Here is a 72,089-nt window from a genome sequence, read left to right as displayed (position 1 = left end):
AAGGTGGCTTCTGAATATGATTTTTGCTGCTGCAAAGAACAAGTGTAAAAGTGTGTCCATTTAAGGGAACATGCTGATACGGAGAATAAACCATTGCTTGTAAGAGTTATTCTGCATTTGACCTCCACAGGAATTATGCAGCCATCAGGTTTTCCAGACATGTCTGCCATTTCAGAGATGTGCAATGGGTTCTTCCTCTAGTAAGAAGTGTCACAATACCAGGTTAAAGTCCAACAGGTTTATTTGGTAGCAAAAGCCACTAGCTTTTGGAGCGCTGCTCCTTCATCAGGTGTGTGGGAATTCTGTTCACAAACTGGGCATGTAAAGACACAAACTCAACTTATAAAATAGCGGTTGGAATGTGAGTCTTTACAGGTAATCAAGTCTTAAAGGTACAGACAATCTGAGTGGAGACAGCGTTAAGCACAGGTTAAAGAGATGTGTATTGTCTCCAGACAGGACAGTTAGTGAGATTTTGCAAGCCCAGACAAGTCACGGAGATTACAGTTAGTGTGACATGAACCCAAGATCCCGGTTGAGGCCTTCCTTATGTGTGCAGAACTTGGCCATCAGTCTCTGCTCAGCGACTGTGCATTGTTGTGTGTCGTGAAGGCCGCCTTGGAGAACACTTACCCGAAGATCAGGGGCTGAATGCTCATGACTGCTTAAGTGTTCCTCAACAGGAGAACATTCTTGCCTGGTGATTGTCCAGCGGTGTTCATTCATCCGTTGTCATAGCATCCGCATGGTCTCTGCAACGTACCATGCCTCAGAACATCCTTTCCTGCAGCGTATCAGGTAGACAACGTTGACCAAGTTGGAAGACTATGTACCATGTACGTGGTGGATGGTGTTCTCACATGAGATGATGGCATCTGTGTCGACGATCCGGCACATCTTGCAGAGGTTGCTGTGGCAGGGTTGTGTGGTGTCGTGGTCACTGTTCTCCTGAAGGCTGGGTACTTTGTTGCGGACAAAGGTCTGTTTGAGGTTGTACGGTTGTTTGAAGGCAAGAAGTGGAGGTGTGGGGATGGCCTTGGCAAGATGCTCGTCTTCATCAATGACATGTTGAAGGCCCTGGAGAAGATGTTGGAGCTTCTCTGCTCCGGGGAAGTACTGGACGACGAAGGGTACTCTGTCCACTGTGTCCCGTGTTTGTCTTCTGAGGTGGTTGGTGTGATTTTTTTGCTGTGGCATGTCAGAACTATCGATGAGTTGAGTGCCATATCCTGTTCTTATGAAGGCATCTTTCAGCAACCTCACGATGCTCCACTTCTCCAGCTTCCACCCTAAACACGTTAAAGAAGCTATCCCCTACTGACAAACCCTCCATATACACAGGATCTGCACAGATGAGGAGGACAACAGACAGCTCCAGACGTTGAAAGACACCCTCATAAGGTGATGGCTTGGCAATGCTATCTTAATGTGGCATCTGAACGTGATTTCTGTGGTGCAAAGACCAAATGTAAAAGTGTGTTCCTCCAATGTCAAATATCGTTGGTACAGAGAATAAAACATTGTTAAGTCTGCATTTAACCTTAGGAATTCTGTAGGCACTGGTTTTCCAGTCATGTCTGCCATATTGCCATTTGTGTTATTTCGCAAAGGTCCCAAAGTGGAGGCCTGGGAAGGTCTGATGACAATCATGTCCAGTGCTGGAACTTCTTACAAAGTCAATATCATGTGGTTCCCTTCAAATGCTAGCGGCATGTGTTCCTCAAGCAGCAGGAGGTTTATCTGAGTTAGTAAATGCCTAGATAAGCAGTGGTGCTTGTGGCATCTTTTTTCACTCATTTCTATATATGGGCTGCATCTACCGTATCCCCTTGGTTATGCCACACTTTTTCATTGATTTAGCAATTCTTTGGGAGAATCTGTGACTTGCAAGGTTTCTGCGCAGGCCTGCTGTTCCTCCCCAGTGACAAGGCCTTCTGCTCATTCGAAAAAGAACTGGGAAAAAGGCAATGTCCCTTGCATCCTGTATTCACACTCCTCATTCTGTCCGTGAACAGATTGGAGACATCACTGAATCTTCTCATAACTGTTCTTCTCTCCAAGCCAATTTCAAGCCCACAGTGTATACACTGCATCCAGAAGCAATAATTTGCAGATGAATTACAATCTGGAGATCCATAGTCGGCTTCGATGATGAGCATTTGGCCCTTGAAATTAGAACTCAGCTGACAATAATTTGCTATGTCTAGAGCAAATAATTAGTCAACATCCCTAAGTTCACCCCAAAATGCAAACTCGGAAATCTTATGTGCTATGGGTTAACTCCGTATCATTATTTTCAAACTTGTTTTTCAAACTGTGCCATCAGTCAAAATCCAAGGGCATCCAAAAGCTTCAAACGCATACCAAATTCATCACATCTGTCCCAAAATCATTGACACCTAATTCACATCCCTCCTGTTAATTTCTAGTCTCCACTCTTGGTAGCGTTAGTGCTCACACTGACATTTCTATTTGTTGCACTCTTGTGCCCATTAATGTTAATGCACCATGCTCTTTTTTGAACTGAGCCTCATTTTATTGAGGCTAGCTTTAACATCCATGATACCTCCCCAAATTCATTGCACCCTGAACCACCCAATGGGATCAGACAATATTTACTCATCGCCAAGATTACTGAACTACCAGCTTAACAAATTCAAAAGCATCACCATTCTGGTTAAGGTGTGCAGTCCAAACCACAAACCAGTGCCCAAGACATGTAAGCTATGGACAGCCCATTAAATACATCCGTAGTGTGTGGTATAATCACAACATAGTCCATTAAGCAGGCAATGAGCAGTACTGCCTCATATGCAAACAATCTCTTCTTACAATCACTTGACCAGACTCCATCGCAAACCTGTCCTCTGGCTCTACCAGACCATGTCCAGCCAACTTCACATGTTTGCAACTTAAGTCCTTGCCCACTCCGCAGTCCTGACTCTATCTTCATCTCCAGCCTGATACCTGTGTCCTTTCTCTCACCCCTGCCTATGTTTTACCCTTCTCACATTGGACTGGTAAACGAAATGTAGAATCAGTTTTTGAAGATGCATACCAAATTCCCTCGTCTGGCTTCTGTTTGTGCTTAACCTAATTCCAGTGTTTTTCTACTTCATACGATTTGGATGAACTGTACACTTTGGACACTTCTGTGAAAGAATGAATGATTTCAAGCTGTTGTCTTTTTTGCAGACAGTTTATCGCCATACATGTTGGTCGTACACCATCGTCATCCTCCCATGTTTTCCCCAAGTTCTCTCCCATGTCAGAGAGATGTGATAGGTGATGGCTTAGCAACATTGTCCTAACATGCCTTCTGAACATAATTTCTGCTGTTGCATCAAAATCCAAGTGTAAAAGTATGCCCCTTCACTGTCGTCGATACAGAGAGTAAACCATTGCTTCTAGGAGTTAAGTTTGCATTTAACCTCCACAGGAATTCTGTAGGCATTAGGTTTACCAGACACGTCTGCATAAAATTGCTTTTTGTGTTATTGTGCAGGTCCCAGCTGGAGGCCTGGTAAGACCAGATGACCTTCAAGTCCTGTGTTGGAACTTCTTACAAAGCCATTGACATGTGTTTTCCTTCAAATCTTGGTGGCATGTTTTTTTTCAATGAGCAGGAGGTTTATCTAAGTTAGTAAATATCTAGTCCAAGCAATGGTGCTTCTGGCATCTTCTTTCATTCATTTCCGTATACGGGTTGCATCTTCCTTTGTCATACCACACTTCTTCATTGATTTAACAATTCTTCATGAGAATCTGAAACTTCCTAGGGTTCTGTACAGGCCTGCAGTTCCTCCTGGATCTGTGCCAGTGACAGGGCCTTCTGTTCGTTCAGAATACAGTTTGGGAAAATTACAGTATTCCTTGCATCCTGTATTCGCACTCCTCCTTCTGTCCGCAAACAAATAAATTACAGGCATCACTGAATTTTCCTCAAAAATGCTTTTCTCTCCAAGCCAGTGTCAAGCCAACGGTGTGCCCAGTGTAGACATGGCATCCCAAGGCAACGCTTTGCAGCTGAACTACAATCTAGACATCCGTAGTCAGTCAGAACAATGAGCATTTAGCCCTTGAAACTAGTCTTCAGCAAATAATTAATCTCATTTGCCTAAGCGCTTCCAAAATGGTGACCTGAAAATCCTCTTATGTGCCTTGAGACCGCTTCCATATCATTATTTTCAAGCTTCCTTTTCAAACTGCATTATGACTCAGTAAAGGGCAAAACATCTTGCTGCTATTTTTTCTTAAGTGTAACAGCTTCAAACACACACCAAATTCATCATATCTACCTGAACAGTTACTGCCACCTAATTCTCAATCCTCCTGTTAATTTCCAGCCTCCACCCCTTACCTTGGCACTGTCATTGCTCCTACTGACATTTCTATGTGTTTTTCCCCTATCGGTTCACATTAATGTTGATGCACCATGCCCTTTGTTTTCCTGAGCCTCCTTTTACTGAGGCCAGCTTTAATTTCCAAGGAGCCTCCTGCATTTCCCGCACTCCGATTTATCCAGTGGGATCATACAATACCCTAGTCTTCAAAGACTAATCAACTGCTGATTTAAGAAATTCAGATGCCTCGCCATTGTTGTGAAGGTACGCTGTCCAAGACATATTAGCCATGGACAGCTCTCTAAATACACCCATAAAGTGTGGTAGAATTGCCACATAGTCCATTAAACAAGCAATCAGCAGCACTGCCTTATTTGCAAACAAGCAGTTCTTACAAACTCTTGTCCAGACTCTATTGCAACCTTACCATCTGGCCCTGGTGCCCCACCAGACCATGTCCAAGCAACAACACATGCTTGCAACTTCAGTTCTTGCCCAACTCCCCAGTCAAGCAGAGAGCCGACGGACCCACCTTCCACCCTCCCCCCCAATCTCAAGCAGAGATCCTTTGGAAGCTCGGCACTTACCTCCTCACTAACTGGAGCACTCGAATCAGGCTTTTGTGGAGCATGTCTGTTTCACGCCAATTCTGGGTGGATGAACATGAAGGTAAGTGGGGAGGTGCTGGCAAGGTTCAGTGTTCAGCCCATTAAGTCAATTTAAATGCATGCAAACGCATGTAAATGGCTGTCGCATCTATTTCTGGCACGGTCCTGATCGCGGCCATTTTTGGGCCTTGGTAAAGAGGGAACTGGTGTGGAAGCAAGGATGGATTGCGCTATTCGTCTCATGCCTGACTTTACCAAGTTTCCGTGCCCAAAAACGGGCACAACTTGATGGTAAAATCGGGCCCAAGTTTCTCTCTTGAGCAAATAATTAATCAATATCCCTAAGATCATCCTAAAATGGTGACATGGAAATCCTCTTATGTGCCCTGAGACCACTGTCATATCATTATTTTCAAGCTTGTTTCTCAAACTGCACCATCACTCAATGAAGGGCAAAGATGTTGTTATTTCCGAGTGTATCCAACAGCTTCAAACACAAAAAATTCATCATATCTGCCCAGTCACTGCCACCTAATTCATATCCCTCCTGTTAATTTCCAGTATCCACCCATTACCCTTGGCACCATTATTGCTCACACTGACATTTCTATTTGTTGCGCCCTTGTCCCCATTCATGTTAATGCACCATGCCATTTCTTGACCTGAGCCCCATTTTATTGAGGTTAGCTTTAATTTCCAAGATACCTCCCCGAATTCACTTTACTCTGAACCACCCAATGAGATCAAACAATATCTACTCCTCGCCAAGGTTACTCAACTAGCAATTTAACAAATTCAAAAGCCTCGCCATTCTGGTTAAGGTGCACTGTCCAAACAACACACCAGTGCCCAAGACATGTAAGCCATGGCAGCCCATTAAATATACCCACAGAGTGTGGTATAATTGCTGCATAGTCCATTAAAAGACAATAAGCAGCATCGCCTCATTTGCAAACAATCTTTCTTACAACCCCTTGACCAGACTCCATCGCAAACTTGCCCTGGCCCTGGTGGCCCTACCAGACCATGGCCAGCTAACTTCACATGTTTGCAACTTAAGTCCTTGCCCCACTCCCCAGTCCTGACTCTATCTACCATCTCCCGCCTTATACTTGTGTCCTTCCTCTCATCCCTGCCAATGTTTCACCCTTCTCACACTGGATTGGTAAATGAAACGTAGAATCAGTTTTCAAAGATGCAGTACCAAATTCCATTGTCTGACTTCTGTTTGTGCTTAACATAATTGCATTGTGTGTTGCTACTTTGTACAATTTGGATGAACTGCACTGGATATTCCTGTGAAAGAACGAATGATTCCAAGCTGTTGTCTTTTTTGCAGACTATGTAGTTTATCTCCTTGCATGTTGGTTGTACACCATCTTCGTCCTCCCATGTTTTCTACAAGTTCTCTTCCATGTCTGAGAAATGTGACAGGTGATGGCTTAGCAACATTGTCCTAATGTGCCTTCTGAACATGATTTCTGCTGGTGCATCAAAGACCAAGTTTAAGTGTGTCCCTTCAATGTCAAATGTCATTGATAGAGAATAAACAATTGCTCGTAAGGGCTAAGTCTGCATTTAACCTCGATAGGAATTCTGTAGGCATCAGGTTTTCTAGGCATGTCTACCATATTGTGTTATTCCACAAAGGTCCCCAGCGGAGGCCTGGAAAGACCTGATGACAATCAAGTCCTGTGCTGGAACTTCTTACAAAGCCACTTGGCATGTGCTTCCCTTCAAATCCTGGCAGCGTGTGTTCTTCAAGGAGCAGGAGGTCTGAGTTAGTAAATGCCTAAACAAGCAACGATGCTTGTGGCATTCTTCTTTCACTCATTTCCATATATGCACTGCATCTTCTATATCCATTTGGCCATGCCACACTTCTTTACTGATTTAGCAATTCTTAGTGAGAATCTGCAACTTGCTATTGCTCTGCTCAGACCTACTACTCAGGGGCATGTTCTTCTTGGATCTGTGCCAATTGGTGACAGGCCCTTCTCATTTGAAATTCGGCGGGGAAACAGGCAGTGTTCCACGCAGCCCGCATTTACATTCCTCTTCCGTCCATGAACAAATTAATTGGTGACATCGCTGAAACATGCAGCAGAGCCAACCCTTTGCAGGTGAACTATAATCTAGAGATCTGTAGCGGGCTCCAACAATGAACATTTGGCCCTTGAAACTAGAACTCAGCTGACACTAGCTCTTCACATCTTGAGCAAAAAATTAATTGGTTTCCCTAAGATCACCCCAAAATGGTGACCCTGAAATCCTCTTACATGCCCAAGACCACTCCCATTTCATTATTTTCATGCTTCCGCTTCAGATAGCATTGTCACTCAGTGAAACGCAAAAGATTTGCTGCTAACTTTTCCAAGTGAAACTAACAGCTTCAAACAGACATCAGATTCATCACACGTGCCCAAAAAGTCACTGCCACCTAATTCACATCCCTCCTGTTAATTTTCAGTCTCCACCTATTCCACTTGGCATCATCATTGTTCTCACTGATCTATTTTTTGCCCCCTGCCCCCTCTCCTTAATGCTGACACCATGCCCTTTCTTAAACTGGGCCTCTTTTTATTGAGGCTAGTTGTAATTTCCAAGATACCTCCCCAAATTCACGGCACTCTGAACCACCCAATGAGATTAGACAATACCCTACTCCTTGCCAAGACTTCTCAACTGCAGATTTAACAAATTCAAATGCCAATTGAGGTGTGCTGCCCAAAAGATGTAAGCCATGGACAGCCCACTATATACACCCATAAGGTGTGGTACAATTGCTATCACAGTCTATTGAACAGGCAATAAGCAGCATTGCCTCATATGCAAACAAACTTTTCTTACATCTCCTTATCCAAACACCCTCTCCGGCCCTGGTGCCCCTGCCAGATCATGTCTGGCCGATATCACGATTGCAACGTAAGTCCTTGCTCCACTCCCCAGTCCTGACTTTATTTACCATTTCCAACCTACCATCTGTTCCCTTCCTCCCACTCCTGTCTTTGTTCACCCTTCTCACATTGATTCAGTTTTTGAAGATGCAGTACCAAATTTCCTTGTCTGGTTTCTGTCCATGCTTAGCATCATTACATTGTGTGTTGCTACTTCATACGATCTGTACTCATTGTACATTTTGGATACTTCTGCTAAAAAATGATTCCAAGCTGTTGTCTTACTTGCAGACTATGTAGTTCATTGCCTTGCATGTTGGTCGTACACCATCTTCATCAGCCCATGTTTTCCAGAAATTCTCTTCTGTGTCAGAGAAAAGGGACAAGTGATGGCTTGGCAACACTGTTGTAATGTAGTTTCTAAAAATGATTTCTGCTGGTGTGTCAAAGACCAAAGTATAAAAGTGCAAGGTCAAATATCATCAATACAGAGAATAAACAATTGCTTGGAAGAGTTAAGTCTGCATTTAACCTCCACAGGAATTCTGTAGGCATCAGGTTTTCCAGACATGTCTACCACATCGCCATTTGTTATTCTGCAAAGGTTCCAAGTGGAGGCTTGGAGAGACCTGATGATAATCAATTCCTGTGCTGGACTTCTTACAAAGCCACTGGCGTATGTGGTTCCCTTCAAATCCTGGCAACATCTGTTCTTCAAGGAGCTGGAGGTTTATCAGAATCAGTAAACGCATAGACAAGCCAATGGTGCCTATGGCATCTTCTTTTGCTTATTTCCATATATGCGTTGTAGCTTCTACATCCACTTAGTCGTGCTGCACATCATTGATTTAGCAATTCTTCAGGAGAATCTGCAAATTGCTCAGGCCTGCTGCTCAGGTGAATGTTCCTCCTGGATCAGTGCCGATTGGTGACAGGCCTTTCTTTTCATTCAAAATTCAGATGGAAAACAGCGTTCCATGCATCCTGCATTCACATTCCTCCTCCAGTCTGTGCCTGTGGCATCATCTTTCACTCATTTCCATATGGGTTGCATATTCGAAATCCCTTTGGTCATGCCAGGTGTCTTCATTGCTTTAGCAAATTTTCAGGACTATCTGTGATTTTCTAGGACTCTGCGCAGGCCTGCTGTTCCTCCTGGATCCATATCAATCAGTTAAAGGGCTTTTTGCTCATTTGAATTACAACTGGGAAAAAGGCAATGATCCGTGCATTCTTCATCACACTCCTTCTGTCCATGAACAAATAAATTGGAGACAACACAAACTTCCTCATGACTGCTCTTTTCTCCAAGCCAGTGTCAAGCCAACAGCGTGGCCATAGTGTAGCAGTGTAAACATGGCATCCTGAGGCAACCTTTGCCATTGAACTACAATCTGGAGGTCCAGAGTCAGCTTTGACAATCAGCATTTGGCCTTTGAAACTAGAACTCAACTGACAAGTTCTCATGTCTTGAGCAAATTATCAATTGGATATCCTGAAGATCACCCCAAAATGGTGACTGAAATACTCTTATGTGCCTTGAGACAACACCACATTATTATTTTCAAGCTTGTTTTTTAGACTACGCCATCACTTAGTAAAGGACAAAAATCTTGCTGCCATTCTTTTCAAGCATATCCAACAGCTTCAAACACACGCCAAATTCATTACATCTGCGCAAACAGTCACTGCTCCTAATTCACATCCCTCTTATTAATTTCCTGTCACCACACATTACCCTTGGCACCATCACTGCTCAAACTGACATTTCTATTTGTGCCCCCTCCCGGTTCCCAATAATGTTGATACATCATGCTCTTTCTTGAGCTGAGCCTCCTTTTGTTGAGGCGAGCTTTAATTTCCAGGAAACCTCAGTGCATTCCCTGCACTCTGATCCACCAAATGAGACCATGCAATACCCTACTCCCAGCCAAGACTACTTAACTGCTGATTTGGTGAGGGTGCACTGCCCAAACCACTTGCAGACAATCTATTTTTACAACACCTGGTCCAGACTCCTGCAAACTTCCCCTCTTGCACTGGTGCCCCTGCAAGACCATGTCTAGCCAACATCACTTTTGCAAATTAAGTCCTTGACCCGCTCCATCGACCACTTCCATGCTGCTATCTGTGCCCTTCCTCCCACTCTTGCCTCTGTTTCTCCCTTCTCACATTGGACTGGTAAATGAAACACGGATTCAGTTTTTCAATCAAATTCCCTTGTCTGACTTCTGTTCGTCCTTAACATCATTCCATTGGGTGTTGCGACTTCATATGATCGGGATTCATTGCACACTATGGATACTTCTGTTATGGAATGAATGATTCCAAGCTGTTGTCATACATGCAGGCTAAGTAGTTTGCCGCCTTGCATGTTGGTCCGACATCATCTTCATCCTACCATGTTTTTCGGAAAATCTCTTGTTTCAGAAATTGGGACAGATAATGGCCTGGCCTAAAAGTGGCTTCTGAACATTGCTTCTGTTGGTGTGTCAAAGACCGAGTGTAAAAGTCATCAATATAGAGAATAAACCATTTGCTTGTCAGAATTAAATTTGCATTTGGCCTCCATAGGAATTCTATTGGCATCAGGTTTTCCAGATATGTCTGCCATATTGCCATTTGTGTTATTCTTCAAAGGCTCCAAGTAGAGGCTGGAAAGACTTAATGACAATCAAGTCCTGTGCTGGAACTTCTTACAAACCCACTGGTATGTGGTTTCCTTCAAATCCTGGCAGCATGTGTTCTTCAATGAGCAGGAGGTTTACTTGAGTTAGCAAATGCCTAGACATGCAATGGTGCTTGTGGCATCTTCTTTCACTCATTTTTATATATAGGCTGCATCTCCTATATATAAAGTATGGTCGCACCACACTTCATTGACTTTCTAGGGCAGTGCTCAGGTGAATGTTCCTCCTGGATCGGTGCTAATTGGTGACAGGCATTTCTTCTCATTCGAAATACAGCTGTGAAAATGAGTGTTCCTTGCATTTTACATTCACACTCCTGTCTATTAACAAATAGATCAGAGACACGAGTGAAACTTCTTCATGACTGCTCTTCTCTCCAAACCAGTGTCAAGCCAACAGTCTGCCCACAGTGTAGATGCGACATCCCGAGATAACCATTTGCAAGTGAACTACAATCTGGAAGTCCATGATCAGCTCCAACAATGAGCATTTGGCACCATCATTGCTCAGACTGAAATTTCTATTTGTTGCCTCCTCCCAGTCCCCATTAGTGTTGATGCACCATGCCTTTTCCTGACCCAAGTCTCCTTTTATTGAAGTCAGCTTTAATTTCTAAGATACCTCCCCCATCCCTTGCATCTGAACCACCCAAAGAGATCATACAATACCCTACACTTACAGCTAATGAAGTGCTTTCTCGCTTGTGGAGGTAGGGATTTCATTTTTTTAAAATACATTTTACATAGATAAAAAGCCTAAACTTAGGACTCCTCCTGAAAAATTCATACCTTGCATGATCGCCTGATTTGATTGGTGATGCCAAATGTGTAGTAGTAGATGAGTTTAACATTAGCATAAGAGACAGTGTATGACTGTCAAAGGAGAATGTTTTCTTCCTTTAAATATTTACAATAAAGTCAGGATTGGATTTAAACCTCCCTATCACAAGTTCCGCTGCTGAATGTATGTTTTTACAAATATTACAATTATGCTGAAGAGAACTGTGAGTATAGTGGTGGCCCAGCAGGGTTGGCACCAGTCTTAAGGGTTACATAGAGAGCAGCTTATAAGATTTTAAACACAACCCATAAACTCGCAATCGATGGATCGTATCACAAACCCCCTCACCCCAAATGACTGCAGATTTTTACACTCTGCAATCGTTAAAGCATGGTTATTACTGTAAAAGCAGTCATAAATATTTGATCATGCACAAGAATCTCAAAAATTGGTAGTGTTTTCCCTATTGGCAGAAACACTTAAATATCCACGGTTACTCTTTGAAAAGAAAAATTCTAACAGACATTGGTCCTCCGCTCAAATTACAAACTGATGACTAAAGAGAAAAATGATTCCACTCCTAAAATTGGTGGAAGATAGACATGAATCGAAGATCTGATGAAAAATGCAGGAAGCAACTCGAACAGGTCCCTAGGTGGGGGATAAAATTGCATGCATCAAGTATGACTTTTCCAAATAAAAACATGATTTTTCAACTAAAATTTCATAAACCCGACGAAGTTATGTGGAAATCTTCACTGGCAAGGGACTCGGGCAAAATAGCACTTAAATTCCAAACAATATCAGTGCTAATAACAGCAAGGAAGAGGTATCCTTTTCTGAAAAAATGCACTCTATTTAGATTGACATAAAAAAGGATTGTCTTTGTGTTAGTCCGGCAATTAAAAATTGCAGATTCAGTTTATCATTCAAAGAATCCACAGAAGATCAATATACACATTGTAAGGGACTTCCAAGAAACTACTGTCAACTCAGCTACAATTGATACTAGCTCTAAGGGTTAAATTAACACTGCAAAACAAGTAAAGCTCAATATGTACTTTTTTTTCCATTTCTGATCATTGTATGAGCCATGCATAGCGTGCTTGAAAGTTAACATTAACATTTTGTATTAACACAGGGTTGTGATATGCAAAATTAAAAATAATTTTCTTTAAAATGTGGATCTTTACAAAAAATCTATCACGAGCAACATTTGCATAGAATAATTACACAAGTAAATTATACAATATTTTAAGCAGTAGCCACATATACTGACATTTATGACTAAATTAAATGGAAATGTGGCACATATACTCAGATCAATGTACCTAATTCATAGATCACACAACATTGTTCCTAACTTTTTCACAGGAGATTTGCAACTCCCTTAAACATTTAAGAATATTTAACAAACAATGTAATAGATTAAGAGCTGCAGTAAACTGTTTTCCCCATAAATATAAAACTTCAGGTCTTATCTTGCTCGCATGAGAAGTAAACAGTTAACACTCTGCACTCTCTCTCGCTCTGACAGTGTGTGACCTAGCTAATTAATGAGCTATACTCAAATGGGCCTCCAACCCCATGGAAGACTTGAACCGGGCCAACACAAAGCCGTGCAATCCTTAGAACTGGGCCTTTAAACCTAAAAACCAAAAAACAACTCTTGTCTCCCATGTTATGACTTACCTCAGTAGCATTTGCACAGAACAATGTGTGCATTCCCCCCGTCAAATAGCTCAATATGCTGAAATCAGGCAGCCGCGATCTGAGCCTTTGGTTAGCGAGGCACCGCGCTTTTCTCCCATGAAGACACTCCGAGGGTTTGCCCTCTCGGTGGAACCTCCAAAAAGACTGTTGAGGATTACCCCAAATAGTGCTCAAATCTTTCTAGTTTTTTTAATTAGCCTGTTAGCAAGGTTGAACACACACAGTGAACAGTGAATTTCACTATGGTGTTCGGTCGTTCCATACAGATACTTAGCAGTTATAGTTAATTACAGCAAATGAGAAATGAGTAATTTGCATATATGGTCCATTACTTATAACATAGGTTTTTGCCCTTTTTCATCCAATAGAAAACCATCACCTTCGTTAATTATGTCAACATTCCTTCTTATTTGGTAATAGTCAGGGTAACTTGTTTTGTTTTCATCCCACGTCCCAGCGTGGAATGCAGTGTTTATGAAACTGATGCAAGGTTAGTCTTTTATCTTGAGTACGTAAGCGCTGGCCTCACTGAAGGTCTAGGAGGCTAATAATCAATTTCTATTACTTAATAGAGTTGTTTGTCATAACTTAATTTCAACACCAATGAGCATTTGGCCCCTGAAACTAGAATTCAGTTGATACTAGCTCTCCATATCTTGAGCAAGTAATTAATCAGAGATCCTCAAGATCACCCAAAATGGTCATTATTACATGCATCGAGACCATTTCCCGTATCATTATTTTCAAACATCCTTTTCAAATTATCACTCAGTAAAGGGTAAAGATCTTGCTGCTAACCTTTTCAAGCGTAACCAACAGTTTCAAACACATACCACCTTCATCACATCTGCCCAGTCAGTGCCGCCTAATTCATATCCCTCCTGTTAATTTCCAGTCTCCACTCATTACCTTTGGTACCATCATTGCTCAAATTGACATTTCTATTTGTTGCTCTCCAGTTCCCATTAATGTTAATGCACCATGCACTTTCTTGACCTGAATTTCCTTTTATTGAGGCCAGTTTTCATTTCCAAGATACCCCCCCGCTATTCCCTGCATCCGAACTCCCCAATTAGATCATATGATACCCTACACCCATCCAGTGATTCCTCAATGGCTGCTTTAACAAATTCAAATGCCTTGCCATTCTGGTGAAGGCGTGCTTCCCAAAACACACATCACTGCCCAAGGCATATAAGCCATGGACAGCCTCTAAATACGTCCATACAGCATAGTACTACAAAGTCTATTGAGCAGGCAATCAGCAGCATGGCCCCATTTGCAGACAATCTACTCTTACAACACCTTGTCCAGACTCCATTGTAACCTTCCCCTCTGGCATTGATGCCCCTGCCAGACTATGGCTAGTCAACATCACATGTTTACAACTTAAGAGCTTGCCCACTCCATCTACCAAATCCATGCTGCTAGCAATGCTTTTCCTCCCACTCCTGTCTGTTTCATCCTTCTCACATTGGGCTGGTGAACGAAATGTACATTCAGTTTTTGAAGGTGCAGTACCAAATTCCCTTGATCAGCTTCTGTTTGTGCTTAACATCATTCCTTTGTGTGTTGTTACTTCATATAATACGGACTCATTGCACACTTTGGATACTTCTGTGAAAGAATGAATGGTTCCAAGCTGTTGTCTTACTTGCAGACTATGTATTTCGTCGCTTTGCATGTTGGCTGTACACCATCTTCATCCTCCCATGTTTTCCATAAGTTCTCTTCTATGTCAGAGAAATGGAACAGGTGATGGCTTGGCAACACTGTCCTAATGTAGCTTCAGAACATGAGTTCTGCTGGTGCGTCAAAGACCAAGTGTAAAAGTGTATCCTTTTAACGTCAAATGTTGATACAGAGAATAAACCACTGCTTCTTGCTTGATAGAGCACACGCAGCACGGTTTCATTAAAGGGAAGTCGTGTCTGACAAATTTACTGGAGTTCTATGAGGATGTGGATAGAGGAGAGCCGGTAGATGTGGTCTTTCTGGATTTTCAGAAGGCGTTTGACAAAGTACCTCACAAGAGGTTATTGCAGAAGGTCGAGGGACATGGAGTTGGGGGTAGGGTGTTAGCGTGGATAGAGGATTGGTTGTCAAATAGGAGGCAGAGAGTGGGGGTCAACGGGTGCTATTCGGATTGGCGGATGGTGACTAGTGGAGTGCCCCAGGGGTCGGTGCTGGGGCCTCAGCTTTTTACCATTTATATAGATGATCTGGAGGAGGGAACCGAGTGTAGGGTGTCGAAATTTGCTGATGACACCAAGATTGGGGGAACGGCAGATTGTGCGGAGTGTGTGGAGAGTCTGCAGAAGGATCTAGATAGGCTGGGCGAATGGGCCAGGAAATGGCAAATGGAATTTAATGTTGGCAAGTGTGAGGTGGTCCACTTTGGTAGGAATAATGGTAGGGAGGACTATTACTTACGGGGCGAGAAACTGCAGCAGGCGATGGTGCAGAGGAACCTCGGGGTCCTTGTGCATGAGTCGCAAAAACCCAGCTTGCAGGTGCAGCAGGTGGTCAGGAAGGCGAATGGGATGCTGGCCTTCATAGCGAGGGGGATTGAATATAAAAGTAGGGAGGTCTTGCTGCAGCTGTATAGGGCATTGGTGAGGCCGCAGCTGGAGTACTGTGTGCAGTTTTGGGCACTGCACCTGCGCAAAGATATTTTGGCCTTGGAGGGAGTGCAGAGGAGGTTTACTAGGCTGATACTGGAGTTGAGGGGGTTGAGCTGTGAGGAGAGGCTGAATAAACTAGGCTTGTACTCATTAGAGTTTAGAAGAATGAGGGGAGATCTCATTGAGACGTATAAGATGATGAATGGGATGGATAGGATAGAGGTGGAGAGACTCTTCCTGCTCAAAAAAGACAGTAGGACTAGGGGGCACAGCCTCAAGATAAAGGGGGGGGGGGGCGGTTTAGAACGGAGTTGAGGAGGAACTTCTTCACTCAAAGGGTGGTGAATCTCTGGAATTCTCTGCCCGTTGAAGTGGTGGAGGCTGCCTCGCTAAATATTTTTAAGACGCAGGTTGATGGGTTTTTGATAAGAGAGGGGATTAAGGGTTATGGGGAGAGGGCGGGAAAGTGGAACTGAGCCATGACAGATCAGCCATGATCTTATTGAATGGCGGGGCAGGCTCGAAGGGCTAGATGGCCTACTCCTGCTCCTATTTCTTATGTTCTTATTTAATCTCCACAGGAATTCCATGGCCATCAGATTTTCCAGACATGTCTGCCATATCAGTGATGTGAAATGGGTTCTTCATCTGGCTCAGTTAAGTCCTCACCATCTTCAGATCCATCTGATTCAACACCCTCCTCATCCATTTAACATCCTGCTCCTCGATTTCTCCCCCAGGTCGACACCTCTCACATTTGTAGCACAAGATTGCACAGGGTACAGCAAAACAATGATGATGTGAGACACTTTCTGCGGCGAGCACCGCAGAGCCATTCGTGACCAGTCCAAATATCAAGAATGCACTTGAGAATTGTATCAACATGAAAAATTTATCAGAGTTCCCCAAGTACCGAGCACAAATATGCAGGATTTGCTTTCTGAGATCAAAAGTAAGCCGGCATTTCCGAAAGTAAAATCCATTTCAATTATTGAACTGCTGTATAATCTGTGATTGCTGCAAGCCCAACACCTGTCAGTCTGCCTTGCATCATTTATGTGGAATTAAACATATTGATGAGCGATTTGTGTGTTGCCAAAGGTCCCAAGTGGAGGCCTGGAAAATCTGCTGACAATAAGGTCTTGTGCTGGAACCTCTGATGAGGCCACTGGCAGGGGTACCCTCCAATTTCTGGTGACATGAATTTTTCAAGGAGCAGGAGGTTTATCTGAGTTACTAAATGCCTGGACAAGCAATGATGCCTGTGGCATCATGTTTCACTCATTTCCATATATTGGCTGCATCTTCTATTTCCCCTCGGTCACATCACACTTCTTTATTGATTTAGCAATTCTTCAGGAAAATCTGTGATTTCCTAGCGATCGGCACAGGCCTGCTGTTCGTCCTGGATCTCTGTCAATCAGTGATAGTGCCTTTTGCTCATTCAAAATACAGCAGGGCAGTGTTCCTTGCATCTTATATTCACACTCCTCTTCCTGTCTATGAACAAACAGATTGGAGACATCACTGAATCTTCCTCATAATTGCTCTTCTTTCCAAGCTAATGTCAAGCCAATGGTCTGCCCACACTGTGGACCTGGCATCCCGAGGCAGCCCTTTGCTGGTGAACTATAATCTGGAGGTCCATAGCTGGCTCCCACAATGAGCATTTAGCATTGAAACTAGAACTCAGCTGACACTAGTTCTCCATTTCTTCAGCAAATAATTAATTGAACATCCCTAAGATCATCCCAAAATGGCGACCCAGAAATCCTCTTATGTGCCTTGAGATTACTCCCAAATCATTATTTTCAAACGTGTTTTTCAAACTGTGTCACTCAGTAAAGGGCAAGGATGTTGCTGCTTACCTTTCCAAGTGAAACCAAGTTTCAAACACACACCAAATTCATTACATCTGCCCAGTCACTGCCACTTAACTCCACCCATTACACTTGGTACCATCATTGCTCATTGGCGTTTTTATTTGTTGCCAAAGAATTTCCAAGATATCTCTCCAAATTCACTGTATCCCCATCCACCCGATGTGATTGTACAATACCACACTCTCAGCCAAGACTACTCAATTGTCAATCTAACAAATTCAAATGCCTTGCCATTCTAGTGAAGGTGCACTGCCCAAAACATGTAAGCTATGGACAGCCCTCTAAATATACCCATAGTGTGGTACAACTGTCGCACAGTCTATTAAACAGGCAGTTGGCTGTATGGCCTCATTTGCAAACAATTTCTTGAATATGCCCCTTGATGGTCTTTCACCTTCCCTGGACAATTTTAAAAGTTTTCTCATAGAAGTGTTTTACCATTCTCCTCTGGCCCTTACCTGATATCACTCATGCTGCCTGCCTTAGATTACTCCCTCTGTTGCCATCCTTTCATCACCTCCAATCCTGGATCTGTGCCACTCCACACCATATGGATCTTACAACCCCTTGTCCAGACACCGCCACAACCTTCCCCTCTGGCCCTACTGCTGCTCCCAGACCAAGTCTAGCCAACATCATCACGTTTGTAGCTTGGATTCTTGTCCCACTCCCCAGTCCCGACTTCATCTACCAAATCCATCCTAGTACCTGTGCCCTTCTTCCCATTCCTCTGCTTCATTCTTCTCCAGGGATATGATGGAAATTAACGAGCAGGTAATTTTTTTGTATTGGTGTGGCTGTTGTCTTTGGAATGCTTCATGCATCCTCACCGTCTTCCTGATCTAATAGTTGACTCTGATTAATAGACGGCATACCATGCACACCTTCTTTGCGTAACTGAGGAATGAGGTTCTGGTGAAAAACTACAGGTACAAGCACGTTTTCTCTTGAAAATCATATCTCTTGGAATATTTAGTTGATGAACAAAACCATCTGAGGGTGTCTTGCTCCTCTGTTGTCATATCAGACAAAGCTTCTTGGATGCATCTCATAATGCCTCATGTCATGCATCATTTTCTGCTTCATCCTGCTTGTGGACCAAAATTCATAATTTTGTTATCGATTGCTTCTTCCCTCTCAATATTTATGTCATCTGCTCATAAATATCGTGAAACATCAGCAGTATTTTTTCTGATTGGGTAATCTGGTTATTGTTACGTAACTATTTTGTTATCACGTATGTAACATACTTCCAAAACTCATCCCTGTATTTTTCTCAGTGGGCATTAGCATTTGAGTGGCACACTTGACGGTAGCTTCCATACAATAATTACCAGTAGTTTGTGGTCAGTTTTCAGAAGAAGAATTCATCAAATAGGCAAATATGGAACATCATGATAACGGATAGATTGTATGACCCAGGCTCAATTGTCAATAATTGAATTATGTTTGTGCTGGTTGATTTTCCTTCTTGGATAATGTACACTCCCAATCCATTTTGACATGCATTAAACACTAAGATCATCTCCTTTAGACCATAAGATGCAGAAGAACAAGACATTCAGCCCATCGAGCTAGCTGGGCCATTCAATTGGATCATGAATGATCTGATATGGTAATCCTTAATTTCAATTATCTGCCTTATCCCCCTAAGCTTTGGTTCTCTTCCTGATTAAAATTCTGTCCCTCTCCATTTTGAACATGCTTAACAACCCAGCCTCACCTCAGCGAGGTGCTAAGAAGTTGAAACATCTGAAGAGTCTTTGCAATTGTTTTCATTGTTGGGGACTAGGCATGCCTGGTATTTATATCTTGGGGCTTAGTTTGGGACAGATCCAATAACTTGAATATGTAGAACAAATAAAATTAATCAGCTAAATTCATGTCCTTCACAACGAACTACTGGGTGCAAGCACATGACAGATCAGGCCTTTGCTCATCACGTCACCCAATTCTCTCTTTAGATTCTCCTGTATGCGAACACTCCAGTTTTTCTCCAGCATGTGAGCATTGCATTTCCTGGAATCAATTAATCCACATCACATCTTGAAGGTGTAGTACAGTACCATGTTTGGCGTCAAATCTGCCTCAGTGTCATTATTCTTAACCTCTTCTGTTGCAAGTTGTATCTTGATGATTTTGTCTTTGGTTACAGCGTTGAGTTCCAAGCATGCTTTTGTTTCTACTGTTGAGCCACATGTGTCCGCCAGGTAAAATACTTGTGATTTCCATGCAGACTTGTGTATCTGCATTTCAACGTCAACATACCCATGGGATGAATGGGTGACCCATTGTACACAATTATTTTGTCTGCCATAATGTGTATCATTTACTTCCAGTGATCCAGATACATGTCCTTTGGAATCCTGGCTGATAAGATATTCATGGTCACTCCAGTGTTGACCCTGCTCTGAGTATGTGTGTAGTTTTTCTTTGGGCATATTATGTTGACCGTAACAAGAACTTCTAACTATTAGACTTCATCCACACATTGTGCATTTGATACAAATCTGGAAAGCCTGTTCACTCTCTAGTTGAAGGTCTTCCTGATATGCATCTTCATCTGGTCTGTATTACTGCCAATCTCTTATGTGTGCTTGCACTTATGTGGCTCGCTGGTGCACTGCTGCATTTGCCAATGTGCTCCAAATACTTTTTGTTTGCTTGCATATTTCCTCTGGTGGCACCTTTGCAACCAAATTTCCTGCATTGGCAAGTCCAATGTCCTTTTATCCTGTGTTACAATCCCAGCTAATGTTACTGCCTGATAGTGGAAGGTGGCTACTGGTGTGCTGATGAACTTTTATAAAACCAGAAAAGATTAACTCTAATACATGACTCCTTCACCCTAGCAATACCTTGAGATATAGACAGATTTGAGGACAACACAAACAAAATCTATCTCAATGAGAGCACAGTCCATGTAAATCAATAGGCAGATTATGTCCACAGCTTGAAACCAGGTGGCCGATGCAATCCAAAGCACCATCTATGATTTTTCATCAATTCCCCCTAGAAATTTGCCATTCTGAGCCAAGTGGTTTAAATGGACTTCTGACTTTTACATGAAGGTTTCCAATCTTCGTGTATGAAAAACATGCTTTGGAATTGACTCCCAAATAATGAGTTTCCAGGGATGTCTGCAGCAAAGAATCATCTCCAGGATTTCAACCACCTCTTCAGGTATTCGCCTACCACAGATCGTCATGTCCAGTCAAGCTCCCACACAATGTCTCAGATATCCAGCCACACTAATAGAATACCATTGCTTCATTCGCTTTATCACACTGACAACCAGCTCTTGGGTCAGCCTGACTTCTGAATTCCCTCAAGCTGATTTAAATCTGCTTCCAGGTTATCTTCTCTTGGGTTTTCTTCCAGGTTACCTAGTTCCATCTGGCTCAAGGACTTTTGATAGCAGTATGGCCTCTGGTTGCTATGAGAGAATCTATTTTTCTCTAAATATTCTTTAGCATTGTAAAACACTCATTACGTTGCAGGCATCTGAACTAACCTACAGACCCCATATGTCCCACATGACCTCCTTGCTTTGTGTCCTGGCTGCTGCGTCAATACTGGTATTTGCACCAAATGTGTGGTGTTGTCTAATTACTCCGTAATTTCTGCAATGTCTCTGTCGTGACCTTTGTTTTTCTCCAAAAGGTCTTCAATTGGTGTCAAAACTATAATCAGATCCACTATTTGTTCAGGCAGCTCAACTTCAGAGGTATCACCATCCTTGTCTTCATCACAGCATCTTCTCACAAACAATGATTCTTGAGGTCTATGAGCCATCAGCTCTAAACAGTGAGTTCTGAAGTTCAGCTTTATGCAAAATTGATCCTTCAACATATTCCACAACTTGGCAGAATACTTCTAATCGACTTTGGACAGGATTGACATGTTGAGTCTGCGCAAACTCTCATTTTTAATGCACAAGTCAACTCATTTTATTCACCACTTCGTTGTCCAGTTTAATTACGGATAAAATAATAACCATAGTTCTATTCTTTGCTTAAAAGTCCAAATTCCAATAAGACATCTGTGGCCTTCCAGATAATGCTGGGGAATTTGGTGGTCATCTTCCCTGGTGACTTACTGATTCAACACTGATTCAGCTACCCAAAATCAGGTGTTCATTGCTCTGTGAAAGTCTTTGCAGGGGATTCTGTCTCCCGGGTTCTTTAACACATACACAAAATCTTATATGTGGCGTTTGCTGTGATCTTCAAATCCTTATCATTTGTTTAAAGGAGTATCACCGCTGCTTTGTGTTGTATTTCAATGTTTGCTTCAACCAAGATCACCAATCTCACACTAGATAAGTAAAGTAAATCTGGGTTCAACTGATTTGAAGATGTAGTCTAGGGTTGCTCAGCAGACAGATATATTGGAGATGAATGTACAGAATAGGAGAAGTAGTCCATTTAGCCGCTTGGGCATGTCCCGCCATCATGGCTGTTAATTTGTGTTGAGTTCTACATTCCCCATCAATCCTTGATAAACTCTGAATTCCTTACCTAACAAGAATCATATCTACCTCCAGCTTAAAAATATTCAGCAATCCTGCTCCCACCAGTTGCACAGCCTTCACAGAACAATGTTCTCTTCTTCTTTGTCCTATAAGGGTATCCTCAAAATTTTAAAACACAGCTTCCCAATTCTGGATTCTCACCCACTAGAGATAGAACATAGAACACTACAGCACAAACAGGCCCTTCAGCCCACGAGTTGCGCCGATCACATCAACACCTACCAATCCATAGACCTATCTGTAGCCCCCAATCCCATTAAATCCCATATACTCATCCAGAAGTCTTTTAAAAGACCCCAGCGAGTTCGACTCCACCACCACTGACGCAGCCGATTCCATTCACTCACCGCCCTCTGAGTGAAAAACTTACCCCTAACATCACTTCTGTACTTGCCTCCCCGCACCTTAAATCTGTGTCCTCTCATAGCGACCATTTCAACCCGGGGAAATAGCCTCTGAGAATCCACCCTATCTATTCCTCTCAACATTTTATAAACTTCTATGAAGTTGCCTCTCAACCTTCGTCCTTCCAGGGAGAAGAGTCCCAGCTCACTCAACCTAACTTCATAAGGCATGCCTCCCAGTCCAGGCAACATCCTTGTAAATCTCCTCTGTACCCTTTCAATAACTTCTACGTCCTTCCTATAGTGAGGCGACCAGAACTGCGCCCTCTTAACGTACACATTGAAGTATATAAAACGTCAGCAGTATTGATAATCAAAACAGCCCTCACTCTTCTAAACACTGATGGAAACAAGCCCAGTCTTTCCAACCTATCCTCATCAGAAAATTTATTGCAGGTATCAATCTAGTAAACCTCCCCTTCTGATGTCTTCAAAGCACTTAAAAAGCTTTCCTTACATAGGGACCAAACTGCAATATGTTTTTGCGACGTATTCAAAGCTGTTATGCTCTATTGACAAGGTTGAGTATGCATGATGGTAAAAAGGTGAAAAATCCAAGGCAGCAGAGGGTATAGACACACCTCAAATATTTTCCAGTTTGCCTGGCTCAGGGCTGATCCAAGAATTTTAACAGTGGAACCGATGAAGTTAATCTACCCCACATTCAGTAGCATTTCTTGTTGTTGAAGACAAGTCCTTCACGATGAGCCATTTGAAAGTGAAGTTTCGTGGGGGTACAAAGAAAGATTTAGGCATTTTGGGGTGAAGCACAATTGGATTGTACCATTATTTCTCAGCACACATATGACAGATAGTACACTATCATCTCTAGTATCAAATCTGTCTGGGCACATATGATGTAGGTCATGCATTGACTTAATAGTTGACTTCTTCTGTTGCGATTGAAACTTTAATAATTGTGTGTATGGTCACAATATTGAGTTCTGTTTGCACTTATAGCTGTGCTATTGCTGGTCCACTCATATCCACCCAATAGAATTCTTCTGATTTTCATGCAAGGTTGCAGTATCTGTATTTCATTGTCAATACACTTATGGAATGAATGGATGACCCATTCTGTGCAGTTAATTTGTCTGCCATAGCCCGTCTCACTGACTTCCAATGATCTAGGCCCATGTTCTTCGGAATCCTTACTGGCAAGATATTCATGCTCACTTGTGTTGGCTTTGGTTGTGAGCGCCTGCTGCTTTTCATTAGACGTATGCTGTTAGTAGTAACAAGTTTCTAGTCTGATCAGTTTGTAGTTGAAGATCTTTCCGCTTTGCATCTTCACCTGGTCTATTTTGCTGCTAGTATCGTGTAGATGATTACACAAAGGTGGATTTTTGTTGCACGCTGCTGTTGCTACAGGTATGTAGCAAGTACTTTCTCTTTGGATCTATTTTCCCTCTGGTGGAATCCTGCTAATCTACCTAACCTGCACATCTTTGGACTGTGGGAGAAAACCAGAGCACCCAGAGGAAACCCACACAGGCACAGGGAAAACATGCAAACTCTACACACATCCTCCAGCATCTTCCACACTTTAGCAGGATCCTTCTGATCATCCTCACAAAAGCCTTAAGGGTTGACTCTGTAAAATCCTCGTTTCCAATGGATATCTTTTTTTTCCTACCACTCCTTAATTGGTTGAATTAAAGATAAATCAATAAGGACAGTTCCATTCTTTGTTTGGAAAGTCAAGATTCTGAGAAGACATTTGTGGTTTTCAAATTCATGCTAGGGAATTTAGAAATCATCTTTCTGGTATTTCTTGTCCTTTAAAAACACTGTTGATTTGTCAAGAATTTGGAGTTTCTCTACACCATGGACAGATTCTGCATCACGACAGTTGCATGTTTTTCTTCTTCTCGTCTTCTTTTGCACGTTAGAGCTAGGGCATTTTTCCTGTTGTATTTGCTCTCAATTGTGCAGGAATTGAATATATACAAGTTACAATGGCCCTGCAGGTTATACTGTTTGAGTAAACATTGACTGCACAATTCACCACTGATCCGACTACTCCCAAAATCCTCATTTGTAAAAGTTTTTGTAGGGTTCTGTCTCCCAGCATCTTAAATGCGTACACAAAATCTTGTCTGTGCCATTTCCTAAAATCTTCTGATCTTCACATCATTGTTCCTATGTTGCATTTTTATGTTTGCTTCAAGGACTCTTACCAATCTCATACTGAATCAGTGTACTAAGTTTATTTAATTTGAAGATGCAGTACAGGACTGTCTTCACCTGCACCTCCACCAGCAGATACATGCACCTTGATGCAGCTTCTTCTTCAACATTCCATGTGGATATAAATGGAAGAGTGGCATATGTTGATGGGCCACCTTATTGAGGAATTGTCATACTGATATAGAACCATAAAAACAGTAGTGCAGGAGGCCATTTGGCCCATCAAGTTTGCACCAACTCTGAGCATCCTACCCAAGCCCATGTCATATCAGCGAGGTACAAAAAAGTAGTGAGGCGGGAAGATCTTTAAGATTCAAATCCATTAAAATGAATGCAAATCAGGATCTTGTCCATTATGGGTGTGAAAACGGTTACATTGCCAGCGAGGGGGTGGTGGAAATCAGAGATCACTGGCAAGATTTGCGATTTTCAGTTTCCACCGGATTTTCAAACTCCTTGGCGATATCGCGAATGAAGAGCGTGGGCTTAAGATCCTGCCCTTTGTCTGTGCCATTTCCTGTGATCTTCAAACCTTCACTGATTAACAGGAATCACTGCTGCTTTGTGTTGTATTTTTATGTTTGTTTTCATGCATTCGCACTCTGGACAAGTAAACTCAAGATATTATACAGGATTGCTCAACAGGCAGATTTAGTAAAATGATTTGTCAGCTATTAGTAACAGGAAAGTACGACTGGAACTCCTTCACACCACCTGTTGCTGACTAAACCAACAGTAATTCAGTGTTTGCTGCTCACATGATTTACCTCTTCAATACTTACTTAGTGACATCTCCTCTCTTAAAATATTAGAACAATTGTCACCTCATCACCACATTCTGTAAGAGAACACAGTCTTCTCGAATGGATCACAATGAAGGATACTGGTGAAGTTGAGACTCCAAGGTCACTGTACATCTTTGAGACTGAAACTAATGAGCAAACAAGAAAGGGTCCTTATTTGACCTGCAGTGATAGAAAAACAGAAAAGGTCATTAACACCAGCAATCCATTAACCAGCATCATCAGGCATAATACTGCTAGTACACTGTGCCAACCCTTCATTGAGAACAATGGATGCCAAATTCCTGTGATGGAAACACACTCTCCATGTAAACACCATAATCATTTTGAGAAAATTAAAAAAGCAATTCAACACAAAAAAATTCTGTTTACTTCTATGTCCATCATTAATTGTCTTTAAACTGAGAAAAAGTTAACCTTGAAGGACTTTTAAACTGGAGGGATTCACAAGAATGACCATAATGTAACAAAGACTGAAATGAAGAACTACAGTTAAGCTTTCCTTCATCAGCAATATCCAAAGACTCTTCCCACTCTTAATTACCTGTCACAGGCGACGTTAAATGAAGAATAAAAACGAAAAATGTTGGATAAACCTCAGAAGTCTGGCAGCGCCTGTGGAAAGATAAGCTGCATTAACGTTTCGAGTCTATAAGTAACTTTACTGGGAAGTCTCCATGTAAATGCTGTTGCTGCTGTTTCTGGGCTGGGGCTAGTTAAAGGGACAACAACTTCCCATGTGTGTGCTGGCATCTGTCCCACTTCCCAGAATCTTCTACTGATCCTTCACACACACACCAAGCTCCTCACACCATTGGGCGCAAGAACAGAGATCTACCTGGCAACAGGGAGCATGCAGAGCTCTGACTGGATGAGCAGCAGGGGGTGGGGAGATGGAGAACAGGTTGCATGCACGGAATGGAGGCGTGCAGAGCTAGATGCAGTGCATGCCATTGTGGGTGGACCACTTATTGGAGCATCAGGCTATAGGGCCAGAGACTGTCTCAGTGTGGACTTTTGCACCTATTGTCCACTTTTTGGTGTGCTATACTGATTGATTCGTGAGGAGATTGAGTGTGAGTTGAATATTTGAAAATTGGGAGTAAAGCTAAATACTTGCAGCACACTAGCTTGCTGGAGTTGCGCTGTGATCACTTGCCAATCAGAGCTTTGTGGGCAGCTCAGGCAGATACAGATTTTAAAAAAATTAATTATTGATCTTGCAGAGAAAACTCCTTTCAGTTCCTCTCATTAAATCCTATTATATCTATTTCCTTTCTGAAGTTCATTCTTGTGATGATGGCTAACAAATCCAACATTTATTGCCCACCCCGTTGGCATTGAGCTGCCTTCAAGGATACCTACAGTCCATCTGATGAAGGTGATTCACAGTATTAAGTAAAGCAGCCTCGAAATTTGATCCTGCAACAGTGAAGGCACAAAGATATATTTCCATGTTAGAGTAGTGAAAGATTTGGACTTGGGCTTGTAGAATGCAGCTGATGATGTGCCAACGCACCTGCTGCCCTTGTATGACAGTTGGTGTTTGGGTGTCCTGTCAAAGAGAACATGCCAAGATAGGAGCCATAACTCTTTTGGGCTGGATCCTCTCAAATTTTAAAGTACATGCCATAGACTTTACTGAAGAGCGATAGTTCTTGCATAGAAGGTGACATTTGTCTCATCTAAGATGCTAGTGAGGATGCATGCAGGATACGTCAAAATACGGCCTGAGAGTTAACTTCAATACAGGAAACTAGTTAGTCAAACACTCATTTTCTTTCCTCTTCATTCCAGGTAAGAAAAGGGGAGGACACCATCTTCCAACTACCCAGCCCTCAGAACAGCTCTTAGGAGGAAGCAGTAGGTTTGCTGAAAGAATCAACAATGTCTTCATCTGCACCCTCCACTAGCACAGACACACAAACCTTGATACTGCTTCCTCTTCAGCATTGCATGCAGATGTAAATGAGTGGTATGTGTTGATAGGCTGCCTGATTGAGCAGTTGTCAAACTGACACAGGACCATAGAAACAATACAATGGAGAAGGCCATTTCGCCCATTGAGTCTGCACCGATTTTGCACATCTCACCCAGGCACATGACATGCTGGCAAGGTACGAAGAAGAGGTGAGAAGATCTGGTGATGGGGGTGCATCACTACATTATATTCAAATTTATTAAAATGAATGCAAATCAGGTTCTCACCCATTATAGACATCAACGTGATTAATTTGCCGGCAAGGGGATGGCAGAAATCAGAGATTGCCAGCAAGGTTTGCGACTTTCAGATTTTGCCAGATCTTGAAACTCAATGACGATATTGCGAAGAGAACATGGGCCCAGAATCCTTCCCTTTGTCTGCCACATTTCGTGTGATCTTCAAATTTTCATTAAGAGGAATCACTGCTGCTTTCCATGTTGTATTTTTATGTTTGCTTCATACAAGCTTACCAATCTCACACTAGACAAGTAAACACGCTTTATTTGAAACGTAGTACAGGATTGCTCACCCAGATTTATTAAAATGATTCATCAGCTCTTATTAATAGGAAAGCTATTCCTTCACATCACATGTTGCTGAATGAACCAACAGCAATTCTGAACAACATTCTGAAGGGTCATCCAGACTCGAAATGTTACTTTGATTCTCTGTCCACAGATGCTGTCAGAGCTGCTGAGATTTTCCAGCATTTTCTGTTTGTGTTTGAACAACATTTGCTATTCGCATGGTTTACAAACTTGATATTTACTTATTAGCATATTCTTTCTTAAAGTGATATTAGAACAATTGTCACCTCGTCACCATATTCTGCAAGAGGACACGGTCTTCTCGAAAGAAACCCAGTGAAGGTTATAGATGAAAATGAAACTCCATGGTCACCATACATCAACGAGACTGAAATCAATAAGTAAATGAGGGAGAGTTCATATTCGACCTACACCAGAGATAGAAAGAAAAGGTCATTAACACTAGCAACATATCAGCAACATCAGGCACAACATTACTTGCCAAGCCTTCAGTGTGAATGATGCCAAATTCCCCGGATGGAGGCACACTGTCCATGTAAACAGCACCATAAATAGTAATTTTGTGAAAACAAGTCATCAAAACTTTTCCAGAAGTTCACTTTAATCATAACAATTGATTTTGGTTTTAGTTTAAATGAAATTAAGTTAACATTTGCAAAGGGTACTTTGAGACAAAAATCTACTTAACTAAAGGAGAATGACAGTTTTATTATTCCAGTATGATTTTATGCATGATGTATGAGTACATGTCCAACGTGTACCTTCATGGCTTCATCAGTCAGTTGTTCAGCAACACTATCAGTCCATAGCACAAAGTGGATCTGAGACATACATGAGATTAGAAGCTCCTGTGTCTGTGTGAAAGTCAGTATGTTGAAGTTTTAGCAATCACAAGACATGTTGTGTCTCCAGGATAGCCTACCAAGCCCTGCAAAAGTAAGACCCTCAGTTTCAAAAGTGACGAAGTAGCACTACAATATTTATACAAATAAAACACCTTCAAGATGCCTCATTGTCAAAACAACACTTGCGTCAAATCCACGTAATATACTAAGATGCTCAGTCAGATGACCAGAAGCTTGGAAGAGAGGTAGGTGTTGAGGAATTTAAACTGGAAGAATGAATCATAATCGAGGAGGAAAAAGAAAACAAGCTAAATACACTAAAAAAAGTTTAATTATTCCAGCAGACTAATAATTTTCTTTAAACTGAAAAAAGTTAATATAAGGAGTTTTAAGTCTCTTCCTACCCTTAATTATTTGCCACAGGCAACACCGGAAAAAGAATAAAAACGGAAAATGTTGGATAAGTTCACCACATCCGACAGCGCTTGTGCAGAGAGAAGCTGAGTTAATGTTTCGAGTCTATAAGCACCTTTACCGTGAAGCCTCCATGTCGATGCTGTTGCTGGGCTGGGGAGCAGCGAAAATGACGGAGACTTCCCGCGTGCGCGCTGACACCTGTCCCATTTCCCAGACTCTTCCACTAATGCTTCGCGCGTGCTCCCGAGCTTCTCACGCCATTGGTCGGAAAGAGGGAGACGCTCCTGGCAACAGGGCTCTGATTGGATGAGCGTGGGTGGAGGACCGGCTGCCCCGCTAAAAATTTTGGCGCGGGTATCGAGAAGCGGCAAAATGCCACGCGCGCCAACAGCCAAGGCAGAAAAATGCAAAGTAAACGAACATGCACCTCATTCAATTGGTGTGCAACAATTTATCAGTCCACAGGGCTAGATCTGTGAAGTATATTGGATGCGAATCTCCTCTATCTGTTTAAAACAGTGATTATGTTCAAATCTTAGCAACCACAAGAACTGTTTCGAATGCATGTCTCCAGGGTAGTCTAGCAAGTTCTGTAGGACTAAGACCCTCAGTTTCAAAAATGACAAAGGGACTGCACAAATAAACACTTTTAAGATATCTCATTGTCAAAACAAAATTTGAGTCACAACCACAAACGATACTAAGTCAGATAACCAAAACCTTGTATAAAAGATGTAAGTTTATCGAACTTTAAGCTAGAGAAATAAACAACAATCAAGGAGAAAACATGATAAACTATTAACACTTTTTAAAAAGTTCAGCTCAGCTGCTTCTTAAATTTTCTTTAAATTAATCTTTGAGGAATTTTAAGATGGAGGAATTAGCGCGATTCACGATAAGAATCGTAAAGTAACCAAGGCTGTGAAATGAAGAACTGGAAAGAACTTCCTTTAGTCAGCAACATTCAAAAAGACTCTTCCTACACATGTACACGCAAACATAAAATGCTGGAAAAACTCAGGTCTGACAGCATCTAAGGGGAGAATAGAGCCAAGATTCTTCCACCCTCGATTACTTGCTACAGGCGACACGAAACAAATAAACACGCAAAATGTTAGATAAATTCACATCTGGTAGCGCCTGTACAGAGAAAAACTGAGTTAATGTTTCGAGTCTATAAGCGTCTTTACTGTGAAGTCTCCATATCGATGCTGTTTCTAGGTTGGGGAGCAGTTACAGAGACGACAGCTTCCCGCGTGCGCGCTGACACCTGTCCGTCGCCCACTCGGCCACAGATCCTTCGCGCGTGCGCCCGAGCTCCTCACGCCATTGGGTGGAAAGAGGGAGATCCGACCGGCAACAGGGAGCGTGCGGATCTCTGATTGGATGAACGGGGGAAGGATCGGGCAGAACAGGCTGCGTTCGCAGAAGGGAGGCGGGGAGGACTAGTTACAGCGCGTTTCGGAGGGCCGGGAAAAAAATGAGCATATTAATCCGGAGGGCGGGGCTTTCTGTCGAGGGGGGCGGGGTCAAATGCTGCGCGTGCCGATGAGATGGGGAACGTGGGAGGGGGAGTAAAACGGTGAGTGTATTAAGTGAGGGCGGGGCGGGGCGTCTCTGTACATGGGACAACTTGTGCTGTAATGGGGTGAGTCCGTAGTGGGGAGGGAATAAAACTGGGAAATCCGGTGGCTTCGTCTGGATTAGCCACAGGAGCGGAGAGCATCGGTAAGAAGGAAAAGTTCAAAAATTAGTGTTGGATTGGAAGGAGTAAATATACTTCCTTCATCTCTGCATGCACACAATCCCCAAATAATCCAATTCACAAAACGTTTTACTCTATTAAAAAAAACTTTTGTTGCCTTAATATTAAATCTAAATGTTCCGGTACCTTTGTTCCTGTCCAGCCACTATTTAACCAACTGATAAACCCCTAAATGGGTGTATTTAATATTCTTGTGCAATTATAAATGTGAAAACCATCTCCATGATTTACTGAATGTACGTCATCTAACAAATATAGTAATGGAATTATTCTTAGTTAACAATAAATTAAATCATTGTTTTGGCAACTTCAATATTCCATCTATGAATATTTTATTTGGAGGTTCCATTTGTTGAACAAATATATTGTAAAAACAGAAAATGCAGTAAAAATTCTGTCTGTTTGGCAACATTTGTGGAGAATGAAATTGGCTTAACTCAAGTCTGAAAGATTCTTAGCAGCATTTTCAATGGGGTGCAAGTGACATCCACCCCCCCTAGACTGGCTAACTCTAAGGGTCAGGAACAAGAGGGGGCTGCTGAGCGGAGGAAGGAGGGCGGGGAGCGGAGGAAGGAGGGCGGGGAGCGGAGGAAGGAGGGCGGGGAGCGGAGGAAGGAGGGCGGGGAGCGGAGGAAGGAGGGCGGGGAGCGGAGGCAGGAGGGCGGGGAGCGGAGGCAGGAGGGCGGGGAGCGGAGGCAGGAGGGCGGGGAGCGGAGGCAGGAGGGCGGGGAGCGGAGGCAGGAGGGCGGGGAGCGGAGGCAGGAGGGCGGGGAGCGGAGGAAGGAGGGCGGGGAGCGGAGGAAGGAGGGCGGGGAGCGGAGGAAGGAGGGCGGGGAGCGGAGGAAGGAGGGCGGGGAGCGGAGGAAGGAGGGCAGGGAGCGGAGGCCTCAGTCTCTCAATCTGCATAACAGGTTTGAGGTTCTTGCTTCCAGTCTGGATGAGAACGAGGGAGGTGAGTTTGGTGAGCAAACTGCACACAGTAGTGATGCAGACGCAGGACATAGGCAAACAGAAGGTGAAAAGGAACGTAGTCGTAATTGGGGATAGTGGGGTTAAGGGTATTGACACTGTCCTTTGTCACAATGACAAAGTGCACAGAAGGGTGTGTTGTCTGCCTGGTGCTCGGGTCTGGGATGTTGCAGAGGAACCTGGAGTGGGAGGGTGAGAATCCGGTCGTTGTGGTACATGTGGGTGCCAACGACGTAGGCAAAATGCAAACTGAGGATCTGGGGAGGGAGTATGAAAAGCTGGGAATGGAATTAAAAAGTAGAACCGACAAGGTGGTTATCTCTGGGCTACTGCCTGAACCGAGTGCAGACGGGCGTAAGGTTGATAAGATTAAGGAAGTGAATGGGTGGCTCAGGGATTGGTGTGGGAGGAATGGGTTTGAATTTATGGGGAATTGGCATCAGTATTGGGGTAGGTGGGACCTGTTCAGGTGGGATGGGGTTGGTCTGAACCGTGCTGGGACCAGAGTCCTGGCAAATCGTGTAAATAGGACTGTAGACAGGGCTTTAAACTAATTGGGGGGGGGAAGGTGCGAGGGTAGGTGACATTATGGGGTCTAAAGTTAAGGAGAGGGTACAGGTAAGGGAAGAGGCCGAGGATGTCCCAATAATAAAGGGAGTAGGGGGCGTGAGTATGGTTGGTGGCGTTCTGGCAAATAGGGTCCAGGTGAAGGCTGGGATGAAGGCACTTTATCTGAATGCACGAAGCATTCAGAATAAAGTGGATGAGCTGGTGGCGCAGATCAGCACAAATGGATATGATCTGGTGACCATTACAGAGACGTGGCTGCAAGGTGACAGGGACTGGGAGCTGAATGTCCAGGGGTATCAAGTGTTTAGGAAGGATAGGCGGGAGGAAAAAGGGGGGGGGGGTGTAGCTCTGCTGATTAAGGATAGCATCAGGGTGGTAAGCAAGGGATGATATAGGAACCAAAGAGCAGAAAGTGGAATCGTTGTGGGTGGAGATTAGGAACAGCAAGGGGAGGAAGACGCTGATGGGTGTCGTCTATAGGCTCCCGAATAATGATCTGGAGATGGGGCGGGCTGTTAATGCGCAAATAACGTGCAGGAATGGAACGGCGATAATTATGGGGGATTTCAATCTACATATTGATTGGTCGACCCATGTTGGACGCGGTGGGCTCGAGGAGGAGTTCTTGGAATGCTGCAGGGATAGTTTCCTTGAACAGTGTGTGTTGGAGCCGACGAGGGAGCGAGCTATCTTGGATCTGGTGTTATGTAACGAGGCGGGTAGAATTAGGGACCTTGTGGTGAAGGATCCTCTTGGGGAGAGTGATCATTGTATGGTGGAGTTTCTGGTGCAGATGGAGGAGGAGAAAGTGGGTACCCGGACACGCGTCCTTTGTTTGAACAGAGGGGAGTACGGTAGGATGAGAGAAGAATTGGCGAATGTTGACTGGGGGAGCGCGTTGGAAGGTAGGTCTGCTGAGGAGCAGTGGAGGATCTTTAAGGAGATCTTTCTTGGTGCTCAGCAGAAATTTATTCCGATGGTTAAAAAGGACCATAGGAAGAGAGGTAATAAGCCGTGGATAACGAAGGAGGTGAAGGAAAGTGTTAAATTAAAAGCGGAGGCATTCGAGTAGCTAAGAGTATGGGCGAGAAGAGGATTGGGAGAGGTTTAAATGTCAACAAAGATTGACAAAGAAGTTGATAAAGAAGGGTAGGAGAAACTATGAAGCTGGGCTAGCGCTTAATATAAAAAAGGATAGCAAGAGTTTTTATAAATATATAAAAAGGAAGAGGCTGCCTAGGGTGAATGTTGGACCCTTAGAGGATGAGAGGGGGGACTTAGTGGTAGGGATGGGGAAATGGCTGAGGTCTTGAATAACTTGTTTGTTTCGGTCTTCACGGAGGAGGACGTGAATAATTTGCCGGGTGTTAGCGATGGAAAGGTGGTAGGACTGGAGGGTCTCAATGACATTATTGTTACTAGAGAGGCGGTGCTCGACAGACTGGAGGGACTGATTGTGGACAATTCCCCAGGACCGGATGGAATGCATCTGAGGGTTCTGAAAGAAATGGCGGAGATGATGGTGGATGCCTTGGTGGTTATTTTCCAAACGTCGCTGGATTCCAGGGAAGTGCCAGAAGATTGGAAAACGGCTAATGTTACACCCGTTGTTTAAGAAGGGTGGCAGGCAAAAGGCAGGGAATTATAGGCCGGTTAGTTTAACGTCTGTTGTAGGTAAAATGTTAGAATCCGTCATCAAGGAGGAAATAGCAAGGCATCTTGAGGGGAATTGCTTGATAGAGCAGACGCAGCACGGTTTTGTTAAGGGGAAGTTGTGTCTGACAAATTTATTGGAGTTCTATGAGGATGTGTCTAGGGCGGTGGATAGAGGAGAGCCAATGGATGTGGTCTTTCTTGATTTTCAGAAGGCGTTTGACAAGGTACCTCACAAGAAGTTATTGCAGAAGGTAAGGGGACATGGAGTTGGGGGTAGGGTGTTAGCGTGGATAGAGGATTGGTTGTCAAATAGGAGGCAGAGAGTGGGGGTTAATGGGTGCTATTCGAATTGGCGGTTGGTGACTAGTGGAGTGCCCCAGGGGTCGGTGCTGGGGCCTCAGCTTTTTACCATTTATATAGATGATCTGGAGGAGGGAACCGAGTGTATGGTGTCGAAATTTGCTGATGACACCAAGATTGGTGGAACGGCAAATTGTGCGGAGGGTGTGGAGAGTCTGCAGAAGGATCTAGATAGGCTGGGCAAATGGGCCAGGAACTGGCAAATGGAATTTAATGTTGGCAAGTGCAAGGTGGTCCACTTTGGTAGGAATAATGGTAGGAAGGACTATTTCTTACGTGGCGAAAAACTGCAGCAGGCGACGGTGCAGAGGGACCTCGGGGTCCTTGTGCATGAGTCGCAAAAACCCAGCCTGCAACTGCAGCAGGTGGTCAGGAAGGCTTATGGGATGCTCGCCTTCATAGCGAGGGGGATTGAATATAAAAGTAGGGAGGTCTTGCTGCAGCTGTATAGGGCATTGGTGAAGCCGCAGCTGGAGTACTGTGTGCAGTTTTGGTTGCCGCACTTACGCAAGGATATTTTGGCCTTGGAGGGAGTGCAGAGGAGGTTTACTAGGCTGATACCGGAGTTGAGGGGGTTGAGCTATGAGGAGAGGCTGAATAAACTAGGCTTGTACTCGTTAGAGTTTAGAAGAATGAGGGGAGATCTCATTGAGATATATAAGATGATGAATGGGATGGATAGGATAGAGGTGGAGAGACTCTTCCCGCTCAGAAAGGACAGTAGGACTAGGGGGCACAGTCTCAAGATAAAGGGGGGGGTGGTTTAGAACGGAGTTGAGGAGGAACTTCTTCACTCAAAGGGTGGTGAATCTCTGGAATTCTCTGCCCGCTGAGGTGGTGGAGGCTGCCTCACTAAATATTTTTAAGACGCGGGTTGATGGGTTTTTGATAAGCGAGGAGATTAAGGGTTATGGGGAGAGGGCGGGAAAGTGGAACTGAGCCACGACAGATCAGCCATGATCTTATTGAATGGCAGGGCAGGCTTGAAGGGCTAGATGGCCTACTCCTGCTCCTATTTCTTATGTTCTTATTTTCTGTTTTCATTTCCAATTCCCAGCATCCTCAGTATTTTGCTTTTATGTTTCATTGTATCCTGATTGCTTTTAAACAATAAAACTGTTTTTACACGTTCACAAATAATTCTACAGATTTCTACAATATTCAATGAGGATACAGTGATATATATGCACAAGCTGGCACAACACCAGGATACACCATTTAGAACCTGGTATTTATCAGGGTGGGTGGGGATAGCAGAGAGATCTGCTCAAAATATTGTAAAATTGTGGGTGGACCATTTAGGTCACCTCACTACAAGAAGGATGTGGAGGCTACTGAAAGGGTGCAGAGGAGATTTACAAGGATGTTGCCTGGATTGGGTGGCATGCCTTATGAGGATAGGTTGAGGGAGCTAGGTCTTTTCTCCCTGGAGAGACGAAAGATGAGGTGACCTGATAGAGGTTTATAAGATGATGAGAGGTATAGATCGGGTGGATTCTCAGAGGCTATTTCCCAGGGCTGAAATGGTCGCTACAAGAGGACACAGGTTTAAGGTGCTGGGGAGTAGGTACAGAGGAGATGTCAGGGGTAAGTTTTTCATTGAGGGTGGTGAGTGAGTGGAATCGGCTGCCGTCGGTGGTGGTGGAGGCGGCGAACTCGCTGGGGTCTTTTAAGAGACTTCTGGATGAGCCCATGGGATTTAATGGGATTGAGGGTTATAGACAGGCCTGGTAGGTAGGGGTATGATCAGCATAACTTGTGGGCCAAAGGGCCTGTTTGTGCTGTGGTGGTCTATGTTCATGTTATGGTCACTTAACCCCAAGAGACTTCCAGGAACTGCAAATGGAGACACTTCCTGCACACATGCTTGCCCTGGGCGCTGGATATGTTCCCAGCCTCCCACACAGAGCACGAAGAGCATACCATGGCATGGACTGCAATGATTCAAAAAGGCAGCTCACTACCACTTTCTCAAGGGCAACTAGGGATAGGCAATAAATGCTGACCAGACAGCAATGCCTGTGTCCCATGAATGAATAAAAAATAGATCATATCCAATTCTCTAGGGCCCTTCTTTTCTTCTCATTACTACCGAATATAACCTTTAAAAACAATAAACTACAAAAAAAGCCTCTGAATCTTTAAGTCATAAAAATATTAAATGCTTACCCAACTTTATCAATTACTTAGAATCAGCTCTTTCCCTTATGTGCTCTACTACTGCAACGGGGCAAAACCAGTTTCTGAAGATTTAAAAGTTAGAAAGTGAACAGAAAACAAAAAGCACCTCTCTCCCCTCTGCACTGAATTCTGACTCAGCTCCCAATCCCTGACAGCCCCATACTCACTCTGGCTACGTCTTCAGACAATTTTCTCCTACAGTTTGTGCGCAAAGCTCATTAGGACATGGTATTCTCGAACGGATCACAGTGAAAGATATTGGTGAAGTTGAAACTCCAAGGTCATCATATATCATTGAGACTGAAATCAGTGAGTAAATCAGAACAAGTTCATATTTGACCTGTAGCAGAGATAGAAAACAGAAAAGTTAATTAACACCTGCAACACATCAGCAACATCAGACAGAACATCATACACTGTGCCAGCTCTTCACAGAGTGAATGTTGCCAAATTCCCAAGATAGAGGCACACTGTTCATGTAAACAACACCACAAATATTAATTTGAGAAAAGAAAAGCTATCAATACTTTGTTCATTTCCTTTATATTGAAAAAAGTTAATCTTTGCAAATGGTACACTGAAGTAAAAAGCCATTTTTTAAAACAAAGAGAAATTATATATTTTTTATTATTTCAGTATGATTTAATGCTTCTGTTGCATGAATGAGTATGTGTATCCAACATGCATGGATGGCATGGTACCACAATAGTTAGCACTGCTACTTCACAGTTCCAGGACCCGGGTTCAATTCTAGCCTCGAACCAGTATGGACTGTGTGAAGTTTGCACGTTCTCCTCGTATCTGTCCAAAGATGTGCAGGTTATGCTCATTGGTCATGCAAATTTGCCCCTTAGTGTCAGGGAGACTATAAGGGTAAATTCATGGGGTTACAGTGATAAGATAGGAATGTTGTCAGTGCAGGCTTGATGAGCCAAATGTCTTCCTTCTGCACTGTAAAGATTCTATTCTGTGATACACCTTCTAGGTTTCAGTCAGTCAGTTGAAGTACAGCACTCAATATACTGGATGAGAAGCTCCAGTATCTGTCTAAAATTGTCAGTATGTTGAACTTTAAGGTACCAAAAGACATATAATATGGAATGCCTGACTCCAGGATAGCCAACTGAGCGCTGCATGTAAGACCCTTATAATTTCAAAAATGACAAAGTAGCACCACAATATCTATACATATAAAATACCTTCAAGGTGCCTCATTAGTGAAACAAAAGTTGCATCAGATGTTAAGCCAGAGGATCAGAAGCTTGGACGAAAGAGACAGCTGTTGAGTATAAGCTGGAAGAATGAACCACAATCAAGAAGAAAAAACAAGATAAATACTCTAAAAAAGTTGTTTAATTATAACAGCTGGTATTTAATTTTCTTACCGAAAAAAGTTAATATTTGAGGAGTTTTAAAACTCTTCCTAGCGTCGTTTACTTGCTATGGACGACACTGAATAAGGAATAAAAACGGAGACTGTTGGATAAATTCACGCCTGGCAGCGCCTGTCCAGAGAGAAGCTCAGTTAATGTTTCGTTTCTATAAGCGCCTTTACTATGAAGTCTCCATGTCGATGCTGTTTCTGGGCTGGGGAGCAGTTAAAGGGACGACGACAGCTTCCCGCCTGCGTGCTGACACCCATCCCATTTCCCACTCTTCCACTGACGCTTCGCGCGTGCGCCCGAGTTCCTCACGCCATTGGGCGGAAAGAGGGAGATCCGCCTGGCAAGAGGGAGGGTGCGGTGATCTGATTGGATGGATGAACGGGGGAGAGACAACAGGCTGCGCGCGGTGAACTGTTGGCATGGGCACGGGAGGCTGTGCAAGTAGAACGGTGCGGAGTGGACTGGAGGAGGGCGGGGCTAGATCTTGTTGACCGTGAGGGCGGGGCTACTTGTCGATTGCGATGTGGGGCGGGGGCCGGGGCCAGAGGCTGCGCGTGCGCCGAAAGGATAGGGCGGGGTCAGCACATTAGCAGTGAGGGCAGGGCAGGGCCGGATTGGAGGCGGGGGGGGTCAGGCTGCGCGCGCCGGAAGGGCAGGGCTGGGCGGGGTCGGGCTGCGCGCGCCGGAAGGGCAGGGCGGGGTCAGCGCATTAGCAGTGAGGCGGCTGGAGGTGCAGTGTTGGTGTGTTATAATGGGGAGCCTCTGTTAGCAGTGGGGGAGGGAATAAAACTGGGGGATTCCGGAGGCTTCACTGCGCAGAACAGTTTAGCCCCTGGGGCGGAGAGCACCGGTAAGAAGTTGGAATGGAAAGAGTTCACCTGGGGGCGTTAATATCCCGGCCCCATCTCTCCATGGGCGCATTGTGCCCGCCCCCCCCCACCCACCCGCACAATTATTTTGTTCACATTTCTAAACTGGTCTAAATTCTCGAGTTAACTTTCTGTTGCTTCAGTGGTGGAAGGAGATTAAAATCTATGATGTTACCCGCATTCAGAATTCTAATGTACAACTGGGTGTTGGGTACATTTGCTATTACGAATTATACGTCTTTATTTAGCCACATTGGCCTGTCGCTTTCTCATGGGGCGCGTTATCTTTGGCATTAAGTAAAAGCTAAAGTAATCCAATTCACCAAACGTTTTCCTCTACTTTAAAAAAAAACTTCCGTTGTTTTAGTTTGAATCTAAATCTTATCATACCATTGCTGTTGTCTGCCAAGCTGGTGTTTAACCAACTGATACAGCCATGGGTGCATGGGATGGTGGTGGTGGTGGCGGCGGCGGGGGGATCAAAATATAGCATTATTTTAATAAGTTAATTAAATCAAATCATGGCATGTTTTGGCAATTTTATTACTTCAATGAATCGTTTTACTTGCAACTTTTATTTGTTCAACACACAAATTTCATTGGAAAAACTGAAAATGCTGGAAAAAGTCAGCATATCTGGCAATATCTGTGGAGTCAGAAATTCTAAATTTGAGTCTGACTCTTCAGAGTATTTTCTAAATGAAATTTTGTTTCCGATTTCCAATAGCTTCAGTGCTCTGCTTTTATATTTCATTGCATACTCATTTTATTTTTTTAATACATTAACTAAACCCTGTAGATTTCTACAATGCCCAATCAAGATACAGTGAAGTCTATTTAAAATATTTTAAAATCTGACAAACTAAGTAAACTATTACAATACACTTGCTGGCTGCCTTGCTGGAGTTCAGGTATGATCACTTCCAATCAGAGATTTGTGCACTGTGCTGGGGTATCTTAAAGATAGAATAATAAAATTAAACATCCTACAGAGAAAATTCATCTTGGTTTCTCTCATTATATACTGTTTTATCTATTGCATTTTTGAAGTAAATTGTCAGGATGTGGGCGTTATCAAGTGCAGCATTTATCGCTCACCCCTTGTTGACATTGAGCAGCCTTCATGGATAGCTGTAGTCCATGTCATGAAGGTGATTCACGATGCTGTTAAGTAGCGCGGTCTAGAAATTTGATCCAGCAATAGAATCAATACTATTTCTAAGTTGGAGTAGTGAAAGACTTTGATGTGAGCCTGTAGAAATGTAGTTGATGGGATTCCCATGCACCTGCTTCCCTGGTGTGGACAAAGGATGTCATGGGTTTGGTTGTCTTGTCAAAGTTGTCTTGGTGAGTTACTATGGTAATATTTTGTGGATAATAATAGAGCAGGTATAGTGTTGATGATGGGGGCTGTCGATGAGCTGCTGAGCAAACAGGCTGATTTGACCTGAATGGTGTTGAAATTATTGTGTTGTGCAGCCGTATCCAGGCAAGTGGAAATTATTCCATCACGTTTGCTACAGCTGGTCCCTGGATGAGTTCCCCAAATTTGTTAATTTTCCAAATGACACCCTGATTTTGTTATGCTCCCACATGAGGATGAATACTCCCCTTATTCAACCTACTCATTCTCTCAAGTAGTCACAAGTTAATTTGAAAAAGATCCCTTCCTGTGTGTTTCCATTTTATGGAAATGCTGGCATTGGACTGGGGTAAACACAGTAAGAAATCTCACAACACCAAGTTAAAGTCCAACAGTTTTATTTGGTAGCACAAGCCACTAGCGATCTCGAATTCCAACCATTTTGTAAATTGAGTTTGTCTTTATATGTCCTGTTGTGAACAGAACTCCCACTCACCTGATGAAGGAGCAATGCTCCGAAAGCTAGTGGCTTGTGCTACCAAATAAACCTGTTGGACTTTAACCTGTTGTTGTGAGACTTCTTACTGTGATTACATTTTCCCAGACTGATTGTATTTGCTTTTAAGAAGGAGCCAATTTAACCAGATTTTCCTGAGTCAAAGAAAACTAAGTTTATTAGTCACTAAATTCCCAAGGCAAGAAAAAAAATTCAACACTCACACTGACCAGAGGTGAGTGGATAAGGGTCTAGATAAAAGGAAAAAAAAATACAAGTCTTTCTTCTGTGAGCATAGATGATAGTACATTGTGATTGGATCATTCCAGTAGGGCTGACTTCTGCAGTTTAGGAGTTAGTTTAGAGTCACTGGGTTCTGCAGGGTGGCTGAAAAAATATTTGATTTTCTTTAGATGATGGCTTCTGCTGAGCTTTCCTCCAGCAAGAGGAACGTCCTCTTGTCTTTTTGCAGGGATAACTCAGTGTTGTTTCTGTATCACTCTCAATGACAATCTAGTCCACACATCCAGTCAGCAACTAGCTTTTTAATCCATTTTCCTGTGTTTTCCTAGAAGGGGGAAAAAACATGTCTTTCGACCCAAAGTCCATTTTCTTTCAGCTCAACAGGAGATGGGTTTTGGATGTCTGCTAAGATGTGGCAATCAGTCTCCATTGTGCAACCACAGGAGATTTAAGTTCGCATTTCATCTGTTTCTCTCAAGTGTGTCTATCTGAGGTAGGCCTAGACACCTTTTTGATGCAACATTCAATGTTCCCTTGGGATTAGCTGACCAAACATAATCCACATAGGAAATTTCCAGAAAGTGGTTACATTACATTCTCAGCCATCTTTTGCTCATTGTCTTGTATTTCTTTTAAAAACACATCTTCCTTGAAACGTTCAATATACCAAGAAGTAATTTGGAGCTGTAATCTACTATGGTGACACACTCCTTGTGCCGCAAGACTTTGTTTGACCTGCTCTTGTAACTGTATCATTTATGTGACTGGTTTGATTAACGGGAGCTCCCAGGAATATTGTTATGGGAATTGGATGATAATAGCATTGAATGTCGAAGATAGCTATTGTTTGGCAATTGCGTGTTAATTACCATTTGTACATACCACACATTGCTGAAGTGAAAGTCCTTAATATTTGACTGACTGTGGCATTAAGTAACTTGAGCAAAACTGAAATTGGGGGCGGGGGGGATATGTTGTGGTGGTGGTGGTGGTGCGAGGGAACTTCACTGATTGAGGTCATACCTGGTACAAAATAGTACATTCAGCTTTGGGTTGGAGAGTGGCAAGGAGCACCAGATTCAATTCTGACCTCAGATGACTCTGTGTGGAATTTATTTGTTCTCCCTGTGTCCATGTGGGTTTCCTCCAGGTGCTTCAGTTTCTCCCGATAGTCCAAAGATTTGTGGGTTACGTTAATTTGGCTGTGCCCCTTAATGTCAGGAGGTCTTATATTGTAAATACATGTGGTTACAGGGATGGGGCCTGGGTGAGATAGGCTGAATGGCCTCCCTCCACACTAGGGATTCTATGATAACATTTGTGCCACACAAGTGCTAGGCAATCACCAACTCCCAACAAGAGAACATCTAACCATTGCCCCATGACGTTGTGGCATTACAATAGCTGAGTCCCTCACTATCAACACTGTGTGGGGGGGGGGGGGTTATCATTGACAATTAACTGAACTGGACCAGCCATTTCAGTACTGTAGTTGCAACAGCAGATTGGAGTTAGGAATTCTATGGCGAGTAACTTTCCTGAAGCCAGAAAACCTGTGCACTATCTAAAGGGTACAAGTAGCCTGAATAAATACAGTTTCCAAGAACACGCAAGGAACTAAAAACCCAGAACAAAACAGCACACTATAGTATACATAGTCATAGAGCCTGCATATACTATAGCAGCAGTAAATGCCAGATACAAAATGTGCTGCTGGGTCTCATCAAAATTCCTCAGATGGATAGTACCTTCCCAACTCACCACTGCAACCATCTTGAAGGACAAGGGCAGCAGATTTATAGGAACATCACCACCTGAAAGTTTCCTTCCAAGCGACACATCATTCTGACCTGGAAATATATTGCTATTCTTTCACTGTCACTGGGTCAAAATCGTGGCACTCCCTCCCTAATATAAGAACATAAGAAATAGGAGCAGGAGTAGGCCATCTGGCCCTTCGAGCCTGCCCCGCCATTCAATAAGATCATGGCTGATCTGTCGTGGGTCAGTTCCACTTTCCGGCCCTCTCCCCATAACCCTTAATCCCCTCTCTTATCAAAAACCCATCAACCCGCTTCTTGAAAATATTTAGCGAGGCAGCCTCCACCACTTCAATGGGTAGAGAATTCCAGAGATTCACCACCCTTTGAGTGAAGAAGTTCCTCCTCAACTCCGTTCTAAAACGCCCCCCCCTTTATCTTGAGGCTGTGCCCCCTAGTCCTACTGTCTTTTTTCAGTGGGAAGAGTCTCTCCACCTCTATCCTATCCATCCCATTCATCATCTTATACGTCTCAATGAGATCTCCCCTCATTCTTCTAAACTCTAACGAGTACAAGCCTAGTTTATTCAGCCTCTCCTCATAGTTCAACCCCCTCAACTCCAGTATCAGCCTAGTAAACCTCCTCTGCACTCCCTCCAAGGCCAAAATATCTTTGCGCAGGTGCGGCGCCCAAAACTGCACACACTACTCCAGCTGCGGCCTCACCAATGCCCTATACAGCTGCAGCAAGACCTCCCTACTTTTATATTCAATCCCCTTCGCTATGAAGGCCAGCATCCCATTTGCCTTCCTGACCACCTGCTGCACCTGCAAGCTGGGTTTTTGCGACTCATGCACAAGGACCCCGAGGTCCCTCTGCACCGTCGCCTGCTGCAGTTTTTCGCCCCGTAAGTAATAGTCCTTCCTACCATTCTTCCTACCAAAGTGGACCACCTCACACTTGCCAACATTAAATTCCATTTGCCATTTCCTGGCCCATTCGCCCAGCCTATCTAGATCATATCAATATGGAAATACCTACACCTACTACAGTGGTTCAAGAAGAGAGCTCACCACCACTTTCTCAAGGGCAAAGAGGGATGCTGACCAGCCAGGAGCACAGTAAGAAGTCTCGCAACAACAGGTTAAAGTCCAACAAGTTTATTTGATAGTAAACCCACTAGCTTTCGGGGTTTGCCCCTTTGTCAAGTGAGTGGAAAGTTCTGGTCACAAACAGCATATAAAGGCACACGCAGTCCACATCATGACAGCCAGGGACACCCAGACTCCATGAATGAATTTAAAAAAGTATTATTAAATGTATCTTAACTTTTACATGTATTCTTTACATGTAGTTAAGTAGGGATACGTTATGATGACCTATGAAAATTGTAAGTCTACACAGAATTTTTGAAAAACTGAACCAGGCTGACATTTAAACAATGAAATGGTTGTGTTTCAATCATTGACTTCAAAGGTTCAATTTTGAAACAGCATATAATCTATGTTGATACTCCACATGTCGACTTGTGGGGAAATTTCACAGTAATTTCATTGTAGTGTTAACGTAAGCCTTACTTGTGACTAATAAATAAACTTTTACTTTTTGCTAGCCAGAGAAGAGCAGGAAAGTTCTCCCTTTTGAGCTGGCCAACATTTATCCCGTAAACACCCAAAACAGCTTAACTGGCCATTCATTACATTTGCTCTTTGTAAGAACTTGCTTTCTGTAGAAATTTGTGCAGAAATGCAATATCATGTTTTCCTGAATTAAAAAAGAAAAATCAGTTGGCTGACTCGGGTTGCGGGAACTCCTGAAGAAGTGAAAATTGTGATACAAATGCAAGTTTGTTCTTTCTATTTCGCTACGTTAATTTATATAACATAGCTCACAATACCTAGATTATGGACTCCTTAAGAATAACAATGGTAATAAACCACTGCGTGTCATATGTATGATGTAGTTTATCCTTGCTTGTAATTGTTTATCCTGATGTTTGGTCTGTACATGAGCTCAATCAAAAATGCAATTGTGTTAATATTTTGAGTTTAAGGTAGGCTGTCAGATGTCTAAAGATTCCTGTTTCAGTAACTTTTTTCAAATCTTTGCTTTACAGGCCTTATGTGTTCAACTTTTATTCCACCTGTTCATAACTTACACCTTGACCTGAGTATAACCCATGTGGAATGTTGTCCAGAAAACATATTAGTACATTTCTGGGGTCGGTACAACAACGTGTGTGAATTGGACTATCACATATTGCACAATGAAGTGCAGAATGCAGCAAAGATTAGTGCCAACATTGCAATTGGTGAGTTTTGTTTTGCAAAGGACGTTTACAGTGCAGGATGGCATCGAGGAAGGGTGATAAGGAAAGATAAAGAATCATACAAAGTATTTCTCATAGATGTTGGTATAACATTGACAGTTGATACAAGGCACATTGCTACTGCCAAGGAGAATTTATTTCAATTGCCACCAAAAGTAGTATGTGGCATATTTGCCAATATAGTGCCAGTGAAAGGAACATGGTCCCCAGCAGCAGTTAAATATTTTTCATCACTGGTAACTTTTAAAATCAAAGGTTACATTGAAGACATCTTAATGGAACAAATTATGTTGGTGGATGTCCCAAATATTAACCAAAAGCTCTTTGAACTTGGTTTAGCAAAAATCCTTGATGGCAGTACTTTCCATTTTGTACTGGAAATTTCAGAAGATTTACTTGGAAGTCCTAGTAATGAAAATCCTAAAACCTGGTACATAAATAAATGCTGCAGGAAGCCTGTGCTTGATAAAACAATTATATTATCTCCTAGTTTCCAACGTATTCTGGATGTTTTGAGTCCCAGTTTGCAAACCGGTGTTACAGAGACAGTGAAAATAACATCTGCTTCAGGTCTTCATAACTTCTACTGCCAATTGAAAAGGCTGGCTTCAGAGCTTGAAGCAATGTCCAGAGATTTGCATTGTTACTATGAAAATGAAGGAAAAGAATTAAATGATGAACCCGTTGACAATTTTGGTGCACTTTGTGCTGCAAAAGGTAAAGATGGAAAATGGTACCGGGGAGTTGTAAAGAAACTTTTAACCTCTGGCCAGATAGAAATTTGGTTCATGGATTATGGAAGGACTGAAATTGTATTTCCTGATCATATCAAAAAATTGAAGCCAAACTTTTTTATGATGCCGCTGATGTCATTTCCTTGTGCACTAACTGGCTTATCAAACCAAACAGAACAATGGATAAGATTGCAAACTCAAATTATTAAGGAATCTTTGTTTGAAGAAACATTGACTATTTGTATTGATTCCTACTCCTGTGAAGAGCACTTGTACTATGTTACACTTTACAAGCAGAAGAATATTATGCATCAGATGACTGGAATGTTGGCAGAAGTAAATCCAGAGGAAAATAAGGATATCAGTGGACAATTTGGAAAATTTCCAGAAACTAAGATGACAGCGACTGGGAAATGTAATTCAATGCATCATAGATTAGGATCTGTTGGGATGAAAATAAATGCTTCCTATATTGGATTTGTTGAATATGTAATTAACCCATCTGACTTTTGGATTCGAACATCGGAACACAATGACGAATTTGAATGCTTAACGATCAACATTACAAACCACTATAGCAATATTGGCGTAAATGAAGAACTCCTTCAGGAACCAGTACCTGGTCTGTTTTGCTGTGCTAGGTACAGCAAAGACCTACATTACTACAGAGCAATTATTACTGAAGTACTTGACAATCAACTGAGAGTGTTCTTTGTTGATTTTGGAAATGCTGAAATTGTAGAATTTAATGCTGTGAAATGCCTGCTTCCTGAGTATACAAATTTACCTGCTTTGGCTATGAATTGTTCTCTTGCTCATATTTTTCCAATTGAAGAAGTGTGGACTAAAGATGCCACTATTTTTTTTAAGAAAATGGTATTCAATAAACAACTTTTTATTGAAGTAGTCTCAAGACAGGGCAGCAAATATATGATTGATATGAAAGATATGGAATGTAGAGAGCAGTCAACTATTGGTGTACTAATGCTTCAAGCTGGATATGCTGATTTTTGGAATGTACAGTCAGACAGTACATTGCTTCAACATGGATGTATGCTGAAATCTTTGGGAGCTAGGGCAACCAAATCAACCACAAGCGAGACAAGGCTATGCACAGATAAAAACTCGGTGTTGAAAAATTCATGTGGCATTCTGGCGTCAAACATCCTGGTACCTACTGCTTTATTTCCAGCTGGTACAATGAGTAATAACTTTTCATGTGTACATCTTACCATGCCAACTTGGAGTAAAGAATCCAAAATAGCATCACCGTATAGACAACAAGTGTTTAAACTTGGGTCTGTTCTAAATGTGAGAGTATCTCATATAAATTCTCCAGCAGAATTTTGGTGCCAACTTCAAAGTAATGCAGATCAACTTCAATTACTTATGAGGAATTTGCAGCTTTATTACAGTATTCCAAGAGATGCTTTTCAACTTGGACATATTGGGTGTGTTGCAAGGCACCCTGAAGATGGTCAGTGGTATAGAGGATCAGTTATTCAAAGGAATTTTATAAAGGAAGAGGTTACTATATTGTTTGTTGATTATGGTATGCAGCAAAAAATAGCTTTGAAAAATCTTTGTGCTATCAATCCAGACTTTCTTCAACTCGAAGGACAGGCATTTAGATGCACTCTTAACAGCATAATTCAATCTGTAAACCAGGATCCTTCTGTTTGGGATAAAGTTTCCTGTAATACATTTAAGCAATTCATTGACAATAGCTTAATTTCTGGTGAGTGTCTGAAATGCACAATATTTGCTGTGGCTCTGATGAATAGAAAGGGTTTGTGTAATGTGGTAGACCTTCATACACCAATAATGAATGTATGCCAGTTACTTTTGGATATGGGGCTAGCTACTTGCGTTGAATCACCATGTTCATTTAGTCCCTCGGTTCAATTATACACACCTTATTACAGTGCCCATGGTATAAAAATTGGAAGTGAAGAAAAGGTGTATGTAACTCATGTGTCTAGTCTGTCAAAATTTTATTGTCAACTTGATAAACACACTTTAATTTTGGATACAGTTAGGACTGAAGTGGACGTTGTTAGCAAACAAATGCAAGGACAAAGATTAGATCTTGACAAAACCAGCATGTGTTTAGCCAGATATTTTGAAGATGGTCAGTGGTACCGTGCTATAGCACGTTCTGTGTATTCACCTGAACATTTCAAAGTGTTTTTCATAGACTATGGAAACACGGAGATAGTTGATAAAAATGACGTGGTTCCAATTCCTGAAGATGCAAAGGAGCTGATTTTGATACCGATGCAAGCAGTGAAGTGCTCTTTGTCTCTTAGTCTTCCAAAACCATCAGATGAATGTATTGCCTTATTCAAACAAGCTGTAATGGGAAAACCTCTAACAGCCTTTGTGGTAGACAAGAAGTCTGATGGTCATTTGATTCTTGAGCTTTATGATGAAAATGTGAAAATCAGTGCTCAAATAACACAACAAGATGTGCACCATTATCAAAGAGACGTATTGTGCCTTGATGAAACAACACAGCAAAGTAGCAATTCTCTCCATCCAGCAAAAAACGTTTCTTCCGCAGAACAAATGGTAAGTGGGCAACCTGGTTACTTAGCACAGTTGATCAAAGAAACAAACAAACTGATTCGTTCCTATATTGGACATAAAACTAAAGACCAGAACTACAACCTTAAAAAGGAAAATACACCATGCAAGAGAGGAAAACATTACAAAAATAAATGCTCAAAGCATTGCCAGAATGAAATTATCCCTAAATTTACTGCACACTTAGCAAAACTGAAAACAACATGTAACAAAGAAATTGGGTGAAACAGACCAGGCAGGCAAGGCAACAGTCCAACAAGGGAAGACTAAGATGGCATCACATTATGTGATTAACCCCAAGGAGCCATTGCCATCTACTATACTTTGTCACCTTGTGCAAAACATGCCTGCAACACAAAAGGCAATGGATCGCTTTGAAATGATTGGTAGATCTAGAAAACACTGTCAGAGCAAACGCCTTCTTCAAAATCTGATAGATTTGCCTCAAGCTAAGCTGGTCACCAGATTAAAGTTTGAAAAATATATTGGATGTGGAAATAGTTCTTCAGACTACTTCATAGAACTGGTACTTAATGAGCACAGAACCCCAGATCTTGTAAAAAAGGCAAGTGGTGCAACATTTGCTGAAACTAATCTTAAGGATTTTCAGAGTAAACAAGGAAGTGATGATATAGATGTGTCTGTAGAAAATGATGCTTTACATTCTGCTATTGTAAAGGAAATCAAATTAAACCCGTTGTGCATAAAGTTAATTGATTTTACCAACGTGTCAGATTTGACTACTTCTGAAACTGGTCTGCTTAAAAAATTCTTGAAGCCACAATTGCAGGGTACACAATCTGATGAATTGTGTTCTCAAGTTGTTTCACTTTTTACAAATGAACTAACTAGGGAATATATAATTTGTGAGTTTGTGCAACAGTCTAGTCGGTTTTGGAAGGTACATCTCAGTCATTGTACTCCATCCTCAGCTGACAAATTCTTAAGTGAGATGGCAGCCAGCATGTCAAGCAACCAGAAGGCAATCAGTAAAGCTTCAGAAAAAGAAATCTTTATTTCTGAGCTAGCTCTATCTTTACAGGACTTGAGAAATGCACCTGAGAAAATTAGCATTGTGGATCAACACAAATGTACAAAAATTATGTCTTATGTGCAACAGTATAAAGACAACAAAGAATATGTATTTCAGACAGGCAAAAAATTACTTGAGAAGCTTATGTGTTTGAGAAGAATTGCTTGGCTCATTAAAGCTGTCACTTTAAATGTGTCAAATAATGACAACCTCGATATTAAACTTAATGCAAGTACTGAGGAGTTGTTTCCTTTAACCGTGGCTGTTGATGAAGATGTAAAAAGAAAAAATGTGTCATCTTCAGATGCAATTAAAAGAAGAAAATGTCAGTCTCAACAGTTTTCAAAACAGGACAAATCCATAATCCATAATTATTTGGAAGATAAAAGGGAATTTTATAGTACTGACATTTTATTACAGTGGCTTAAAGTATCAATTGACAGCATTTCGAACTTTATTGAACAAGTCCTTATTTGTCCAAGGAATACCACTGAAAATGTTCAGCTGCTATTAAAACAATATCTAATATCGTCTCCCGTGTTTGTATTAAATGATCAGAAATTTATTGAATTGCTTCAAGAATTGGATTCTGGATTTTGGGAGGTTGCGATTAGCCAAGATGCCACTTCTCCTACTGAAAAATATCAAGCAATGATCCAAAAAAATGACACAATTATCACTTTGCAAAATTGTTCACCTAATTTGGATGGAAGCATAAATAAAATTGCTTTTGCAGAAACTGATACGAAACAATGTTTGGAGTCATCAAAAATGCTGCTTTCTGGTGATAACATAATATCGTTGAATCCAATTTTGTGTGGCAGCATTGAAACTAGAATAGGGTACACTGGCTTTGCTACTTCTGTGATTGACCCTTTAGAATTCTACATTCAGCTTGAAGATACCTTTGAAATAATGGAAACACTGTCTTCACTCCTGGCTCAACTATCAGATGATTTTCATCCTTTATCTCAAGCCCTATTGAATCCTGGTGTAAATTGCCTAATCAAGCTTGGCATGGATGAGCAGTGGTCTATGGTGGAAATTTATGAAGTCTCTGAACAGTTTGTCCTTGTTAGAGCTGTTGATTATGGACATTATATTTTTGTACCATCTTCAGATTTGAGTAGACTGAGAGAACTTCCTCAAGAACGTGCAAAAGTCCCACGCTTGACTAACCGCTGCAGTTTAAGCAATGTGGTGCCTTCAGTTGGATATAATTGGACAGATGAAGCCATTATTTTCTTTCAGAAATCCTTAAGTGAACAGACTTTGACTGTATTTTTCAGACAGCATAATCCTGAGTTGATTTGGGAGGTAGATCTTATTGTAAATAACAAGAGTGTTGCAGAAGATTTGCATGCTGCAGGGCATGCTGCTTTTCTGAAAGAAACTGGCAATTCCTTTACGGAAGATTCTGTTAGCAGTTCTGAAGAGAGCTTTCAAGTACTGACTGAACCTATTTTCCAGCAACAAATTGACAAAAGCAATGATGAGCTTCCAGTGGTTTTACAAAATGAAGAGCCTGTCGTGGAGAAATTGGACTCCAATTGTTCAATAAAATGTGAGTAGTGATTTTATAAAATCTTTGTATTGCAATACCTGGCATTGCTATGTTTCATAAGGCATTCATTTCTGCTATTTTTGAATTTGGGTTTGCAAATTTAAAATATTGCAAAATGCTTGCTGCATTTAATTCAACATATTTTGAAAAATTATCACAAATGTGGAAGATCTTTGAGTTGCATGAAAGTTATAATTGCACTAAATATCATTGTCTGTTATTCCTGAATAGCACCTGGGATAGTAGCTCATTTTCAAGCACTAATGGCTAAAGCTACAAACTTGTTCTGGATGTCTTCTGTTGGAAAAGAACTGCCTAATATCCCATCTATTTTTGCCCTTGTAAGGTTTATGCACATAATTTGTCCTCTTCAACTCACCTAATTGGAATTACTTGTCAACATGTGCCCACTAAGTCACAATCAAGTCATCGTCTAACATATGCTTCGCGAAAGACTATAGACCCCTTAAGTCTGTCTGGGTAACTAAAGTGATATAAACAGGCAAGCATTCTTATGGTCCTCAAAACCTCTGTTACCTGTCATATAAAGGGGGCTAAAACGAGACACTGTATTCTAAATTTTTTTTTAAATGCAATACAGGACTTCAGTAGTTGAAGCCTTCAGAAAACGCTGATCCAGGATTTGTTTCCCCTAGTTTTTAGTTATAATTGTAGGAATGCTGAGTATTGAATTTGGGCCTCAATGGCACTATATTTCTCTTATTGCCACATAAGCCCATTCTCCTAACACGTGAAATTCTCCACTGATCTAAATCAGTGCAAATTGTTACATCTGCAAATTGAACAAATAGTATCCTTTATCACCAAAAGAGAAAATCTCAGGTCTGGCAGCATCTGTAAGGAGAGAAAAGAGCTGACGTTTCAAGTCCAGAGAATCCTTTGTCAAAGCTGGAGAATCGTTTGTAACTTCCAGTGATCTTTTGGTCTGGAGCAGCGGCTCCAACATCTGTTTGAAGACACTGAAGCAATTGTAGGTCTTCTAGGCCTGCAGCTGTGTTCATGTTCCCATCTCCATTTTGAGGAATACAGACCTGAATGGTGTGACTGCCATGCAAATGACCCAGTTTACCAAATTCAGGTACTTGTGAAAAGGTATCTAATTGAGATCTTTAAATGTTAAAAGGATTCAATGGGGTGGAGACAGACTAGCTAATTCTTCTGGGAGTTGGGGGGGGGGGCAGGATAAAGAACACAGAACAATTTGTCATTTATAAGCCAAAGCACCCCCAAAAATTGCCAATATCTATAGAACTGACTATTCTGTGTTGAAGAAGTTGCTTAGTATTAGACCTAGGCCATTCAGGAATGAAATCAAAATGTTTTTACCAGAACGTAGGAAAATTTGAATTATTTTCTCAAAAAGCTGTGGACTTTTAGTCAATTGAAATCTTCAAACTGTAATAATGGAGTTTTGTTTAGTAAAAATATTAAGAGTTAGCTATTAAAGATAGGTAGATAGATTTGAAGTACAGATCAGACATGATCTAACTGGATGACAATAGCAGGCTCCATAGCTAAATGACCTACTTTTGTAGCATTACTGTAGAGAAGGGGAGGAAAACCTAAGCTGTATTTACTGATGCTTTTTTCACATACAATAATGCAGTTAAACATTCCTTTAACCAGCAATTTCTTCAACGCAATAGTCAGTTATTGGTACCAGAACATATTCTTTCATAATTCAATTTTTAAAGTAATATTAATGTCGCTGAACAACTTTATTGTTATTTATCTTTGGGAAATATATTCAGTGAAACAGAACTCCCTCAGGATTCTATTGTTCGTTGTCGCGGTGTTTATTTCTTACATTTTTGTCATTCAGTTACTCTGGGATGTAGGCCTGGTAATAAATAACAAATACTGCAGGAAAATTGATTTTCAGTTCTGTAGATGCTGGCAATTTTAGAGTATGCTGTGGCTCATAAATGACAAATTAGGATACTGCCTTATTCCCAAGTAGAATTACTTTCATGATTAGCACTCTCCCAAATGCAAATATAATGCAAGTTGTGTGGAAAATGTTAGATGGGAGTTCTCGGATCTTGACCCATTGACGATAAGGAAACATATTTTTTAAGGTAGAATTGTGTGATTTGGAGTGGAACTTGGGAGTTTAATGTGCCTGAAGCACTTGTCCTTTTGGGTGGTTGAAATCAAGAGTTTGGAGCTGCTGTCAAAGAAGCCTTGACAATTTGCCTCAGTGCATCTTGTAGATGGAACACATTGTAATGGTATGTTGGTGGTGGAGGATGGAGTGAATGTTAGATAATACGATCATGTAAAATGCTTTGTTCTGGTTTTGGAGTTGCACTCATCCAGGCAAGTGGAGAGTATTCTATCACAGTCCTGCTGACTTGTGCTTTGTAGATGGTGATGTCATCGTGAACCTGTGTGGATAGTGGTGTGCCTCCTCCCTTTGTACAACATGGGCTCTTTTCCTGACTTCTTCCTCAGTTACATTAACAACTGGTTGGCATTGTGTCTTGTTTGGTCCACAGTCATTGAGTAAGTTCTTGGCCATTCTCAGATTTTTAAAAAATATCCCCTTGAATTCGGAATCCTCCACCACATGTCTTTGTTAAAGTAGTGTCCTTAAATTTCACGTGGCCTGTTTTGCGTTCTGATTTCTGACAAACGTTAGAAAAACAATTCGAGTTATTCTTAAGATATTTCAACTGACTTGTTAGCTTTTGCTGACCCTCTATTTATTTAGTAGGAGACCTTGAGCAACTATAGCAGAGCAGCTCTTGTTGAATTTATTACATTGAAACACAAAATCAAGCGCTCTTCGGCTGAGGTAGATGTTTAATTTGATCGATATGTACTTAAAGCAGCCAGAAAAAAAAACCCAGGCAGCTGCACATCAAGTAAGTGCATGATTCTGGTTTTTTTTGCTTATTTTAAATTGTAGTAAACCAAGGGAAATTCACAAGAAGTGTGAATTTGCATTATGTGATGTTGAAGGCCTAACTCATTTTCGTTTTAAAATGGGTCTTTGAAAATTTAGTAGACACTGCCATCTAGTGGCTCTTTGTAGAAATCGTAATGCTGCATCACATTTGATTTGAAGAACATTTTATTTTGATGTAACGTACTATTGACCGTGGATTTTTTGATGGGATCAGTTTCTTTATAATACAGTTGCATTTGCAGAAAGCAGTAATCTGGTCCAGCTTTAAAGGGTCAGGCACACTGAAGAGCAAGTGATGCCACTGAGTCAACATTTATTTTGAAAAGGGTGATACAATCCTAAAAAATATTTCCAGTTATTTTGAACAATACCTCTACATTATCACTGCTACTGTCTTCAGAAGTACCCTCAGTTGATGGACTGCCCATTTGACAGTAACCCATAAATTTCTCAAGTTATGCTGACATGGTGAAAATTGAAATTTTGCAATCTGTATCATTGCCCCAATTCCATTCTGTCTCCTCAGTACTCACTTGTAGCAGCTAGCCACAACTGCTGTGCAGTATTAACCCTGAATTGAACTTCAACTCTTTCAATCCATAACACATCCACAACATCCACTGTCTCCCCACTCCCCGCACACGCACACACAGCTACCTCACTTTCAATACCACTGAATCCTTGTCCATAATTCTTTCTTTACACTTGACTTCATTGTCTACCTCGTCACCAACCACCCCCACACCCAAGGTGCACCTTATCCTTAAACTGTTCTTAATCCCTTTGTTTCCTGAGGTTTCTAAGGGTAGAATATGTGACATTTTAGGTAATCTGGGGGATTGATGGTAGACAGCACAGAACTTGGAAGCATCATCAGGTACGAGGAGGATGATGTAGAACATTGAAAGCACAGAAATAGATGGGCAGATGAAGTTTGAAGTGGAGGATGTGAAGTGATTTGTTTTGGTAGGAAGAACATGGAGAAGCAATGTAGAATAAATGGTACAACTCCATAGTGCTGCAGGAACAGAGTATACACAAGTCATTGAAGGTGGAAAGACCAGTTGAAAGAGTGATTAGTGAAGCATACAGTAATCTTGGCTTTAATAATGGCATAGAATAAAAGAGCAAGAACATTGTATTTTAACTTGTATAAGGCATTAGTTCAGCCTCAGCCAGTTCTGGATGTTGCACTTCAGGAAAGATTTGGAGGTATTGGAGAAAATGCAGAAAAGATTCACAATGGTTCCAGGGATGAGGAACAGCAGTTATAAAGATAGATTGGTAAAATCAGGACTGCTTTCCACAGAAGAGAAGGTTAAGGGGGATTTGAAGAGCTGGTCAAGAATGGGTGGTATGGTGGCACAGTAGTTAGCACTGCTGCTTCACAGTGGCAGGGACCTGGGTTCAATTCTGGCCTCGGGTCACTGTCTGTGTGGAGTTTGCATGTTCTCTCCATGTCTGTGCTGGTTTCCTCTGGGTGCTCCAGTTTCCTCCCACATTTCAAAGATGTGCGGGTTATGTTATCTTACCATGCTAAATTGACCCTAGTGTCAGAGTGATTAGCACGATAAATATATGGGGTTACGGGAATAGGGCTTGTGGTCGGTGCAGACTCAATGGGCCAAATGGCCACCTTCTGCACTTTAGGGATTCTATGAATGAGCAGTCTGGACAGAGTGGATAGAGAGAAACTGTTCCTCCTGTTGGAAAGATCAAGAATCAGAAGGCACAGATTTAAAGTAAATGGCAAAAGAAGGAAAAGTAACATGAAGTTTTCACTCAGCAAGTGGTTAAGGTCTGGACTGCGTTGGCTGGGAGTATGGTGGAAGTGGGTTCGGTCAACGCATTCATAAGGAAATATCTAAAAAATAATTTGCAGAGTTACAAGAGAGAAGGTGGGGGAAATGACACTAAGTGAATTGCTCATTTGGAGAGACTGCAAACCTAACTGGCCAGTTGGCCTCCTTTCTACGCTGACAATTGTAAATCAATGCAGAAGAATTTTTTATTTTCACAAAATTTAGACATTTCTGGCTTGGCCAGCGTTTATTGTCAATCCCTAATTGTCCTTTAGAAGGTGCTAGCGAATTGTCTTCTTGAACAGCTGCAGTCCACGTGGTGTTACAGGTACATGCACGGTGCCTTGGTCTGCAAATTGGGCCCTTCACTTGGCCTGATGAGAATTCAGTCAATTATTATTAATATGCAATTTCTCTTATAAAATGCATTGATTACTTGGAAATAGGCATTAAACAATAAGGTTATGGTGTCTGATCAGAAGAGGACTCAGTTGGTTATACTAGTGAAGTGGGGCAACATCAGTACATTTTGAGAATTTTCTCCCAAGAGTTCAGTGCTTGATTGACTGTTGTGCTGTTAATCAAAGTACTTCTGTCAATACTTGAGTGTTTTCACTAAACTTATGTGGCCTAAAAGCACTGAGGATGAGAATACATTGGTAGACAGACAGTCGTCCTGGGTAGGGTCGTACTAACAAATATTCAGAGTGGCTTAGATAATTTTCTAAATCTTGTGCTGTTTTTAGTTATACTTAAAGCAATAACAAGTTCTGAAAAAATTAGCTTGGAATTTTCTGCGTAGAAGGGTGCTTTTATTTCAGTATAGTGTGTTCTTCTCCAAAATGCGAGTTGAAGAATAGAACTGGAGTGATACTTAAGATTTTACACATTACAAGCAATCATCACCTAGCCCAACAGCTGTTAAGTTCTGACACGTTCAGTCTGTGTGTATTTATGGGAATTCAGTTGAGTCACTAACATTATATGCTAACTAATTGAATACAATAAAACACAGCATGTACAATTAACACAAAGAATTCTCTTGAAAAATAATTACTTATTGAAACTGGCATGTATTTTGCACATTGCCATTCTGCAACTTGTGTCTCAAGACTTCTTGTTTTGCAAATGTCCTATTTTTTGATTTGAAGGTTACGGGAAGTGGGATGGTATGGAGAGACAGAAGTGGAGCTGAGGCCACAATTCAATCAGCCATGATCTTGTTAATGGCAGAACAGAATGGCCTGGTTCTGCTCATTCGTGTTCTACTGATCTTGGAATGCATGGTTTGAAGGAATAGTAATCAAGAAATAGAATGTGATGGGTTGATATTTCATGAAAGAACAGTGTACAGCAGAGTTTTTTTAATTAAGAACTGTTATAGCCTACTAATAAGTGTACTTGCATAGCTTATTTGTCTAATTTTGATTGCACTTTAAGGCAACAGAGGAGAAAATCATTGCACTGCCAAATGTTTCAAAAATAGTTTACTAAATGAAACTTTTATCTGCAATAAACAAAAGCCTATGTTTAATAGGGCAGTTATCTTTGGGTGCAGTTTGAATTTGTTTCAACTTGCTGAAAGATTAGTCAAGAAGAAAGTGAATTCCCTTCTCTGATTTTTGTCCAGAGGAAGCTGGATCTTTAGTGTGGTACCTCTGCCAAATCGCATTAAATATAGCAAAAAACAAAACTGGTCACTGTTGAACTTTGATTCATGAAAATTGTTTAAAGATGTTGATTTCATTGTATTTGTTACAGTGTAAAGAATTACGTTTTTGTTTCTTGGTGATCTTTGATACTCTTAGGAAGTACAATATAATTTTATAATAGTCCAAGCAGGAAAGAGAGTTCTGACACAGATTCATTTTAGAAACATAGAAAATAGAAGCAGGAGTAGGCCATTTGAGTCATCTCCACCATTTGTCATGATCAGGGCTGATTAGCCTGATCCTGCTTTCCACCCCTCCCATCCCCGTATTCTTTGATCTGTTTTGTCCCAAGAGCTATATCTGACTCCTCCTTGAAAACAAACAATGTTTTTGTCTTAACTACTTTCTGTGGTAGTGAATGCCACAGGCTTGCCACTCTCTGGGTGAAGAAATCTCTCCTCATCTCAGACCTAAATGGTCTACCCTTTTACTTTAGACTATGACCCTCAGGTTCTGGACTCCCTGTTATCAGACACATCCTTTCTGCATCTACTCTGTCTCATTCTGTTAGGAATTTAGAAGTTTCTGTGAGATTCCCCCCCTCTTCTGAACTCCAGCGAATATAACTGTTAGGGAGAATGAACTCAGAAGGATCATTCCACACTCCAGCCTGATTCACTTAACAAACAGTTTATTGAATTACACCAGTGGGGAGAAGCCACAGGGGCTGACCATGTGCAACTCCTCAAACAAAGAAAATCACCAGTTCTTATACGGCTACTCAGCTCATCCCAGCTGGACACACAGGCTACAGATTACATACATTATATGTAGGTCCAATAAAATTCATAGAACATAGAACATTACAGCGCAGAACAGGCCCTTCGGCCCATGATGTTGCGCCGACCAGTTTTTTTAAAAAAAAAACACTGACCCACTAATCTAAACCAATCCCTTTTCGTCCATAAACCTATCCACAGATCTCTTAAACGCCCCCAAACTAGGCGCATTTACAACCGCAGCAGGCAGGGCATTCCAATCCCTCACCACCCTCTGGGTAAAGAACCTACCCCTGACATCCGTCCTATAACTACCCCCCCTTAATTTAAAGCCATGCCCCCTCGTGCTAGCTTTCTCCATCCGAGGAAAAAGGCTATCACTATCCACCCTATCTAAACCTCTAATCATCTTATATGTTTCAATAAGATCCCCTCTTAGCCTCCTTCTTTCCAGTGAAAACAACCCCAAATCCCTCAGTCTCTCCTCATAGGACCTCCACTCCATACCAGGCAACATCCTGGTAAACCTCCTCTGCACCCTCTCCAAAGCCTCCACATCCTTCCTGTAATGTGGGGACCAGAACTGCACACAGTACTCCAAGTGTGGCCGCACCAGAGTTGTGTACAGTTGCAACATGACGCTGCGACTCCTAAATTCAATCCCCCTACCAATAAACGCCAAGACACCGTATGCCTTCTTAACAACCTTATCTACTTGATTCCCAACTTTCAGGGATCTATGTACACATACACCTAGATCCCTCTGCTCCTCCACACTATTCAAAGTCCTCCCGTTAGCCCTATACTCAACACATCTGCATTTTCTGCAGAAGCCTACCATGGTGAACCTTATCAAACGCCTTACTAAAATCCATATATACCACGTCAACTGCCTTACCCCTATCCACCTCTTTGGTCACTTTCTCAAAGAACTCAATAAGGTTAGTAAGGCACGACCTACCTGCTACAAAACCATGCTGACTGTCTCTAATCAATTCATTACTCTCCAAATAACTATAAATCCTATCCCTAATAATTCTTTCTAAAACCTTGCCCACAACAGAAGTAAGACTCACCGGTCTATAATTCCCAGGGAAGTCTCTGTTCCCCTTCTTAAACAATGGGACAACATTCGCTGTCCTCCAATCTTCCGGTACTATACCAGAGACCAACGATGACCTGAATTTCAGAGCCAGAGGCTCTGCAATCACCTCTCTAGCCTCCCAGAGAATCCTAGGGTAAATCCCGTCCGGACCAGGGGACTTATCTATTTTCAAGCCCTCTAGAATATCCAGCACATCCCCGGTATCAACTGCAATACTTTCTATTTTACACCCCTGCACCCCAGTGTCCTCCTCAGCTACATTCATGTCCCCCTGCGTGAACACCGAAGAGAAATATTGGTTCAATGCCTCTCCAATCTCTTCCGGTTCCCCACACAACTTCCCTCTACTGTCTGTAACTGGCCCTAATCTTGCCCTAACCAACCTTCTGTTCTTGACATACCTATAGAACGCCTTAGGATTAAGGAGAATCCTATCAGCCAAAGTCATCTCATGTCCTCTTTTAGCCCTTCTTAACTCCCTCTTCAACTCCCTCCTAGCCAATCTAAAGCTTTCTAATGCACTACCTGAGCCCTCAAGCCTCATCTGAACATAAGCCTCCTTTTTCTTCCTAACCAACGAATCAACTTTTTTAGTACACCACGGTTCCCTAGCCCTACCAAATCCTCCTTGCCTGACAGAGACATACCTATCACAGACCCGCAGTAGCTGCTCCTTGAAAAAATTCCACATTTCGGACGTTCCCAGTCCCTGTAATCTCCTAGTCCAATTTATGCTTCCTAATTCTCTCCTAATAGCCTCATAATTACCTTTCCCCCAGCTAAAACTACTGACCCGAGGTTCATGCCTATCCCTTTCCATCACTAAGGTGAACGTAACCGAATTGTGGTCACTATCACCGAAATGCACACCAACTTCCAAGTCTAACACCTGGTCTGGCTCATTACCCAGCACCAAATCCAAACTCGCCTCACCTCTAGTTGGCCTATCTACATACTGAGTCAAAAAACCTTCCTGCACGCTTTGTACAAAAACTGACCCCTCTAACGAGCTAGAGCTATAGCAATTCCAATCAATATTAGTAAAGTTAAAGCTCATGAACAGATGGGAGTTCACTCTCATGTTTCCCAGATCACCTTATCAACTGTCCTTGGGTCTTCTCTGTACACAGACATAGTGTCCTTTGTCTCTGCATAGTAACTGTTAATAGTTACTCAGAGGCTGCTGCCTATTGGTGGCTAAAGTGGGAGGCCTGTTCAGCAAGCTGTTTTCTGTGTCTGTATTACTGAATACCCCTGGAATGTGATCAAGTCAGCTAGCCCCATGATGTTGCTTGGACTCTTGTACTCCAGTTTGATTAGCGTCGTATATTGCTAGTATGAAGTAGAATTCCAACTTAATCTTTCCTCTTATGTCAGTCTCACCATCCTAGGAATCAGTCTAGTAAATCTTGGCTGCACTTCCTCCATAGCAAGAATATCCTTCCTCAGATAAGGGGCCCAAAATTGCACAAAATATTCCAGGTCTGATCTCACCAAGGCCCAGTATAATTGCAACAAGACTTCGCTACTCCTCGAATCAAATTCTTTCACTATGAAGGTCAACTAACCATTTGCCTTCTTCACTGCTTGCTACAGTCGCACGCTTACTTACTGGTGTACGAAGACACCCAGGTCTCGTTATACATTGCCCTCTCTCAATTTATAGCCATTCAGATAATCTGCCATCCAGTTTTCACTGTCAAAGTGGACAACCTCCCATTTATCCACATTATACTGCATCTGCCATTGATTTGCCCAAATCACACTGAAACATCTTTGCATCCTCTTCACAGCTCACTTTCCCTTGTGTCATCTGAAAATTTGGAGATATTACATTTAGTTCCCTCAACTAAGTCATTATCTAGGATTGCTGCAGTACCCCACTATTCACTGCCTGCCATTCACAAAAAGACCCCCCTTTATTCATACTCCATTTCCTGTCTGCTATCAGTTTTCTATCCAATTCCATATACTGCACCAATCCCATGTGCTTTGATATCACAAGCTAATCTCTGATTGGGATTCTATCAAAAGTCTTCTGAAAGTCCAAATAAATCATATACACTGGCTTCCCCTCCTTAACTTTACTAGTTACATATCCAAAAAATTCCAATAGATTTGTCAAGCATGATTTCCCTTTCATAAATCAATGCTGAATCTGTCCATTTTGCCACAGTTTTCCATGGGCTTTGCTATAAAATCTTTGATAATGGACTTTAGAATTTTCCCCACTACCACCATCAGGCTGACTAGTCTATAATTCCCTGTTTTCTCTCTACCTCCGTTTTTAAATAGTGAGGACCTAGCAAACGTCAGATCCATAGGAACTGTGCCACAGTTTATAGAATCTTGGAAAATAGCTACCAATGCATCCACTATTTCTAAGACCACTCCCTTAAGTATTTGATGTTCAATTCCCATTCCTGGTCATCCTGCTACCATGTATTCATAATCCTGACTATATCATATCTGTTTACATCTATTTGAGCGGTTAATTCATCCAATTTTTTTTAATGAATGTTCCTCATGTTAAGGCAAAAGCTTTAAAGCTTGTCTTTATAACATTACTTCTCCCATTTCCACGATTTTTCACCGAGACCCTGCTTGAATCTGGCCCTTGGTTTACCTGCCTATCAGTTTTAACATTTCCCTTTCTGTCTTTCATTCTTGTCCTTGCTTCCCCCTCCTCTGACTTCTTGCATAGGTCCCATCCTTCTGCCACTTCAGTTTAAACCCTCCTTAACCACTCTAGCAAATATTCCTCTCAGGACATCAGTCCTGGTCCTGCCCAGGCGTAACCCATCCTGTTTGTACTGGTGCTACTCCCCCCAGAACTGCTACCAATGTCCCAGGAATCTGAAACCCTCCCTCTTGCACCATCTCTTCAGTCATGTATTCATCTGAGAGATGCTGCTCTTACTACTCTGACTAGTATGTGGCACTGGCAGTAATCCTGAGATCACTACCTTTGAGCTCCCATTTTTCAACTTTCTAATTCCCTAGTTCTGCTTTTAAGTTTAAAAAAAGGATGAAGTCCTGTGTTGTTTGTATCAATGTGTAGTTCACCCTCTGCCTTCAGAATGTCCTGTAGCCATTCTGAGACATTCTTCACCATAGCATCACAGAGGCATCATAGCAACCTGGTGTCTCTTGCAGCTGCAAAAATGCCTATTTATTTCCTTCATAATTGAATCCCCTATAACTATTGCATTCCCTCACTTACTCCTTCCCTGTGCAGCAGAGTAAACTGTGGTGCAACAAATTTGGTTGTTGCTGCTGCCCCCTGAGAGGTCACTCCCCTCAACAGTATCCAAAGCTGTATATGTTTTTTACAGGGGAATAGCCCCAGGAGATGCCTGCACTGCCTGCCTTGTCCTCTTGCTCTCCCTCCCTGCCTGTGGACTCTTAGCCTTTGGTGTGACCACCTCTCTATGTGCTATCCACGATACTCTCCATCTTATGGATGCTCTCTTGCTCCAGAATGCAAGCTTCTAGGAACTGCAGCTTGTCACACCTCTCACATACGTGCTGGATCTGGACACTGGAAATGTTCCTGGCTTCCCACGTTAAGAACAGGAAGAGCATACACGGTATTGAACATTCCTGCCATGATATTCCCTTATGAATTAAACATTTTGGAAAATGCTTAATAACTAATGGCATGCAACTTTTGAACAGTGGCAATCTGTCAGATTGCCATGCTTGACAGGCATGCCCTCACTGTGATTGCACAACTCTAATCACAGCTCTAGTCTTGCTCAATCTTCCATACTCAGGCTGGGTGAGATGGGAGCAGTGCAATGCACCTCAGCAGCATCAGTGTAGAGAGTTAGGTCATGTCCCCATTTTAAGACTGTAGCTACAGCAGGCAGAACAATGCCCATCCCCCCTCCTCCAAAGAATTGGACAGGGGTGAGGGAATCAAACTAACACTCTGCTCTCCAGTCTCATCTTTCTTGCAGTCCTTTATCCTCCTGGCTTCGCACTCAGTCTCAATCTTGGCCCTGCTTTCTAACTTTATCTTTCTTTGTTTATTTTAGTACCCAATTTCACAACTTGATTCAATTTTACTTTCCTATTGCTAGCATTCCTTACTGAAATTCAAGAAGCTAGTTTGTTATAAATGATTTTTTTTTAGTTTAAGCTGTTTAAACACAATCCCTAACAGCAACTTCTCACCAATCAATGAATTTACCATTTTCCTGTGACATCACGCATTAATTTCTTTTTCAAACTCAGCCCACTGCCCCAATACCCTTCATGGGTCTGGCTGTCTCTGTTCCTGAAAGATAAGTGAAGACCCTGAGCCTTGCTCTTTCTCCATCCTCTTCCCAATGGAGGGTATCCCTCACAGATTTGGCTGTCATTGCTCCCAGAAGGTAAGTTGCTGTATGCTAACCTGTTCTAAGATCAGACTAATGACACAGTTTGTTTTTCCCATGCTTTATTTTCAGTGTACCCAGATAAAACAAAGTTATATATTTAGTGTAGGTCTTTCAACATCTTTGTGTGTACTACATATAAAATGAATCAAGAATGCATCCATTTTATAATTTTTATGCATCAAAGTTCCATTTAACATTTATTCTGAACAGTTACAGTAGTTGAATACCCCGCAATCATGGTCATATATAAAATCCACTCTAGGATAGAGATTATGCAAATTTGGATACATTTATGAATGTATACTTAATAGAACAAACTCTCCAAATGCAAGCCTTTTTCTACCATGACTTTTATATTTTTTTGATTTTCTTGAATGGTTAGGTTATCTCCTACTTTGCAGTTTGCAAGGTCAGGTCTCATTTTGCAACAGTGTTTTCTCTCATTGGCAGCAAATCTGTGTATCTGCCATATCAGTGCAGTTCCAGATCATCATTATTGTTTTATTAAAATAAAATTCAATTTCTTCTATAGAGACTTCAGGAGAGATAAATTCTTTGAAATATTCTTCTTTATTTTGTAGTCTGAAAAATTGTAGAGCATTTTTTTGTTGTCTTGCATCATCTTAAAGTGGTTTATTTCAGATTAACAGCAGAAAGTGCCAGCTCAAGGCTTTTAAAATTTGCATTACATGATATGAATCATTTCAAATGGCAGACACTGATGTTTTCATTGTTACTTAACATTGAAGAGAGACAAATAGCCATTCTGGCACTGTTAGCCACAGAATTTGCACTTGATGGTCCTCGAGAGAATAACCTGAGTACAGTTAGTAATTATTCTGCTTCCAAGAAAACTTAAATCCTTAAAACATATTCATTAAGTAATGAAAACATGTTAAGAGTAACACATTAACTTCTTAAAAATTTCACATACTCACATCTTTAGTATTTGGGTATCTCATTCACATTGCACCTAATTTTACGTTTTTTTTGATGAATGAATACAGCTGTAACTACACTTAACGAAAAGGGACCTAAAAGTTCGTTCTCCACGTGGAATTGAAATCTTGTTTTGAGAATGTAATTGAAAACTGTTTGAATGATGTTCATATAATTTCAAATTCCCTAATTAAAATGTGCCTTGTAAAGTGACCTAACATTATGCATTGGTAGGTCTATTATATCTTATCCATTGTCTTTCTCAAAACATTTTAACCTAACAAAAAATAATGTTCCAATTAGTTCAATAGAATGCTATCTACTAGCATTGGATACCAAAAGTGGGAAAATGTTACTTTTAATGAAATAGCATTCTCCAATATGTTGTGTTTTTGTTTTCAAACTAGTACAATCATAACAAATACATGCAGAAATAAGTTTGGTACTAGACTATGCTTTCCATTTTCAGGTATGGACATAACTTTCTAAAGATGACTTTCTACGACCTCTGTAGTGATGTCATTTGCTTCACTGCATCTTGTTTTGAATCATGCTCAAAATTGGTTAAACATACTTGAAGACGTGAATTAAGTGGAACAAGCAACCATTTCAAAGTAGTATATCTTTGAAGGATATCACAAATGCAAAAGTTGTATTTAATATAGCAATTATAAGATATTAAAAGTTTAAACAATCTGTACAGGTCAGTGAAGACTAAGAATCTGTCACTAGTTTGACCAGGACGTGAAACTAATTTTCTTTTGTTGAAACTGCTTGAATTGCAGATTGATTTTGTTAAAGTTCGCTTGTTTGAAATTTATTTCCTAAATCTTGTAAGGATGTTTCTCTAAGAATATTGATGTACTTATTCAAATAGTTGAATGCAAGGTAACCTTTCAAATTTCATTTAAAATGTTTGGTAATAAACCCAGTCATTACATTTTGAAAAATGGTTACTTGTAGAATGTTGTAGAATGCTTTTTATACTTACTTTGTTTAAATAAAACTTATTTTCTGTTGTATTGTAAAGTCATGACCACATAATTCTTATGTTGTTTGAAAATAAAGAGTAGAGGATACCTGTTGGGAACTAGAGGTGAAATACGGATTGAAAAATGTAAGAAAAACTAAACTGAAGCCATATTGAATGGTCTATTTCTTAGAAATCAGCATAACCAGAAATTTTTGTCTTCTGTCAGAATCATTAAACATATCTGCAAATAAAACACCGTAGCCCCATGAAGCTTCTTGAACTGTTATACTCTGATTAATATATTTTTCTAGTATGAAATAGAATATATTGCAATATGTAAGTGCTTTTGCATTGAGCCCACCTCAACAATCCCCCCTTTTTTACTAATGGACGGGTCTTAGTCCTATTAACTGACCATTGGCACCTCTTTTGTTCAATTGCTTGGTCTTTGGGCATGATCAATTTTTAATTTGTTTCTTGAGAGTGCTAATCATCTATTGGTATCATTTCTCATAGTCCTCCTCGCTGGCCTTCTGCTGTATCAAAGGTGACCACACCCCTCATTAATGTTTGCTTTTGCTACTCCTTGCTAAGATTAAAGAATGTTTTAATATCTCCCTTGCCCATTTGTGCAGGGTGGGTCAATATGGTGTTGCCTTGTGAATCCAGAACTGGCTTGCCCACGGAAGGCAGAGAGTGGTTGTAGATGGGTCTTTTTCTGCCTGGAGGTCAGTCACCAGTGGAGTGCCCCAGGGATATGTTCTGGGACCCTTGCTGTTCGTAACTTTCATAAATGAATGGATGAGGAAGTGGAGGAACGGGTTGGTAAGTTTGCTGACGACATGAAGGTTGGTGGTGTTGTAGATAGTTTGGAGGGATGTCAGAGGTTGCAGCATGACATAGATAGGATGCACGGCTGGGCGGAGAAGTGGCAGATGGACTTCAACCTGCATAAATGTGTAGTCGTCCATTTTGGCAGGTCAAATGGGATGAAGGAGTATAATATCAAGGGTAAGACTCGTAGCAGTGTAGAGAATCAGAAGGGCCTTGGGGTCCGGGTCCAAAGGACTCTCAAATCGGCCTTGCAGGTAGAGGATGTGGTTAGAAGGTGTATGGTGCCTTCATCAATCGAGGGATTGAGTTTAGGAGTCGGGAGATAACGTTGCAGCTTTATAAGACCCTAGCTAGACCTCTCTTGGAATACTGTGCTCAGTTCTGGTCGCCTCATTACAGGAAGGATGTGGAAACTATTGAAAGGGTGCAGAGGAGATTTACAAGAATGTTGCCTGGATTGGGTGGCATGCCTTATGAGGATAGGTTGAGAGAGCTCAGTCTTTTCTCCTTAGAGAGACGAAGGATGAGAGGTGACCTGATATGTGTATAAGATGTTGAGAGGTATAGATTGGGTGGATTCTCGGAGGGTTTTTCCAAGGGCTAGAATGGTTGCTGCAAGAGGACACAGGTTTAAGGTGCTGGGGAGTAGGTACAGAGGAGATATCAGGGATAAGTTTTTCATTCAGAGGGTGGTGGGTGAGTGGAATCGGCTGCCGTCAGTGGTAGTGGAGGCAAATTCGATAGGGTCTTTCAAGAGACTTCTGGATGAGTACATGGGACTTAATAGAATTGAGGGTTATAGGTAAGCCTAGTAGGTATGGATATCATCATCGCAATTTCTGGGCCCAAGGGCCTGTTTGTGCTGTAGTTTTTCTATGTTCTATGGTGTTCATGTTTTGGACAGATTATTTGAAAGTTACTCCTCTTATTTGGAATGAGTTACTTTACTTGCCTTATAACCTTAAAATGTATCTCAAGTGCTTGAAAGTGATTTATCTGTTTGGTATAACACATACATCCAAAGAACAAAACAGCACAGGAACAGGCTCTTTGGCCAATCTGCGCTGATTCTTAATCCTTATTTAGACCCACTAATTGCCTTTTGTGGTTATTAGTTTTCTGGTTGCCTCCCATTCATGTGACTATCAAGATATGCCTTGAACTTTGCTAACGTGAACTGTTCCCACCACATTCTCTGGTAATGCGTTCCAGGCACCCACCACCCTCTGAAAATCTTTCTCTGCATGTCATGCCTAAACTGCCACTGCAGCACTGCCTCCCCACCTTGAATCTGTGCCCTCTTAGTTGATCCTTCCACCCTGGAAAAAAGCCTCTGACTATTCACTCTATCTCATGCCCGTCATTTTTTTAGACCTCTATCAAGTTGCCTCCTCAGCCTCTGTCTTTTCAGTGAAAGCAATCAGAGTTTATCCAACCTTTCCTCACACCTAAAACCCTCCAGACCAGGCAATATCCTTGTAAATGTTCTTTGCACCCTCTCCAAAGTATCCACATCCTTCTGGTAACATAGCGACCAGAACTGCACACAATATTCCAAACGTAGCCTAACCAAAATTCAGGACAGCTATAACATAACTTACCAACTTTTGTACTCAGTGCCTCGGCCAATGAAGACAAGCATACTGTAAACCTTCTTGACCACCTTCTCCATGTGTGATGCCACTTTCTGGGATCTGTGGACCTGTACGCCTAGTTCCCTCTGTATGTCAATGCTCCTTAAAGGTTCTGCCATTTATTGTATAATTCACACCAGGATTTGATTTTCCAAAATGCATTACCTCGAATTTGTCCTGATTAAACTCCAACTGCTGTTTCTCTGCCCAAGTCTGCAATCTATTTCCTTGTCAATTCTTGGCATTATCTGCAACTCCACCAATTTTTTTGTCATCTGCAAACTTACTAATCAGACCATCTACATTTTTCTCCAGATCGCTTATACTACAACTAACTAAGGTGCCAGCATTGATCCCTGTGGAACACCATGAACATGCCACTGTTCAACTGACAACATTTTAAATATTTAAAAGAACTAAAGATTTAAAACCTAACTACATATCTTCATTCTAAACTGACATAATGAAAGAAAGTTATAATGTGTGAACTAAAGTGATTTATCAGGAACATCACCATTTTAAGAATAATCATTTAATGTTGGTTACTCTATCTTGAGGGAGCAGCATGGTAGCACTGGTTAACACTGTTGCTTTACAGCGCGAGGGACCCAGGTTCGATTCCCGGCTTGGGTCACTGCCTGTGGAGTTTGCACGTTCTCCTCGTATCTGCATGAGTTTCCTCCGGTTTCCTCCCACAGTTTGAAAGACTTGCTGGTTAGGGTGCATTGACCCAAACGGGTGCCGGACTGTGACAACTAGGGGAATTTCACAGTAACTTACTATAAGTCTTACTTGTGACACTAATAAATAAACTTTAAACTTTTTTTTGAGGCTGTGATTGCTTGGGCATTTGATGTCCCACATAATAACTCTACTGCTGTATGTCAAATATCTTGCATTGCATGTTTCCTTTGTAGATATGAGACTAACTCCACAAACATCATTGTAACTCTCAAACCATTTTCCAATCCTCCTCTAATGCTGTTATTAATTCCATTGATTGATTGATTCCTATGTGGATCAATGTCATTCCAACTTGATTTTTACAGAGTGAGATCTTATTCTTTCACATCTTGTCTCATTATTATCCTTGATCACTTTAGCCACTGAGTGGGGTGACCTGTGCAACAGTAAAATCCAATTATCTTTTTAAAATTCCGATTTTCTCTTTACATAACTTGTGATAAATTCTATTAACCTCTGAATATTTGAATTGATACACCTTTCTTATTGACACACTCAATCTGCAGATCACCTCAATGTCATTCAAAATAACATTATGCATGACTTAAAATATTTTCCAGCTGCATTTATCTTTATCCATTTGATGGATATTCCTCATTGCTACCAGGTCCTTAAATTGTTCCAATCTAAATTATTTATCCTTCACTCTAGTTGTAACTTTTTTGACAGATACAGATGTGTTTAATGTTGTCCAATTGTTTTCTCATTCCTGTGGAATATGTCAGCGCCTTAATCATTCCTTAATCATTTAATAGCGCTGTTTGACTCTATTGGCCTCTTTAACCATTTTGTGCCATGTTGTTTGTCATGTACTGTGCATGTCTGAAACCTGTTCAAGTACTTCCAAATACTTGAATGGGTCCATTTGGACTGGTTTCCTGCATGTTAGTTAGTTCACATGTAACTCATGTACACATTAATGCAATACCTCAATATCATGCCAACACCACCTTGACTCTCTGGTGATCTTATCAAAGATCTTGAAGTCTTTGCTCATCTCTCTATGTATGGCCCAGATGGCTTGGGTGATGACCAGTATTACATTTTGTTCTTTTTTTAAAAAAATGTTACAGACACATCAACAAGAGACAACTATTTATTTACTAGCTTCCTCTATACTTCCCTTTTGCTAGAATATACATCAATCCAGATTGAAATATTCCATTGAATTGCATCCAATATCCTATTTGCTGTTTTGATTTCCAGTCTCTATCTTCTATTCTCAATCAATTCCATCTAATTGATGCATCCCACTAGTTATTGTGTCCCAGTCATGAGCCATGGAGAAATTTTGCAGTCCAAATATCTCTAAAACAGAAATCAAACATTTCTAATTCACACCAGGCATTAACATGTTTTATTTGCTTTATCTGCAATCTTCAAATCTAGTTTGCTAAATCATAGTGCACTTTTCATATCTCAGAATTGTCCCAAATTCAAAAAAGTGTTGTTGGTTTTCAAATGTTCATTAATTTTTTTCATTTCTTCTTCAAAAGAAACTTTATTCTTATAGAAACCACTTAAATTGTGTATCCCTTTTGAATGCCTTTTTTTCATCATTGTTGTTCTCTTTTCTATCAAATAGATTCCACCTTTAATTTTGTCCTGACAATTTGTGGAGAGCAGTAAACTCTCCCATTAAGTCCTTCTGGCATCAGACACTGTTTTCAGCTACCCATGTTTGAATTTGTATTAGGATGTGTACTGTACGTAGAATCACTTCTTCCAGCATTGTGATTCATTCATTAACTTTAACCACCCACACCAAACAGTCCTACTAGAATGTTGTGGGGTCACTACAGTAGTGTAATAATTCCCATTATTATGATAGTCTTAAAGCGGTGCTGTAACCAGAAGTTGTTCAATAATGGTGAAGGCAACCTTGCACTCCCCCACCTATTCTGTCTTTTTATAGTTAATCACTAGATGCTTTTCCTCCTTTTACCAGATTTTGATTCAAGTTGACTATTGCTGCAAAACTGAAAGTCTTTAAATTCTCAAATGTCTTGAAGCTGCTACAAATCTTGCTTTATTTGCAAAGCAAAAACACAAGATCAATTCTGCTTGAGGCAGAATGGGTTAATTAATCTGAATATATCTGATACTTCAAAACTTTAAGATTTTGTAAGACTCAGTTCTTGCAAAAAAAAAGTTTGTCAGCCTTAATGCACTTCAGCTGTTAACTGTCTCAGCTAGTTTGAAAAGCTTGGAGTAAAGTTCTCAAATGGACATCATCACCCTTGGGCCAGGAATCATTTCTATTTAAAAATCTCTTCTTTTAAACTCTTTTGCCTAGTATCTCATTCCAGAATCATCTTGTCATTGTGCCAATTGTGAGATGAATAAATGTCGACCTGACAAGTTTTAACCCTGAATCAATCAATTAATCTCAGGATTTGCCATAATTATTTCCAATATCCCAAATTTTAATTAATCATTACAGATCAAAACACGTGCAAATTAAAAAATTTCCATGTTTTGCAAAATATCCTGGGATCATGCATCTGGCTGTTGAAACATAAATCCATGTCCGTAACCTATGGAAAGAAAGCTCTATTAAACTTTTAAAATTACAATATTAGACAGAAAACATTAAAGCTTGAAACATCCCATAAATATCATCCGTACACCAACACAGAAACTTAGCACACACTTTAAAACAATAACCAAAATGAATTCTGTAAGTTGTGGTTCTATTTGGAAATTTCCAAATTCTTGATTAAAACTCAAGGTTAATTCCCCAGAAAGATAAACCTTAACAAAAGTAACCCAAACAGTGATAAAATACATCTGCAGACATCCACACAAAGAGACACACACAGGTTCTCAGCTTGTAAATTCCAAACAATTAATTGGGACCCACACGATTCTGGCAATTTAAAAATAAATCAACTGTCTGCTGAAAGTGTTAACTTTTAGGTTTATAAGATTATGAAGGGGATAGATAGAGTAAATGGTGGTAAGCTTTTTCCGCTATTAGAAATGGATAGAACGAGGGGTCACGGGCTTAGGGTGAGGGGGGCTAGGTATAAGACAAATATTAGAGGGCAGTTTTTCACGCAAAGGGTAGTGGGGGTGTGGAATGCACTGCCGAGTAAGGTGGTGGAAGCGGGCACGCTAGGGTTGTTTAAGAGTCACTTAGACAGCCACATGAGTGGGCTACATATAGGGGGATATAGTAGG

The 72,089-nt window shown here is 41.5% G+C and overlaps 1 protein-coding gene across 1 annotated transcript; it reads left to right on the top strand.

Moving 5' to 3' along the window:
• Positions 1 to 38,897: 38,897 nt before the first annotated feature.
• tdrd15 (tudor domain containing 15) lies at positions 38,898 to 65,852 on the top strand. Its single transcript, XM_080193419.1, has 4 exons — positions 38,898 to 38,999; positions 44,998 to 48,735; positions 48,968 to 51,127; positions 65,191 to 65,852. The coding sequence occupies exons 2-4, from the start codon at positions 45,003 to 45,005 to the stop codon at positions 65,208 to 65,210; spliced, it is 5,913 nt and encodes a 1,970-aa protein (XP_080049545.1). The 5' UTR covers positions 38,898 to 38,999; positions 44,998 to 45,002; the 3' UTR covers positions 65,211 to 65,852.
• The last annotated feature ends 6,237 nt before the right edge of the window (positions 65,853 to 72,089 follow it).

This window comes from Carcharhinus amblyrhynchos, chromosome 7 (genome assembly GCF_965287045.1).
Source record: "Carcharhinus amblyrhynchos chromosome 7, sCarAmb.v2.hapA, whole genome shotgun sequence".
Taxonomy (NCBI): Eukaryota; Metazoa; Chordata; class Chondrichthyes; order Carcharhiniformes; family Carcharhinidae; genus Carcharhinus; species Carcharhinus amblyrhynchos.
This window is presented reverse-complemented; position numbering and strand designations above follow the sequence as displayed.

Excerpts from the sequence above, each read along its gene's own strand:
- tdrd15 (XM_080193419.1), top strand. The coding sequence starts at position 45,003 with ATGTGTTCAACTTTTATTCCACCTGTTCATAACTTACACCTTGACCTG. Across the intron at positions 48,736-48,967 it reads AGCAAAACTGAAAACAACAT|ATTTGCCTCAAGCTAAGCTG; the intron begins GTAACAAAGAAA and ends AAAATCTGATAG. Across the intron at positions 51,128-65,190 it reads CTCCAATTGTTCAATAAAAT|GTATGGACATAACTTTCTAA; the intron begins GTGAGTAGTGAT and ends TTCCATTTTCAG.